This window comes from Natator depressus, chromosome 2 (assembly GCF_965152275.1).
Source record: "Natator depressus isolate rNatDep1 chromosome 2, rNatDep2.hap1, whole genome shotgun sequence".
NCBI classification, from domain to species: domain Eukaryota; kingdom Metazoa; phylum Chordata; order Testudines; family Cheloniidae; genus Natator; species Natator depressus.
The window spans coordinates 116,093,496-116,165,584 of NC_134235.1; the positions used below are offsets into that span (position 1 = coordinate 116,093,496).

The window sequence follows — 72,089 nt, forward strand, 5'->3', positions numbered from 1 at the left end:
CAGTTAACTCAAAGTCCAGTTAGTGTACTGAAGCCAAATCCATTGAAGTCAGTGGAATTTCAGGTCCATCTTCTGCCCTCACTTGTAGGGTTGATCATGTGAGAAATCATTGCCATGCTAGATAGCCCTTTCTCTTTGGACAAGCTGAATGGGCTTCTGTTAGTTTTCCAGTTGTGCAGCTGTATTTCCAGTACAGTATGTTGTGAAAGTCACACAGAATGCCCCAACTGTGTGGTGTTTTGCCTCAAGAAACAAGAACTTAAAAAGGAGCAATTGGCACCACTTATTCCTCTTCACAGGGTTGCCATCATATAGTAATTTATGGTGTTTATACATGAGTTTGGGGCTTTGAAGAAAAATAGATAGTGCCCTTTCTTAATCTAGTTTATCATATGCTAAAATTAAGAGTAGGTAATATTTTTTTTTCTTCTGACAAATGCTAAAGTAAGGATGAAGTTACATGCTGTAAAAGCTGAGCCAGCAATTCTCATCTGGAAACTGTTACAGCTAATGATAGATTCTATGGAAATCTCTAATCTATGAAAATATAGAACATACTGTACAACATTTGGGCAGACATAAGTGAAGTCAAACAGAATCCCCAGACACTTTTGACACAGCTGGATAGAGGATTGTTTGTGGGGTGTGAATAAAAAGCTTAACCTTTGGTGGTGGCAATTTGCAAGTAGCACAAGTTTCAGAATAGAAGATGCGTCTACAATCCTGGCTAAAAAGACAATCTGAAGGGCTATGAAAAAATTCCACACACTGATGCCCCAAGGAATCCTTCTTAACTGCTGTACCAGCGCATTCTGGGATTCTTGAAACATCTATCCCATAGTGCCTAACACAGTTGCTGGGAGCAGGGGCTTTTGAGTCCTTTCCAGATGCACGGCACTGTTCTATGGAATGGAGTTAGGAAAGTTGGTACAGCTGCTGTGTTTTTGGGTTCTGTCCAGAGTGGGGAGAAACTCATGTAAACTGCACCAGTTCAGCTGGAACTGAGCTAAAGATTTGCTCCAAGATGTGTGGCAACTGCCTACTACAACTGGCTATTGTAAAATGCCTGGGGTGGCTACAGTGTACATGCAAAGCATTGTGCAAGGTGTTGCAAGCTCAAGGAGTCCAAAATAAATGTTTGGGTGTTTTTTGTTTGTGCTTTTTCTTCTGCTTAGTACAGACAGGATCTCTGTGCTTTGGGACCTCATTCTTTGAATACAGCCGGTGAGAAGAGGCCAGTCAGCCAGAAGACTAGTTCCTAGGAAGAGAGTGGGAGGTTGTGAGGAAGGAAAGAAAGCAAGGTTTTGTCTTTCCTGTCCCCAGCCCCAGTGGGAAATGTGTATAGCCAACTCCATGTAAAATCCTAATAGAGATGGGGCACCACAGATTTTATCTCAGTGTAGCAAGTCTAAGTCAACTCTCTATATCACCCACTTGGGATTGACTTCAGCTAACTCCATTGAGGTAAAACTTCTAGTGCCCCATCTCCACTAGGATTTTACATGGAGTTAGCTTTCTCAATGTAAAATCACACCTTTTTTGCAGTGAAGACCTAGACAGAGCAGGGTGAAAGTGCTGAAAGAAAACAAACAATTTTCTGTGGGCAAGTGATGAGGTGTGCAACCCACACCAACCCTGATAGGGTTAACAAGGGCTTGAGTGGCCAATTAGGTTACCTGGCATCACTTCCCAGAGGGAGGGGCAGGGCTAAGTAAGAGTGAAGCCCAGTGGAGTAATGCCTGGGGCACTATAAAGCCAGGAGGCTGAGAGCAGAAGGGGGCTGCAGGGGAAACAGGCTTCAGTCATTTCCTGGGATGAGGGAGGCTGACAGGGGCAAGGAGACAATCCATGGTGTAAGGAGTCTAGCAAGAGGCTAGGAGGGGGTGAAGTAGCCATGGGGAGTAGAATATGATTCTGTGGTAAACCCAGAAACAGGCAAGGGAAGACAAAGAGGCTGGGCAGGAAGGAGTGTGGGGAAAGAGCAACAGCGATGGGGATTGAGTGGACATGGACTGCTGGTTATTGAGTTTATGGGATGAAATTTGGTGTAGTGGGTGAACCTGGGTTCCCCTGCCAGCCACTGGTATAGTGGCACAGAGCCCCAAGGTGGTGCTGAACTCCATCTGGAAACAGCATTTGGACAGTGGTCCTGTTGGACTTTTTAACTTGGTAAGGGGTGAACTAAATGGGAGTCTGGATGAAGGGCTAAATTACCAGAAGAGAGACTATTGCAGAGTGAGCAGAGAACAGAAAGGAGCACCCAATGCCTCATGAACTGCTTTCCCACATCTAGACATGAGGAGATGCACTAAGGGTGAGTTGGATCCTCTGTTACAGAGCACCAACAAAGGTTTGGCCCTGGCTGGAGTCAAGTAATCCATAAGTAATGCACCTTCCCTTTCATTCCCTCTCCAATCACGTCCCTCCCCCATATGATGAGAGAGAGAATTATGCACCTGTTTAGTTGTTTGTAACAAGGCCTTCAGGGATACTGAGAGCATAGCCTCTTGGATGGAGGTGTAGGCATCTAGAAACAAGCAGGATGCTTGAAGTAAGATGTCAGGGGTGTAGTTGTAATAGAAAAAAATTAATAGAATATTTTATTTAACCTGGAATCTTGTCTCAGAAGTCCTTCCTGATATATTTAATATAGCTAGGGTTTTTTTTATGTTCCTTATCACCTAGCATTTAGGACTACTATGAAGGCTCCTACTAACTTTTTGGGATTCTTGAAAGAGAGTATTTTCTTGCGATGAATGTAGGGGAAAATGGAGTCCTGTTTCTCTTTAAATGGACATACACAGTACTATTGATTAGAAATAGGCCAAGTAGACATAGTGGAAAACTTAGAACAGGATTAGATTTAGGCTAGAATTCAAAGCTAGGGTTTGTAGTTGGGCAGCTGCCCCACTCCTGCAGAACAGGGGTTGAAAGCAGACCTGGAGAGGGCTGCAGCTGGGAAAAAGAGTGAAAGCAGCTGAGGGAGTAGCTGACCACAGTTGTGGCCAGCTTAATTAGGGTCCAGCTGGCCCTTATAAGAGGGCTGGGGGCGAGGAGCTGGAGGAGTCTCACTTTAGCCCTGGAGGGGGAAGGGCTAGCTGCCTGAGAGCAAGGTACCTGAAGCAGAGCAGTGCTGGGGAAAGGGGCAAAGGGAGCTGGGGAGCTCCAGCCTGGAAAACCCCTTGGTTGGTGAAGGCCTACAGAGGTATTGGGGCAGCCTGAGGGTAGGCAAAGGCAGCAGGTCCTACCCCTTTGCCAATGATGAGTGACGACTGCAGTCTGCCCCAGTGAGTGGGGGCTAGATGATGACCGGCAGTAGCCACTGAGGCAAGGTGGTTTAGAGGGTTGGGAGCTCCTCTAGGAGGAGAAGCCCAGAGTAACGGGGGTACTGTTGGGGGCAGAACCCTGGGGTAAAGAGGCACCGGGGTCCGGGAGGGACATGGGGCCAGAGGCAGGCGAGACACCGGCCTGCAGAGGGCATGCCGTATGCTGGAAAAGAGCTAATTCCCAAGATGACCAGCAGGAGGTGCTGCATCCAGTGAGTCTTGCTTCGCTACAGGGTTGAAGACCAACCAGAACTAAGGTTCAGGTTTAGATTTGATGGTTCTGAATGACCATGAGCTTTTTTTGACCCAAAAATGATGGAGAGCTCATGAGATCAGCTCTTCTAGCATGAATTTTGTCACTTTTGGCTACATCTAAAATGGATCTGGAAAACGGACCCTTTCTAGATGCAATCCACGCTCAAAATGGTGGGGGGGAAATTCAGCTCTGAGAGCTCGAACGTTTGTGTGTGTGTTCGTATTCAGAATTTGAGATTATTGTTCAAATCCAGATCAACTAATGATGTATAGAGATAAATGTCAGTCTGCTCAAAGATTTACAGAGGGATATAATACAAAAACGAAAATGAATAAACCCTTTAATAAAGAGGTTACAGTTGCAATGTACACATTTTATAAATGAGATGCTCATGGGAAAATGCGACGCATGCTTACAACTGAAATTTGTGAAAGACTCAGTGTATGTCTACACTACAAAGGCATAGCTATGGTGCTACAACCGTGCCACTGTAGGTCTGTACTGTAGACACTTCCAGCATTGACGGAAGAGGATTTTCTGACAATGCAGTTAATTCCCCTCTGAGAGGTGGTAGGTAGGTGAAGAAGAATTCTTCTGTTGATGTAGCTGCATCTACAGTGGGGATTATGTTAACCTAACTCTGTTGCACGGGATGTGACACTTTTTCACAGCCCTGAGCAATGGAGCTAGGTTGGTCTAAGTTTTAGGTGTAGACAAGGCCTTACTGTCAGTGAATCACTGAACATGATCAGTCTGAGAAGTTGCAGTGATCAACAATACATATCTCTCCCCTAATGGGAGTAAAGAAAAGTTCTCAGTTTTATGCTTCAAAAGGTTCAACAGTTGGTCCAAATACAGTGTGTTCTATATCTATCCCTAGTCAGTAATCCGAATTTGGCTACAGTGTGCCGTATTAAAAACATCCAGATGAAATTTTCTCTAGAGCTGTAAAAGGCTCTTCCTCTCCAACAAAACTGCAGGAGGAAAGAAATCTGAAACAATCAGATTGTCTAGTGCTGGATAACTACTGCTGGCAAAATGTTTAACTCAGTTTAGCATGGGAATAGACGAGGCAGGGCAAAGGAAGGCTTAATTGCTGTCCATTTGGTCCAAATGTTTGAACTGTGTTTTATAGCACAATCTAGTCACCACTATTTCTTTGTATTTCTGGGAAGTCTTCTATTTTCAGTGGCTTTACTGTTGCTTTGTACCATATATGGAAACAAAATACTTTGCATGATTAGAAATATCAATCTTAAGCAAACAATACTGGCAAAATTCAGTATTTGATATGTGCAACCTTCAAAAAGGCCTTTTCATCATCAAAGTGACACTCACAATATTAATACCTCATTCTATTCAAAACACCTCAACCACAGAAAATAGTCAACCCTGGGGGGGAAACCAAAGGGGAAAATACCCAAACCCCACCAAAATAAAAGTAAATTAACAATTAAACCCCCAAACACAAACCCTTCCCCAAGCAGAGCACTCCAAAATGTGAGCAGTGGCAGAGACTCGGCTGTTGCCGTTTATTTTTCATGAGCGGCACTCGGATACTATGCTGATGGGCAGCTGTACAAAAACCCTAAAATAAATAGATACAATATAAGGACCAAGGCATTACAGAAATGTATACACTTGTCCTGCATAAAGTTCCTCAGGGTACTGACAAGAACTTCTTGTTAATACATACCGTATTATTTAAATTTCTTTTTCTAGTTAGCTCTCTTTTCTGCTTCTGCTAATGCAAAGAGTTAGTTGTGGGTGGCTCTGATTTTGTTCATATGTAGTTAATTTATTCCATGGCTTGAGAAGTGCTGTAGTTTATGCTGATGGCCATCAGGACCAGATATGAATTATAAATCCATACAGCTTATTTTTCTGTCATTAATGTAATGTTTGTGAAAGGCTGTGGATTGAAAGAAATAGAGACTTCGGTTCTTACTCTGCCACACTCACATAGTAGGTACCGCAAAGGCAGGGACTGCACAACATTCCCCATTCTGTGCCAACGTTCTCAATATCATTGAAGCAGTGTGCCTACTTCCTAGGAACTCAGGAGACCTGGGTTCAATTCCTGGCTCTGCCGCTGGTTTTCTGGGTGATTTTGGGCAAATAACTTTTCCTTCCCGTGCCTCAGTCTTTGATTCTATAAAATGGGGATAATGATTCCTTCTTCCTTTTGTAAACCACATTGAAATCTACTGGTGAAAAGTGCTATATGAAGGCTAGGTATCATTGTCTCATGAATGTAATTCAACTCTGACATGGTTGAACTATCTCTAGGATTCAAATCATTCTGTGGGATGTGCTTTATACAGTATAATTGTTTCTTCACATAAATGGTTTGTTTGTTTTTAGCATGTACGCACCTGGCCTAAGCTGGGATACTTTCCAGCTGCTGCCTTCCTAGGAGTGCATTGCAAGGTATTATCTTTTGGTTAGTAACATCGTTAAAATGCATGTTCTAGCTTGCTTCTGTGTTCAATTTAATTAATCTGGAGATAGAGCTGTGCAGAAAAGAATTGCTTCTGAGCATTATCATTATTTATTTATTATCACTATTATTATTAATTTATATAGCTTAATTAAATGTGCACAGGTCTCTACAGCTGGTCAAATGTACCAGAAAAAGAACACGATCCCTGCTCCAAGAAACCTGCGAGCTCAACATCAATGGAGTTGCACTCATGTAACTGAGAACAACTTTGGTCCTGTGTTCTGAGGATGAAGCTAGTAGTGGGTGCTGGAGGGAGAGGGACATGCACCAGTGACTGAAAATTTCGCTCACGTAGCCTGCTGTCTCCTTTGAAGTTTCACTGCAGTTGAAGCAAAGTTCTTTTGAATTTGAAAACTTACTGTAAAAGTATCCCAGACACTGGCACAAATACGTCCCAATGCTAGCTCTGTGTGGATGAATTTCACAATCTGCCACAACAACAGCTGACATGAAACATGCCAGCCAGCTGGAATGTGAGTTGCTGTGAGAAGACAGCAAATGCTTGATTAGGATAGCAGTGCTGGGCTGGGGGAAAAGGCTAATGCCAGCACCTCAACATATCAATTGTGAAAAATTCCTGATTTTTGGTCCCTTTGATGTGGGTATGGTAGCTGTGTCTTCTGACCCTCTTTTTGTGTGATCACATTAGACTGGAGAAGGGTCCAACCTACTTTATAATGGTCTGAACCAAAAGCTCACATCTAAACAGCGCTGAACTCTAGACTCCAGCCAGGTCTGAACTTTGTGTTTCACATCCATCTCTACATTGTGCATTTTTTTGCAACCACCTGAATCTGCTAAGGAATAACTTGGAAGAAAATGAAGGTCATTATATCATTTCAGATATTTAGCAATAAGGATAAAAGGTCACTTGCAGAAGTGTGAATTCTGAACTAATTTATACTCTGAAGGCAAAAGTGCACCATGGAGGTATAAGTGAGAACAGAGTATGAGTCCCAGATTTTACTTTCAAGAGGAAAAAATGTCACCTTGTGAACGTATCTTATTGAAAACCAAGGCAGATAGATAAGCCAGTCTATAGCCATTTCTAGCTGCAGACAAGTTATATTCTTGTACCATCAAAAAAGAGAAAGCAAAATTCTCCTGTGCTGTCTGGAAGTGTTCTGATCAGAGCACTATTTTTGGTCCCACAAGATGGTAGCCGTAATAGCTGATAACAGAAGTTGGGTTAGTGCAGTCGGGAGAGACACCCAAAAACTGTCACACCAGACTTCACTAATTTAATAAATCTGATGTTCCACAGGGGCATCAACCCTTGTTGAAGAAAGTGACTAAAGCACTCCTTAAATCAGACTGGATGAGGACATTGCTTTCATTTTTCATGAGTCAACATAAAAAAAAAGTGTAAAAGAAACAGCAGGGGGGAAAAGGTAAATACACACCTTTCTAAAGTGTGTTAATTGTGTTTTAGGGGGTTATTAAAAATACTTAGCACATCTATAACATGTTATGTTTGCAGTGCTTGACATAGTGTTTTTCAGTACCATCTACCATGTGACTGTGCCATAGGAAGCTGAGCAGTTATGCGAACAATGGTATAATGTGACTTTTTAGTATGAATACAGGTAGCCAGGGATCAGGGAGGAAGTAAGTGTGTGTGTGTGTGGGGTGGGACAACAGATTGCACATGTGCCTATTAAAAAGTCCTGAAATAATAATCATATTAAAGCAAACAATGTTTCTTCTCTCTCCCTCCTATCTAACATTCAAACAGAACAATCTAAAGTGAGGCCCATTACAATGTACACTTATAAGGGCTTTTCTGCCTGTGTCTTTCTGGAATTGTGGAGTACTTCCATGTGCTGTTACCAGCCTCAGTCATCTGAAGTTTAGACACTTTGGTGATAATTCCCACCATTCACACAAGCATTTTATAATTTCACAGAGACAGACAGGGGCCCTTATTATGGCTTTCACATAGTATTTCTACAGCTCTTTCATTCTGAGGACCACTGTGAGATCTCTCCAGGCAAGGCTCTGTACACCTTTGGTAGTCCACAAACCACAGTCTGAGAACCATTGCTGTAGATTAATGTTCTATCCCTTGTTTTCATCTACTCATAATCTGTGAAATAAGAGTCTTTTGAGGCTTAACTGCTCCATGTTTTGTTTCAGCCTAGAGCTTAAGGTGGTGGGTTTTGTTTTGAGATATTAAAAAATTGAAAATAGGTACAATATGAGAAACCATGAATAGAATAGAGAGATGCAACCCGCCCTCATCAGACAAAAATCTGGGTTATCCTCATCCCTTTCTATGGTTATCTCAGAGGCACGTCCCTTAAAATAACAAAATAAAAATTGTCTTGTGAGACTTGGATTTAAATAGCAGCAGTTCTGGAGTTAAACATCCTGGATGACACATGTAGTGGAGAAAAATCTCTGACTCTAATGGTACAGCATTTCTTTATCCATTCTGATATCTCCGCCAGGGTCTTTTTGAGGTGAAGGTCTTAAAACTGATGCCACTTGCTGCATTTTAGACCATATTCAGTAACAACGGGGTGAATCTTCTCTTTGAGGGAAAGTAAAATCTTAGAGCTTTGCTTTTGAGTGACATTCATCCTAGCATTGTGTAGTGTAATGCTGCATTAATTCCCATCAGCTCCTGGTACTGCAGTCTCAGTAATATGGTTAACAAAAAGAGGATCTAAAAAAGGAACAAGATAGGGCCCAGGCAAAGTTGGAGGAATCTCCTAAGTAATTTTTTTTATTATTGTTCATTATTTTATTTTTCTTCAGGCCAGGTCCTACAAAGTTTCAAATCGGTAACTTCTAAAAACCTGGATGCCTAAAGTTAAGAGCCTAAATCTATATTTAGAGAACTAAATAAGTGACCAATAATTTTCAAAACTTCTGACCACCTAGAACTTCTCTAGCTTAGGCACCTAATTGTAGATTTACGAGCTCACCTTTAGCCATCCATTTTTGAAAATCTTGGCAAACAACGAGGATAGTGATTCCTACTAATTACAAATCCATCTATAGCCAATTTTTTTAAAAAAAGACAATCTTGGGTTAACTGTGGTATCTGAGCATCTTCCTGTCTATTTATTATTTAATATTTATATGTAGCTCCTTAATGCCACAACCAGGTTGGGCCCATTATGGTAGACTCTGTACAAACACCTAATAAATGACAGTCGCTGCCCCCAACAAGTTCACAATCTAAAACGCAACACTATGACAAGATTGAGGGCTTGTCTAAATGGTGGGGAAACGCATTCTATGGAGGTGACTTCTAAACTCTACTAAAGTGTTGCACATGAATTTGGTCCATATAGTAACAGCAGTAGACCTGCTGATGCTCACTAATGGTTCCTTGCATGCTTCAACGTTGCATTCTTTCAAACAGCACTATGTTAAAGTACAACAGTAGGGTTTATACTGAACAATTAATGTGCAACACTCTAGAAATTGATCCCTTAGAGTACATTATGCCACCATGTAGACAAGCCTTAACAGTGAAATCCAAGAATTTGACACTATTGCTCTTCCCAGTGCTAACAGAAGTTCAGTGTTAGAATCTGTGGGATTTTTTTTTAATATAAATTTCCCCACTGTAGGCACAGTTTAAGGTTAGGCACCTAAATAAATGTTAGTGAATTTCAAAGTGCTGAGTGGTTTAATGGGTCTCAGTGACTTTAATGGGAGCTCTATGTGCTCAGCTGAATCGGTGTTATTGCCAATGGTTTTTTTTTTTTTCCTTATAAATTTCACTAGTGTTGACAACATCTTATGCCGCCAAGTTTGAAAACTTTGCCCTATCTTTATTTGCTAATCCCCTGCAAGAGTTAATTGCTTTCATATGGCATTGAAAAAGCAGGATGTGCTGCATACAGTCTATCTGGTGAGAGTTAGAGCACGTAAACATTTCCTAAAAGCTTGTTTCCTCTTTTGTGGCTGTTTTCTGTTCTTGTTGGTGTGAATTCATTTTTCAGTTCTCTTGAATAAAGATGGATGGGGAAGAGAGAGAGTGGTTTGTCCCCAAACTTCCCCATGTCTGATAAGAAAATCTGCTCATCTAATAATCCTAGGAATTGGGAATTAGGAAAGCCTTTAGGATGCTTTCTATAAACATACAGCAGGAGTTGTCACATTCCTTCATAGGAAAGCAGTGTTGTCTATGATTAGAGAACTGGGAGTGGGAAAAGATGGTTTCTAATTATGCCACTGGCTTGCTTGGTAACCTTGGGCAAGTTACTTAACGTCTGTGCCCTAGATGCTCTATTTACAAAATGGTGAGAATAACCTTTCTCCATCTTTGTAAAGTGCTTTATCTTCTGATGAAACACATTACATAACTCTAAACTATTATTACAATATTATTGTCCTGCTGGATCAGCTCAGTGGTCCATCTAATATGACATCCGGCAGCAGTAACTACTTGCTGCTTCAGACAAAGGCACTCCGCTTACTTGCCACCACACGAAGGGCAGTGAACCAGATACACAATGCTCATGCTCTGAAGCCTGAAATTTGTTTACTCAATCATTATATCAACATACATAGTTACAAATGTTATCAGTGGCCATAACATTATCCCTCCCTTTCAAAGATCCAGCCGTGTGCCAATTTAATTACATACCATGTATGCAATTTTTGGTTCTATATTTGAAATTTTCTTGCTTAGCTTGTTGACCAACTAATTATTTTAATAATATCTACCTACCCTTCCTAGGTGTGTAGTGCGTAACTGTTCATTCTCTCTCTCTCACTTCCCCTATATTCTGAATTCCATTGAACAATCAAAAAAGTTTTAAAAATACATGCACTAAGTCCCTGATCCAAAACACAATTCAGTCAATGGGGATCTTTTAATTAACATCATTGGGCTAATTGTGAAAGGTAAAGAAAGAAGAGCATATCCTGTACATGTTCTGGTTTCAGTGTCAAAGACCTGTACAGGTTTCCAAAATTTCCAGTAAACCTAGCCAGAGTTTGGAGTAAGCCTTATTGGAACAATGGACTAGATTCTGATACTCTTACTCAGAGTAAGAGTCCCTTATTCTGTGAGCAGTCCCATGGAAATCAGTGAAGCCACTTATGGAATAAGGTGCTACTCAACATAATAAGCATAGCAGAATCTGCCTCAGTGGGGCAAATCTTTGAGCAAATTTCAAGTGAACCTGGATTGATTCATGGATGTGGGAAGAAATCATTAAACTCAGGAAGTTTAAATGGAGCTTTTCTCCCACATCAGGGAAGACTTGGCATTTGAGCTGAATACCCTGAATGCATCCGATGAAGTGAGCTGTAGCTCACGAAAGCTTATGCTCAAATAAATTAGTTAGTCTCTAAGGTGCCACAAGTACTCCTTTTCTTTTTCCGAATACAGACTAACACGGCTGCTACTCTGAAACCTGTCATTTGAGCTGTGTTTCTCTTGTGAACCAATTCAAACTGAAGGTAAAGAAAGGTTTGCATGACAACCTGAGACAAAGCTACAGATTTCCCCCAAACTCTAGTTAATTGACCACTGACTTAATCAGACCTGGAAAAACAAGTGCAAATTATGGCCAGAAACAGCTCCTTGAAATAATTGCACAGAACCTGTGTCCTTTGAGGATTTTTGGTATTCTCTAGAAATAGATAGCAAGCTAACAGCCATGACCCTCTGACCTCACTTTTTCTGGCAAAGAGCAGCCCAATTGTTGTATATTATAAACACCACTTCCTATCCTCTTCCTGTGTGCTGACATGTTTTCCCATGGCAGGTCACTGCTGTAAGCACAGGTCTGCTTTCCTCAAGAAAGAGGCCCTTCCATAATTTATGAAACTAGAGTCCAGCTGGCAAAATAAACACATTCTGGAACAGGTGATGAAAAATGTGGAAGAGCCTTTGTCTGAAGAGCACATTATTTTATGTTGAACTTTTAAGGATGTTTCTGAGGAAATGCATGTTGCATCTACATGAGCACTGAAAGAGTTCTTCCCCATTTGTATTCCTGAGCTTGAGAAAGCAGGTGTGGTGTGCCATCTTATTGCAGTGGACACAAGGTATGTATTCAAACCAGAACCAAAATTTAGCTTTGAGCCTATCTCTATTCTTCATTGCCCTCTTAGCTGTTTACATGGATGGGATATAGGAGAACACTTGTTTACTACTTTCAAACAACAAGAAATAAAAAAAGAGCCAGAAAGATGATGGTGGGTTTTTTAAAAAAATCTGCTTGAAAGATGCTGTACATTTGAGACACTGCTGGGGAGGAGGATCAAAGTACCGGGGATTTACAGCTCAAGTTATTGACTGAATAGAAGAGAGCAGCCCAATTTTTGACTGAGAATTGAACCCTTGACATTTAATCTGCTGGCATAAATCCCTGGATCTGTGGTATGACACATGCCCCTCTTTTATTCAAATGCTGGATAAAGGCAATTGCATACAATGATTACACTTGGGGTGGGGGGGAAGCATCTTCATTTGGAATGCAGTAAGAAAGGAGATTATTGTAGAGACTGACATACCACTCCTGTTTCCTGCTGCATGGGGCCCACTTCAATCCACTTCGTAATGTCAGGCTTCTGTCATCTGCTTTTGCAAATACTTCAATGTAACGATCTCTTTTCTGGGACAAAAAATAAATTGAGATTCTTCCCACTCTTTTCAAATCGCTGTCCACGGCATAATCCTTAGCTCCAACGCTATTTCTTCTCCGACTAAAGATACTTCCTCTGTGGAAAATGCTGATATTTTTACATTCTTCCGGGCAAAATTTCAGCTAATTTCTACTCAGTTCAGTGATCATTTACCCAAAGGAGGAAAAAAAAAAAAAACCTGGAAATGGGTATCTTAAGATATTTCTCAACTTGAACTTCATAAATATGACTTTGATGGGGTGCACAGACCTTTTGGTGTCCCCTGCAAGGGACCCTAAAGTCTTGCCACATCCTGCCCCAGTGGGTCTCTAAAAAGGTCTTGCCAAGCCGGACAATGGCCTGGGGCTTGAGGAGTTAATTCACAGCCAGGAGCAGCTCAGGGAGGCATTCCCAGCTCAGAGCTAATTTGGTGCAGATGAACCAACATCTTTACGCAGTGTGTTTCTTTTCTCCAAAGAGACGCAGGTGAAGGAATTGTGCTGCCTAAAATTTGTGATGCTCTGGGGAAATACAGGAGCTACTCTTTGGCTTGCACTTGACTTCATGCTTATTGTTGGTAAATATATGCAGAAGAAATGCAACTACAGACTTTTGCCAAGTTGATGTCAATTTGGATTAAACTAGGGCCCGTGCAATAAAACCGCAGTCCACAAAAGATGACTTGTTCAGACCTGAGCCTCTATTGTTCTAGCCCTAGCAAGCCACATGACAATGTGCGTTTTTATATTGGCAGGTCAAACTCCTCTCTGGTGTAATTCCATTTGACGAAAGGAAGCTTTGAAATATGTCTTGAAATCAACTCCAGGAGTGAAAGATAGACACTTGCTTGGTTACTGTGCATGTAACACTGGTCAACAGAAATAGATGAACCCATTATCCCTTTTTAAAAAAACTAAAGATCAATGAATGCTAATGCATTATTTACTTTATTGTTCTGATGGAGGCTGGGTGAAACCTTGTTAAAGCTGGTGGGTTTGACAGCTGCCCTTCATTCAGGATAAATGTAAGAAGCAGGAATACTATTACTGAAACAAAAGGAACCACCACCCAAAGCACAGGCCACATTCAAGGCCAGTCAGAAACTCTGTGGGCGGAGTGGTTTCACTGGGTATTGTTTGATGGGGCTGTATGTGTCTGGGAGCAGACGCAGCCCAAAAGCCATGCAGACAGCAAGAAAAGCACTGGAAATGTGATCCTGAGAGAAAGCAGTGAGGGGACTCTTTGGGCAGAGTGTTGTCTAGAAAGACGCTTGGAGCTGTGAGCAAAGAAACTGCCTCCTGTGATTCCTCTTGTGTTCCTGGAAACAGGACTTCATGTACATTCTCTGTAAATAAATAGAATTGTAGCAGAGAAATACCTGACTCCATCTTCCATTTCTTCTCCTAATGGAAACAACCAACAAGACTGAATATTGGCAAACCACTTGGGCCAAAAGGAGTAAAAATATTGTCACACAGAACATCGTTCTGTGTGTACTTCTGATCAAAATTATATTGTCATTTCAATCAGCAACTAGGGCTGGATCCTAAAACCTGTGTAGGATTTTCTTAAAACTCGGGGAACATAGAGATGTAGCCTATTAGATGCTTTTCAGATGTGAATTTACTGTGGAAGTAGATGGGGAGTAATTGTCCTAGGATCCCAATTTGGTGACTATTTCCTCTTCTTCTCTTAAGTCCGAAGCATGACCTCTGCACAAGTTTTAGGACTTAGACATTGGTTAAAATGGTGATACAAATTTATACTTAAGCCCACAGATTCTCACGCAGCCTAAGCTCCTTTTACACTGCTCTGGCAATAATTGACAATTACATCCACTCTAAGGCTATTGCACACTGCCAGAGTTGTGGGACCTTAGTGTAAATGAGAATCCTACCCAGCGTTATCTAATGGATGCAGTGATGATGATACATTTTGTTCCTTAATGCAAAACAAAAAATTAACAAACAAGTGATAAAACCCACCTGCTTCTATTCTCTTATGATAGGAAAGCCAGTGGACAAATCTGTTGGAGTGGCTTTCAAGCATATAGACTTACACAAATATATACAATTTAGTTCAGTGAGGTTGCACTGATACTAGGTCTGAATTTGATTTTGTGTGTGGTGGGGGTTATATATGCACCACCAAGTCAGCTATAAAAAACCCTTCAGTTACCACATAGCCTAACTTTATTAAACCTTATTCTCCCTTCCCCCTGTACCTACCTATTTGTTTACTGCTGGCACTCCTTGTGTTTTGCCTAAAATTAAGGGTCTATTTTGCCACCTGTTTGAGTGAGTCATCCCACTGACAATAGGCCTACCTAGTCCTACGTGAGTAACAATTCATGGGAGGAAGTAAGAGTTTGCAGGGTTAGGCTTTCAGATTGTAAACTCTTCATGGGAGGACCTACCTTTTTAAAATTTCTCTATAAAGCAATACTTTTGGACACTGTATTAAGAATAATAGACTGACACAGGAACCTGATTCCATTTCAACTCCCGGTAATAATTCTCTAGGGATGTTTGCTTTTGTACAATTTTTAAAAAGCTCTTTCAAAGCTGACGATTAAAAAAAATAACAAAAAAACCCTAAGCCCTAGTTGACAGTAGAACTTGATTTCTTTCTCTGCTTGTGGTGAGTTCTTTAAAATGACTTAGCCAACAACTGAAGGGTGAGATATAATTGAAGTCCAATAGGAGTTTTGCCTGAGTCAGGACCAAGCAGGGACAACAGCATTCAGGATATAAACTGAGATATTTTGTTCCGTAATCTGTTAGGCAAGATTGTCCTCATCTTCCCATCTAATTTACCGCCCCCCCCCCCCACACACACACACAAAGTGGTATAACAAAGAACTAATAATGCATATTGAAAAAAGGCAAACTAGTACAAATATGGGTGATAGCCATGATGAACAGGGCTTGCTTGATTCAGCTTCCCCCCGCCTCTCATTGCTTTACATCCTTATATCTGAAGTCGGAATTAGACTTTCACTGACTTGGCATCTCCCTTGGTCATTTAAAACAAAGTATGCATGCACACAACAGTGGGTGAAAACTGGCAGTAGTTCAGTAGCAGTGTGCCTGTAACTTAAGTCAGTTGCTATAAATCCTAGGCAAGAATGTCTCCTTTAGAGCTATGGCAGATGTGAGACATAGTCTGTTTGGGGATAGCATGCTACTACAGCAATGTGGCCATAAAAGAAAGCAGACAAAGCAAGGATGCATCTGTTGCAGAACAAAGAACATCTGTCCTCAGACCTAGCAGCTCTTGGCATGGTTTCACAAAGGGCCAGGTTGACCAATACAAGCCACCACTCCCTAAAACAAGCTGTATGTCTGTGGCTGTGCAAAATTGTGCTGTCAGTGATCCTGGGCTCCAGCAGTAATGAGGCTTTTATTCTTCTGTCTAATGGGAGGGCGTGGAATGGGATGGGTACCATCATGGTGCACAGCCCTTAGCAGTGCAACTGCTACTTGTCTTTCATGATCTTTCTTTGTATACAACATAAACTAACTGCTCTCCTCTTATACACAGACATGAACAAAATGGGAAGTGGAGGACAGAGTGAAGAAACTTTGCTCCTATGTATTTACAATGAGTGACATTCCCACAGAATAGACCTCCCCCTGCCCCCACCCCACACTCCCCCTCTCCTCCCTTTTTTAGCATCGTTCTTTCATGTCTCTCTCACCAGGCTGTTAACTTTTAATTATTATGGTAATTTTTCTTTATTGAAACATTGTAAATCAAGGAGGTGCATCTGCCTTCAGAATGATTGTGTGTCCTATTTTGGACAAGAGAGCATTTCAAGTGTCTGTCTTTTCACGTGTATCACTAGAATCAAATTGTATTAATCCAGCAAAAGTTGAGGAGCCTGGGATGAAACTGATTTAAAAAAAAAATCATTAATCATACTAGTTTAGAGTCACTCTCTTCAAAATTATGTTGAATCTCCATCTCTTCCACTGATGCATTAGCATTCAGAGTAGCTGAAGCTCTTGACCTTTGGCTCTACCCAGCTGTTTAACAAGTTGGTTTTCTTCCTATATCTTGAGAGAGAGGAAATATTTATGTAGGGCCAAACCCAGTAGTCTTTACTTTGATTTTACTCAGGTGATGGGAGTTTTGACTGAATAAAAATGAATAAGGACTTCAGGATATGGTCCATAGACTTTTACTAGATGTTTTAGTGAGCTCAAGCCCTGCTGATGCCATTTTATGTGGCTATAATCTTCTTAGAGATGGGCCTAAACTGCAGAATTCAGATCTGGATTCAGATTTTGAATAGTATAAAATTCAGAATTGTTCAGGAAAGGAGGTTTGAATCAGTCTATTGCCATCTTGCCAAGAGCCATCTCAGTCCAGTTTCAAATTTCCAGTGGTGGAGGGATCCAAATCAGGTCTAATTCTGGATGACACAATGGGGTAGATCAATATTTGGAGAGCACCTTATTCATTTTTTTTTTAAATAAGATATTCTTAGTTGCAACAATTTGTTATATACTGCCTAGTGACTTTTTAAATTCATTCTGTGGTGCCTAGCTTCTGCAGGAAGTGAGTCATCCGCTATACCATGCGTGCACAGGTGTGTGGGCCCAGTCATTCCATTTAGTAGTCATAAGATATTTTCCTCTGTCCACTTCTCTTTGAGGAGTGACATCTCCAATCTGTCGGTTGCCAACCACCACCTTCCATCTTTCACAGCTGAAACAGAGTTGTAAAACTTCCCCTCTCCTTTGGATGTCAGTCTATTTATTTGGCAATGCTTCCGATGTAGTTGGATCTCTTTCTTCCTCTTCCTGGTATGCCTGTGATCTTGCCTGATTGGATGTGTGCTAGAATAGAGTCATTTTGCAATTTCTGAGCTATGTGTCTACAGAGAGATGTTGTTCTCTTTTTTGAGACCTAGGTGTGATGTTCTGTACCTCACGGGAATACCCTGAACCCCCATATTCATCCTTATAATATGATTGTGTGGTGTCCAATGCAAAGTTTATCATGTTGGGTGTCTTAACAATGCTCAGTACATCATGAGCTTTCTGGCTGTAGTAATGTTATAGGTTGTAATTTCATGCATATAGTTATGAGGCTGAAAATGTGTCCTCATGGCTTAAAACAAGGCCAAGCAAAAATTCTCCAAGAGCAGAGGGACAGTTCACACCTCATCAGAGCATGTATGGGGCAAACCCAGTCCAGCCTCCCAGGAGCAAAGGACACTGGCCTAGGCAGCAACAAAGGATCTGTTGGACTCTCGAGTGAGTCACCCCCCTTCCTTTGGTCAGTTTGGGACTATGATGAGGTAATGTTCACCTGACCCTGAAGGGGAGTGCAAAGCCAAGAGAGAATAAAGAACATGATAAAAGGATGTTTGCCATGCTCTTCCTCTCTCTTCCACCTCCATCTACAGACATCATCACCAAGCAACTGAAGCACTGATCAAAGGGAAGAGCCTGGCTGAAGGGCAACCAGCCAGCCTGTGGTGAGAAGCATCGAAGTTTATAAGGGCACGGAGAGTGTTAAGATCAGCTTAGAATGTGTTTTGCTTTTATTTCATTTGACCAAATCTGACTTGTGCTTTGACTTATAATCACTTAAAATCTGTTTGTAGTTAATATGTTTGTTTGTTCTACCTGAAGCAGTGCGTTTGGTTTGAAGCATGTTGGAGACTCCCCTTTGGATAACAAGCCTGGTGCATACCAATTTCTTTGTTAAACTGATGAACTCATATAAGTTTGCAGCATCCAGTTGGCATAACTGGACACTGCAAAGGACACTGCAAGACGGAGGTTCCTAGGCTTGGGTCTGGGACCAGAGATATTGGCTGTTGTCGTTCAGTTGCACAATCCAAGGAGCAGCTTACATGCCAGAGGCTGTGCATGAACAGCCCAGGAGTGGGGGTTCTCACAGCAGAGCAGGGTAAGGCTGGCTCCCAGAGTCAAGGATTGGAGTACCAGATCACCGGCCTGGATAACACCAGGGGAACGTCACACTAGGGTCTCAAGTAATTGTTCTTTTTTTAAATTTATCCTTGTCATCACCTCATTGTTAGAGCCCCGCAAATCTGTGAATATCCATGGACTATTTTTGTGGATAGTGGATCGGATGTAGATACAACTGTGCAGGGCTCTACTCACCAGCGGCTCCTGGCCTGCAGCATCCGGATTGGGCAGCCCGGGGGGCTTAGTGTGCTTGGGGGTTGGTGCCAGCAGCCAGTGGCTGGGAGGCAGTTTAGAGTCAGGGCTGTCCAGCACCCGCTCACCACATCACTTTCTGTCCAGCATCCCCACCGCTCAGCCCGCCAGCTCCTGGGCTGCAGGGTCTACCCCTGGCCAGAGGGATTGGAGTGGGAGGAATCCCGCTGCTCCACCCCACTGTGATGCAACACGCACTACTGCTGCCGTGTGCTGTCGCTCATGAGCCCCCGGGAGCAGCACGCAATGCAATACCCTTTCCCCACAGCCCCCCTCCACACCGCCCCTTCTCCTTGAGACCCCACCCCCCGCTGCCCCTTACCCCCAGGCCCCACCCTTGTGCTGCCTCTTCCCTGCAAGACCCTGCCTGCACTTGTTCCCTTCCCTGCCCCCCATCACTAACCCTTGTGAGATGGCTTGCTGATGCGAATACCGGTAAAAGACAGCTGTTGGATCACGGGTTGATATTGCTGGATGTGGCTCGGATACGGTTCCACATTTTTGTATCCGTGCAGGGCTCTACTCATTGTTCATAGTTTTGGCTATCTAGCTAATTGTTAACATTCTTCTGTAACACCAACACTCAGATGCTCTAAGTCAGCTCTGGGTAACCACAGGTAGCATGTCAGCAGTCTAATGCAGATGTGTAGCTTTAATTTTTGGCAACACAGAAGACTTTGGAAGTTGTTGAAAGCGTATTTTGCAAGCTGTCTCCTTCTCTTGATTTCTTCATCACATATTCCATCTGATGTTATTGGACTCCCTAAATAGGGGAAACTATTCACCAGTTTCACCACTTGACTTTCAAGATATAGATGGTGTCCACCTGTGTTTACTTATTATCATACTTTTTGTCTTCCTAATGTTAATCATCATTCTATATTTCTTGCTGGCATTGTTCACCACACAAATATGTTCTTCCCTTGTCAAAGTGATGCAAAGTAGGTCGTTGGCATATCTTATGCTGTTCATGTATATGGCATTGATCTGTATACCCTAACTGGTGTCTTCTAAACTTTCCCTTATTATACCTTCTATCTCTATATTGAATAGTTGTAGAGATAGGCTGCAACCTTGCTGTACACCTTTCTTGATGCTGCAATACTCAATTAATTGTTCATTCAGACTGCTGGTTTCTGTCCCTATGATGGGGTATTCACCCCACACTGCCAAGGAAGGGGCTAAAAACAGCATAGGAAGGCTGTGCAGGGGGCAGCCAATCAGGGCCCAGTGGGCTCACTTAAAAGGGAGCTGCAGAGCAGAGCAGGGTCAATTGGTCTTGGGAGCCCAAGGAGAGAGCACTATGTTTCTAGCAGGCTGCAGGGGGGTAGCACCTTGGACAGAGCAGTTGCTAGCAGGGACTGGGGGAGCAAGAGGGAGCTCCTGGCTGGTTGCTGGAGGCCCTGGGAAGAGGGCGAAGATGCTGGGGCTGTGGGGAAGTGGCCCAGGGAATTGAAGCAGTACTGATGGAGAAGTTAAGGAGAGGCAGCAGGAGGCTGCTAGCTACAGGGTCCCTGGGTCGGGACCCAGACTAATGGGTGGGCCTGGGTCCCATCCTTCCCACTCACCACTAGGGAAGTGGCTGGACTGTAGAACTGGGAGATACTCCCCCACCCCCAGAAGGGGGAAAACATGGATGGTGGCATGGCTGGCGGGTAGAGTCATGAAGAGGACACTGCAGGACTTGGACTGAGAAGGGTCTGCAGGTGGAGACAATGACTGGAGAGGCACCACCAGGAGACAGCGCATGAGCTGAGAGTGCTAATCCCCAAGATGGCCAGCAGGAGGTGCCACAACACAGGATTTTTATTAATTGTAGATCTTGGAAGTCAATACTACATTCTTCAAGAATATATATCGTCTTGTCAGGTTGGATTTTTATTAAATGTCTTCTGAAAAATCCACAAAGCACATATAAATTTCCCTTTACATTTCTATTGCACATTTACATAATATCCTCTGAGCAAAAATTGCCTTCCTATTCCTAATCTTTGGTGGAAACCCAACTGACTTCTGCTCATTCTTGTCTAGAGATGTTGATGTATCCCTGTGCAGGTGATTTTCAACAGAACTTTGAATGTGTGGCTTATCAGGCTTCTGGTTTTAATGTGGTTCACATTCACTAGCATTATTAACCTTTGGTAAAGAAATGAAGATTGACTTCTTGAAGTCCTCCTTATGTCTATATCTGATTGAAAGTTTTAGCAGAAAATTTTTTGACTCTTCATTCAGGGATTGTAGCATTGCAACTATAATGCCATCCTGCCCAGCTGCTTTACCTTGTTTATCTTTTAGCACTCTTTCTAGTTCTGACACTGCAATATGCTATGCCTTTTTTTTCTCCTTTTCTGATGTCTATCTTTCAATTTTTCAGGATAATCAAAGTTCCTTCACATATTCCATCCATTTTTCCATGATGCTGTTGGTTTCACAGCATACTCTGTCAATTTTAGTTTTAATACAGCTCATTCCTTTCCTTGACTTCTTTCTTTGTCTCATTGTGGGTTTGTTTGTTTTTTTAAACAGTGCAACGAACATCTTTGTGGTTGTGTCTTACTTTATATTCTTTGATTTCATTGCATCTTTTTTCTAGACATTTTTCTTTTGCCTTTTTGCATGCTTCTTGAATTTGTTTGTGTAACTTTCAATATTCCTCATTTCTATTTTTGCCTTCTCTTATTGCATTTATTATATTTACAATGTCATCAGTCATCCATGATTGCTTAACATCCTTTCTCTCCCAATACCGATGTGCTGTCGATATGTTCTGCTGTCTTAATTTTCCCCCCAATTTTCCTTGAAGTATCTTTACGGTTGCATTTGTAGGAGACATCAAGCTATTGCATGGAATACATTTCAAAGGTCAACCACTTTTGTTAATGTCTGAGTCCATCTACAGTAATCTGTAGGGTTTTTTTGTCTTTTAGATTAGGTAATTTTTTAAGATTTAGTCTGTTTCACAGCAAGCTAATTATGATCACTATTGCAGTCTGCCGCTGGGAGCATTCTGGCATCTAAAACTGCATTACAAAACCTTTTTGATATTAAAATATAATCTATATGATTCCTTTATAGTGTGTCTTGGTTCATCTCCAGGGTTTTGCCATGTATATAAACATCTCAGGTGATGCTGAAACCATGTATTTTTGGCAATTGGATCATTCCTGCTTGCACATTCAATCAGTCTGTGCGCTCTTTTATTCCTACATTCTAATCCATGATCTCCAACTATGTCAACCAATTGACCTTGTCTCGTCCTGGTGATGAAGTCACCCAGGAAAATATGCATACAACAAATGATACCTACACTGAACTAAGGTTGGAGAACCTTAGATACACCATAACATCCTCCAAATCACGTTAACTGGCCCAGCAGGGGAAGTGGTGCTCTGGTGTATGTACATTGACTAAATAAGGAGCCAGAGCACCATCCCTGATTGTCACAGTTTCTTTTGACTCCAGTGGCAAAGACTGAATTTCCATGCTCCTGATTAGAAATCTGCACTTGGGTCAACCTCCTGATCTACGTATGTGTCGTCATGCTCCGTAGCTGTGACACTCTGTATATGTTTCCTAGACCTGAAGAAGAGCTCTTTGTGGCTTGAAAGCTTGTCTCTCTCCAATGGAACTTGGTCCAATAAAAGATTGGACCCACCTTGTCTTTCTAATGATGCTTCAAAAGTAGGTGAAGAGGGAGTCATGCCCAGACAGGTAGAAGGCAGATAGGTTGGGGGATCTCAAGATAGAAGGCAATCTAGGCATAGAGAGGGAGCTTGAGAGGCCCCTACATATGTTTTACATTGAGGCAAGTGAAATTTAGGCCCACGTGCTAATTAAGTAATGGCAGCAGGGATTGGCCTCAGACTTCTACATGTGAGATGAGCGGGTTAAGCTGCTTGAGGTCTTTCATCGCAAAGGATCCTCCAGCATTTTACAGATTACGCATGTACACTGAGCCAATTGAAATGCAGCCACCCTGGGGGAGAGGAGCCGCAGACCGCACATATCAGCACAACAGCAGCTATTGGGAGGAAAGATTTGTTCTATGAAGTTGTTGTTGAAGTTTTCATCTGAAAAGGCCAAACGCCTACATTTCAGATGAGTAAAGGGCTGAGTTGATCTCGTCAGGCTTATTTAAACCTGTGACTCAGCCACCACACCTGGTTTAAAAAAAAAAAACCCAACCCAATATAAAGGCATTGCTGATTTACCCTTTTAAAAACAGTTCCTTTCCCTGAGCTTTCATAACATGAACAAGGCGCTGAGGAGCAGTTTGCACTCCATGTTTCAGACTGCCACAGTTGTTGTTGTGTGGTTGGTTTGTTTTTTAAACTGTATTAAGGCAAAGTTAAGTAATGTTTGTTAACGTTTTACTTATTTAATTATATATTCAGGATCAGGTCTGTAATTTCTTCAAAACTAGATATCTTGGATATTTGAAATATGGCGAGGGGGTTATTCACCATTTCAAGAAGATTAATCTCTTGCCAAATTTTATTGTCTCTTTTCACAGCAAGTTTCAACACTTGGCCAGTGTTCACAGACAAGTTATATAGCCACCCCCTGAAGACAGGAATTATAGTTGGAATGTTTACCAGTGTAATGGGGATTCTGGGGATCCTTGCTGCAAGAAGAGGTTCCAAAATTTTCTTGGTAAGGTAAGCCTTTCCGAGGCATGATGGAATGCAATGCGGCGAACCACCGGCTAGGCGGTCTGGGCAAAGGGCCTTCACGGGAGGTACAAGCTTGTGAGTGTACTCCTGAGCACATGGCCCCTTCCCCTTTTAAGGACCTGCTCCTCATGGCCTGCGACTAGAGGTGACTTGGCCGAGGTCCAGTTGGTCACACTCCACCTCGAGCAGTGTCCATGCATTGGGTGTGTGAGCGCTGCCTAATTAGAGTCCCAGACACCTTGTCTACCTGGGAGCTCTTCTGATCTTCCAGCTGTTCAACCAGTCCATTCATCCCACAAGCATTCCAGGAGGGAGGGGGAGGGGGAAAGCTACTTCACAGGTATTCAAAGAGGGAGAGGAGACAAAAGGCGGGGGGAAGTGTAACAGACCTTTTGAGCATACAGTTTATACATAGCATAGTCATACAGAGCATACAGATCACTGCTGCTCCTACAATAGGTCAAATCAAAATTCTATATCCAGACATTCCTGAACTTTGAATCTGCAACGAGATCTAACCTTCATAGTTAGCCCTATATTGTCCCCCATCCTAAAGAAGAGATAGGACCTTTTTATAGTAAATGAAAAAAGGATTGTTTGAGTTCACAGACAAAACCCAGTAATCTGTCATAGATTTTTTTAACTCCTAGATTAATTAAACACAGCCCATATGGCCTGCTGTCATCACACAGGGGCTCCTTAAACCCAGGCCTGCACTAAACGGTAATGCAATTCCTATCTGTATAATGGGCCAAATGAAAAATCTGGATTCAAATTACACAACTGTACCCTGAATGTTTGCAAAGGTTCAGATCTAGATCTAAGCTTTGTCTCAGGCTCATCTTTGATTTCTTGATGTAACCCACACACCTCCTGGGTGGGGTGTTGTGTCCCATCTAGTGGCACCGAGACCATTTAAAGAGAGAGAAAATGAGTCTGCTCTACAGCACTAAGCTCCAGAGATCCCCAGTTCAATCCGGCCCACTGAGGACTGGGGTCTGTCGGCATTACACTGATACTGGAGTTATGGTGAGCCATTTAGGTTTTCTGAGGTGAATTTAAAAATAAGTACTTGAAAACATTAAATAAATTTAAAAAATCTCGAATTTGAGCACTCTGTCTCTTGCCCAGACCTGTATATTCTTCATGACATCTGATTTCTGATGTAGGACAATCAAAATCACATTTATCTATTCACAGTTCATCCACCAAGTATTTTACTGTCATTTTCCTGATGGATTGATCAGAAATTTTGAAAATAGAGGTTTTTTTTAACCAGTTAAGCTCCAGAAGGGATCATCTGGATTATGCTGAGAAATCATTAACTGTGTAATATGTATATACATGAGTTTTTAGAAACTGCCAGCAGCAGTCTGCTTACCCAGAGCTCCCTGTGGCAAAGGACAGAGCAAACTTACTGTGGTATTTGCTAACACCAGGTTAGATAAAAGCTTGTCAGTCCCCTTACAAGCCCTGTTGTTCAGGATTTCTGAGGGATCTATAAATACTTGCTCCAGTACAAAGGAGCTCATCTTGAGAGCTCCTGTTTTGAGCAGCAGTTTGCTGTCTTTTTCATCTCCTTTTGAAAGGCCCAATCAAGGTTAATGGAACCTTAATATGACCTCCCTTTTAATACTGTACCTCTTTGCCATGTGAGTATTCCCCTAACAAATGCTTTTAAAAAGGGAATCACAGCTGAGGACTCAAGCCGAATAAAGTGCTTTGTCAATCTGTATGGGACTGAATTTGATGACTAGCTGGACTTAATAATACCACGCGTTGGAAATTTACTAGCAAAAATAACAATCCTCTAACTGGTGTATATCCTATTATCTGTATGTTTGTCTTTTGGGCCCTGATCATGCAGTGGGATCTGCCTGCATGGGCCTGAATGCTCATTGAATGGCCTTAGCCCTCTGTGCCCTTGCTGCTCCCAATCCAGCAAAGCACTTAAACATAGGAGAAGTCCCACTGAAGCATGTATTTAAGTGATTTGCTGGACTGTGCCCTTATACTGTGAGCGCGTCAGGGAAGGGAGCGGTCTTTTCTTGAATGTTTGCAATGCAAGCAGTATGCTTTTGCGTGCTCTAATCATGCTAACTGATAATAATCTTAATGGACTAAATGCCGGGCTTTCCTTACTGCTCAAAACTAAAACAAGTTGTGTGTGAAGCTAGTCTAGCTTTTATAATGCACCGCTCATAAAAAAGCACCCTAAGATATTTGTTAGTTCTTATGTAAGGTTTACCTATACAGCAAGTGTAACATATATGTAGAAATAGACACAAAAAGAAAAAAATAGATTGGACGTTGGTTGGTTGTGTGATGCCGCTAGACCACGTGTGTGCTCTTGCCAGGGCTGTGGGTGTCAGCTGAGCCCTGATAAACTCCTAGCTGGAAACCCAGACCAGCTCACCTGTATGTTAATATTGATCAAGACAGGTGTTAAACTTGTAAAGATGTGTTTAGCTTCTATAAAATACATGTAAGTTGCTGCATGCATTAATCTTGCTTGTAACGGCAAGTTAATATGGAAGTTTTGCTTTATAACTGTAAACATGTCTGTTCTGAACTGAAGCAGGAGAAGGGTTCCCCTGTCCATCAAGGAGGACTATCAAAACTAAGTGGGCAACTGTGAAACATCACATTACAAAGACTGGGCTAATGGCCCTCTCACACCTATAAAGGTGCTATGTGCAAGGAAGCTTGTCCTATCGGCTTGAATTCTGGAAGAAGAAAATAAGATAGCTGACATGAAAATTCTTCGTCTCTTTGCTCTTTGGACTCTCACAGGGCTGGAGCTACGAAACAAAAGCAGAGATCCGCAGGTCAACCTGGGTTAGCCCTAAAAGACATTAGTTGCTGACAGATTACCACATCTGACACCTTTTGGAACCACAGACTGTCATTCATAGGTGTATATAGGTTGCCTGCTTTAACCTGTAAATAACTCTTTTTCATTTCTTTTTCCTAGTTAATAATAAGTAAGTTTACTATAGGATTGGCTATTTGTGATGTAAGAGCTGAGGTACAAATTGACCTGGGGTAGGTGAGTGGTCTCTAGGGACTGGGAGCAACCTGAATAGTTAGTGATAAATGGTCACTTACACCAAAGATCACAAAGTCCAGCTTGCCTGGGTGGCAAGATAAACTGGAGTGTGCAGGAGGACTGGCGAAATCTAATTACAGAACACACCACCAGCTTGGGGTCTCTGCTTTTCGACAGTCTGCCCTGAGGCTGGCACTCACAGTTATGAACGCTGCAGACAGTGTGATAGCATGTATATTTAAATCTTTGATGCAAAGTAGGGAGCAGACCAGTGGCAACTTTAGTGAGGTTCCATCTTGTGTGTTCAATTTCACTCACAGAAATCATGAAACCAATGGTGCAAAGCCAGGAAAGCATATGCTTCTCCTGGTCTGGGGAGAAGGGGAGGCCTTAGGGAGTGGCAGTGGACTGGACAGAAAGCTTGCTCCGCACTCACCCTGCAACTATGGTGCCTGTCCTGAGGGGCTGGGCCTAGCTTCCTACTTTGGGCACTGTGACCTAGAGCATGGGGTCATAGCGCCGTTCAGGTTTGGCCCAGATGTTCTCCCAGTGACCCCATGCATCAGGTCGCGATGCCACTCACTCAAATTTGTCCTTGCCACTGCTCTGCCATGATGAAGGAGCAGCCAGGCCAAACCTGAGTGGTGCTGTGACCCTATGTGCCAGATTGCAATGTCCAGAGTGGGGAACCGGGCCAAGCCCTGTGGGACAAGTGCCACCGCTGCAGGATCAGTGCAAGGTGGGCTCGCTCTCCAAATCCCACCCCCAGGGTCTCCCTTCTGCATTGGGTGGGGTTTAGGTTTGTTGTGCTGAGGTGGATGGTTTTGCTGCAGGTGGTCAGTGTCCCCTCAGAAGTTCAGTATAATGCACCCATTAAATGTGGAGACTACTACCACCCTGGGAGCAGATCTTCAACTTTATATCCCTTTTATATTATTCTTAATTTCAATATATATTACAAATAAAAAATATTAAAAGAGAGAATTAAAGTTGCAAAGTCAAGCACTCCTAACTTAGGAATGCCAGAATTAAGGCTACCTGTGCAACCTCAGTTCGCCCCTCTTGTGCGTATACATTATGATATAGTCTTTAATTATATGATCACATGCTATTTTTTCCCACAGGACCCCTGCCTCAGTCAGTGCCCAGCAGGGACCAGCTGTATATTTAACATGTAATGGAAAACAAGACCTTTTGATTTTATCCTTTTGTTTTTTAAAAATCTAGTAATTTTATGCCATTGAATTTTACAGGAGCATTGACCTTTGTTACATCTTGTGACTGGGGTCGGGCAATAAAGTCAAGTCTTACCACCACTCCCATTTGTCACACCCATGTTACAAATTTTGCTTTGTTGCAACTGTTCTGCTATATGTGGACTACTCTGGTCATAGTACAGCGCTCAGCTGGAGGATGTTGCAAGGACAGAGTTATAAGCAGCAACAAATTATCATGAGACTGTCACTCACAGAAAGTTTGAATTGATAGTAACTTGGGTTGTGACTAAACCTGACTTCATGCACTACCTTTTTAGGTCCTTCCATCCTTGTTGTAGAGATAAAAGGCCTGATTCATCATAGGGTTACTATAGTTTTATACCAGTGTAATTCCATGAGTATCACTGAAGTTAACTTACTCCATTTTCACATGGTGTAATGGTGAATCAACCCCAAAGCATGCCAGGCACCTGCAAAACAAACAGTGTGCTTTTAAAACCTACCTGTGTATCAGTTTTCCGTGGCAATTTGATGTGTTTTGTAATGGAATGATAGTTTTGTAATGGAACTGAAGTGTTAGTTAGAGTCCAGGGTAGACGAGTTAATGGATCCTTGTAATCAGAATGAGAAAAGTGAATACAGGCTAAGGGCCCAATCCTGTGATGCTAAACTCACATTAGCTTCAATGGAAGTTGAGGATGCAGAGCACCTCACAACATTGAGCCCTTTGTTATTTATACCATGATAAAAGATCTCCTCAATAATAGCAAATAGAAGGTACTATTTTGACAGTATTGGATTGGCCTGAACCTGCTCCCATCATAAAACTCCTATTGACTTCAAGGGAGAAGGATCAAGCCATTTTGGTTAGCTTCCGTCTCCCAATTAGAATATTTGTACTGTTTTTGCTACTTTAATATTTTTCTCTCTGGTAATTCCTAATAAGCTGGGCCTCTGAACAAAATATTAGAAAAGATCCACAAATAAAGAATTTGACTGTAAAATGCTTGTTTCCCACCAACAGTGCTAGGTTCCTACAAATCACACAATGTGTCACTCATTACCTCTTCTTATATTACCTCTCCCACCAATACATACATACGTAACTGGGCCCCCACAAGAAAAAAAGAGCTGAGTCATGAAATTCAGGAACAAGCTGTTCTAGGTCCTGATTCAGTCTGGGGCTTCAATATGACCTTGATTTCTCCAGCAAACTTTTTGTTACCTATCTTATGTATTTATCTTAGTCACATACAGAAAACTTAGTTAAAGAAGAGAGATGGTTGAAAGTATGCTTCAGTTGAGTCCAAGTGATGCTCCCAAACAATCCGTTTGTTTTAAAAAATGCATAGCTTCAAAAGAACCCCAAATTAGAGAAAAAAATCTAGAAATTAACAATTCAAGAATCCAGCCAGTTCCCCAATACCATATAAATTGATGTGAGTATGCACTGCAAGCCTTGGGAGGTGACTACCAAAGCAGAATGTTGGAAGAAAAGATTTAAAACCTAGGGATTTGATTTGTCCCTGCCCTGCAATTTGTATATTCATTTGCATTTGTGTACAGTTAGTCAAAAATAGGTGTAAAATGCTACCAGGTCAGCAAGGTAGCTGTGAGGAAAGGAAGGATTCTTCAAATGCATGGAGCATAAAATGGTAGAAGGGAGCCACTTCTCAAGTGAGACATGGAACATTTTCTTTTCAGAATCTTGTTTCCATTTCAGATACTGACTGAATGGAGACAGAATCTACCTGTCTTCGTAGGAGCTACAAACAACCTGGAAAAAAAGACCTGAATGATGCTTTGAAGGTGGTACTGGGATAATGGCTTCTATGCCTGGATATATTTATTTTTTTTATTTTGTAATATAAATTCACTGGCATAGAAGACAGAATGAAAAGGAGAGTGGAAATCTCTTGGAATTCAACTTTTTGTCCTACTTTTAGAATGCTTCTGTGTGAGATGAAGTTGGTCCAAAAGGAGAAAGGAACATGTTCAATTTCTCTTTAGGTTAAGGATTCCTGGGGAACCAGCAAATGTACATTATCTGTTGTTGTCTGAGTTGTAGGGGGATCTGTGCTGACCTCTGTACTGTAAAGTTGAAAAATGTTTCTGGATACCAGAAGACCAAAGTGGCTGGAATGATTGCCTGTTAGAACAAGAGTTCTTTTTCTACTTTCAGTACAAAGTGTCTTCCACACCTACCCTGAGAAAGCAGGTTGGTTGATGAGGTTGGACGAATCTGTGAGTGCTTTCTTTGAAGAATTCTTTGGATAACATAGGTCTTGTTCCAATGCCTATCAATTCAATGGATGGACACATCCCTGATTTCAACAGACATTGGATCAGGCCCTTAGTCACAACTGAAAAGTCATGACGGATGTTACCATGATAAAGTAGCAATGTCAGAACCTTACGTTCATTTCTTCTTCTTTTCATTATTATTCTTACATCCTTCTCATGCTAATGTTGGCTCACAGGATGGAAACTAGTCTGCTCCATCACTCTCTGTTGTTAGCAGCTGCTGCCATCTGCTCTATGGTGTTGAGATTGACTGACTGTTCCGCACCCCATGGTAAGCGTTCTTCTTCAAGTTTCTCTTGGTGTCCTTGTTTCCTCGCATCAGCTGGTTTCCACTTGATAGCTACATGTGGGAGTCTGTGTGTTGGCATCTCGAATACTGTGACTGGGGTTCCGGGGAGCCACACTGAAGTTACTCAGTTAGGGTAAACCCCAAAGAATGGGGCAGACAATCCCCAAAACTGGTGGAGATTCCAATACTTAGATTTACCAAGCCAGCACAAAACAGCTTCTATAATACCTTACTGGTTACCCATAAGCCAACAACACAGTTCCCTTAAAGCAACCCAGCCTCAGGCCTCCACCCAGACACCCAAGTAAAATATGATGAGGATTACTGAAAATCTTATTCATCATATAAGAAAGTTCTACCATCCCAAAGGATCAGACACATTACCTCCCAGGTTAATGAATCTGATCCAAATACATGCTTACAGTCGATTCTTATTAACTAAACTAAAATTTATTTAAAAAGAAAAGAGTGAGTATTGGTTAAAAGATCAGTATATGTACAGACAAGAGTACAGTTCTGAGATCAGATTCATAGTAGAGATGGTGAGCTTTGTAGTTGCAAAGAGTTCTTTCAGAAATAGTCCATAGGTTATAGTCCAATGTTCATATTCAGGGTGATCCAGATGGGACTAGAGATCTCAGTCTTATGACTTAAACTTCCCCTGCATGAAGCATCAAGCAGATCTGAGATAAAAAGGATCAGGACCACGTTTTTTTTTTTTTATACAGTTCTAGGCCTTCTCTTGACAGCTCAGAGTCCTTAGGCGAACAATAGGCAATCATGGAGACTTTGAAGTAGACCTATTTCCTAAGCATCACCAGTAATTAACTACATGGATGACAATAAGGTAATGTTTATCCATTAAGAAGTTTATCACAAACTTTAAAGACGCATATAGACAATGACATTATTTCACCCAAGCTTCATTTAAATGTTAACATTCCCTTTTGATCTCTGAATCAATAGCTATAGTAATATTCCAAAGTTTTAGCCTATCTAACATGGAAGGGCCCTAATTACCATTTGCATACTTTTCCAATATGTCTCTAAAGGTTGAAATTGGGTCATTTATCCTGCAGGATGCTTAACCCTTTCTGGCCATGCGTCACAAGTACGTGCCCCAAATATGACCAATACTTACTTCTAATTCTAGTAGGAATGAGCTGCTGATTGGTAATTACTCCGATCTCTTCATGGGTGATAAATTTTCACTATCCAATGCCTAGAATATTTCCTAGGAACTTATTTTCAAGGCATCTAGTTTTCTATGTAACATTTTAATAGACCTCCAACTTTCACAGCCACAGAATGGATGCTCCATAAACACTACAGAACAGAGATTACGTTTTGAGTTGAAAATTCTCAGTTGTGTTTGGGTACTGTGTATCTTTGATTTCCATATGTTGAGCTTAGTGAATTCTGTGGATGCCTTTCCTATCCTTGAAGTCATTTTTTTTTCTTGATGTCTCCGGTGGCTAGTATGGTGCTGCACAAGTAAATACACTGTTCTTCCTTGATGTTTTTGCCTCCTGATATGATGTTACTGTTTGATGTCTGGGATTCAAGGAAGTTTGTTTTGACATAACTGATTCTGAGCCCTGCTTGGCCTGCTGTTTTTGCTAAAGTGTCTGTCTGTCTTTGGCTATGTCTAGGCTTACGACAGTGTGTAGCATACAGACACTACATGTGTGGCTACACCCTGCTGCATAGGCGTGCGCAGCACATTTCATTAGGGTGTGCACCCAGGGAGCCCTGCCCCCATCCACTTCCTGCCCCCTGACTGCCCCCCTCAGAACTCCCAACCCCCCCTGCTCCTTGTCCCCTGACTCCTGAGGACCTACCCCCATAACTGCCTCCCTAGGACCCTACCCCCTACCTGTCCCCTGACTGCCCCGACCCTTATCCACACCTCCGCCCCCAGACAGACACCTATCCAACTGCCCCCTGACAGGACCCCCCAGAACCCCCAACCCATCCAACCCCCCTGCTCCTTGTCCCCTGACCACCCCCTCTGCCCCCTAATCATCCCCCGGGACTCCACCAACTATCCAACCCCCCTGTCCCGACCCCTAGCCACACCCCTGCCCCCTGACAGGCCCCCTGGGACTTCCACGCCCTATCCAACGCCCTTGTTCCCCGTCCCCTGACTGCCCCCGAGACCCTCTGGCCCATATCCAACCCCCTTTACCACAGCGCTGCTCAGAACAGAGTCCCCACCAAATCCCACCCTGTCAGGGTTCCCTCCCCACTTTGAACTCTAGGGTACAGACGTGGGGACCTGCATGAAAGACCCCCTAAGCTTATCCTTATCCTTAGGTTAAAACTCCCCAGGCACAAATTCTCCCTTGTACCTTGGGTTTAAGTAACGCTGCCACCACGAAGTGATTTTAACATAGAACCAAGGAAAATCCCCCCAATGCCTTACACCCCCTTTCTTGGGGAGGCTTGAGAATAATATCCTAACCAATTGGTTACAAAATGATCAAAGACCCAAGCCCCTGGGTCTTGGAACAATGGAAAAATCAGTCAGGTTCTTTAAAAGAAGGATTTTATTTAAAGAAAAAGTAAAAAATCACCTCTGTAAAATCAGGATGGTAAATACTTTACAGGGTAATCAGATTCAAAACACAGAGGATTCCCCTCTAGGCAAAACTTTAAAGTTACAAAAAACTGGGATAAACCTCCCACTAGCAAAGGGAAAATTCACAAGTTGAAAACAAAAGGTAATCTAATGTGCCTTGCCTTACTTATTCTTTTTGTAATATCAGAGAATTGTACAGGATGGTTTATAGGAGAAGGAGTTTTTTTGACCTGATGCTTCTCTGTTTTCCCCAGGGAACACACCACAAAGCCTTCTTCCCACCCCCCCCCCCCCCAAGATTGGAAAATAACTTCTTTCCCTATTGGTCCCTTTGGTCAGCGCCAACCAGGTTATTTGAGCTTCTTAACCCCTTACAGGTAAGGAGGAATTCTAGGCTACCCTTAGCTATATGGTTATGACACACCCCTTGGACATCCCCTTGACCAATGATGTGATGGCACTTACGGGGCGGGTGCAAAGAGCGCCAACCAAGCTGGAGCGCAGCGGTGGAAGGGTGCTATGACTGACGTAAGTCAACAAAGGTCATGTGTAGTGCTGGGGAGGCGGCGATTGGCTGGGCGGGCGGGGGGCCAAGGGGGGTCATGGTAGCAGCGTGGGGTTCGCTGTGTGACACAATGACAACAACTTTGTGCAGCTACTGGGGAAGTTTGTACAGGCAACAAATATACCCTGCGCAGGCGGGGAGGGAGGGGGAGACCCTGTCACCGGGGGTGGCAGGTTTGTAGAAATTTTGGTGGTGCCCAGAACCCGCCCCCGCCCAAACTCCGCCCCCGCACCTGCCCAAGGCTCTGGGAGAGAGTTTGGGTGGGGGAGGTTTGGAGTGCAGGCCCTAGGCTGGGGCAGGCTATGGGAGGGGGTGCGGAGGGAGGGGGTGCAGGCTCTGGGAGGGAGTTTGGGGATGGGAGGGGGTGCAGAGGTGAGGGGTGTGGGTGAGGGCTGTGGCTGCAGATGAGGCGTTTGGGTGTGGGAGGGGCTCAGGGCGAGAGTAGAAGTGTGAGGGCTCTGTCTGGGGCTGGGGGGTTTGGGGTGTTGGAGGGGCCCACGGTTAGGGTTGAGGGTGCGGTGGGGGGGTGAAAGCTCTGGCTGGGGGTGTGGGATCTGGGTGGGGCAGGGCTAGGGATGAGTTTGGGGTGCAGGCAGGCTGCTCCAGGACAGGGGCCAGAGAGGAGGACTCCCCGCACAGCCCTTTCCCTGCCCGCAGCAGCGAGCTCTGGGGGAGGACCCCCCCAGCAGCACACTCACCCCCACCACTGTCACTGCACGTGGTCCTAGGGCCCCTCTCAGGTCCAGGAATCTCCCTCGCCTCCCCCGCGGTGGGTGCCGGGGGGTGCTGCATGCACCTCCTCCCCTGCTGTTGCCCCTGACTGTAGCCTCACTGGGGGTGAGGGATGGGGCTGCCTCCTTGCCCAGCATGGGGCAGGAGCAGGGACTGCGTGCGGAGGGGTCCCCTGTGCGGGTGGAGGGTCCTGCCGGAAAAGGGAAGGGTCTGAGGTGGAAGGGCAGGCTCAGTCAGTCTGCCCTGGGTGTGGAGATGGGGGGTGCTCGGACCCTGTGGCAGCAGTTGCTGCAGGGAGGCAGCATGTTGCTGCAGGGCAGAGGCAGGGGCAGGGATGCTCTGCGCCAGGGCCCGGAGAGGTGTGTGGGGGCAGCAAGAGGGGGCTGGGGGAGGCGTGGAGGGGACACCGGGCCCCAAATATTGGTGGAGCTGGGCCCCAGGGCCGACTCGACTCACTCCGCGCCGCTGGGGCCGGCAGCGACGTAAACACGGTTCTGTTGCCATCGCTGCCTGCAACTGCTGCAGCCTCCTCCTCTTCCTCCTCCCCTTCCTCCCCCCCCCGAGCCTCCAGCGGGGGAGGGGGCGGAGCAGCCTTCCCAGCCCGCGCTCAGGGCATTAGGGTGTGCCTGGGCACACCCCGTGCGCACGTCTATGCCCTGCGGTGAAAACAGACGGCATCCATCCTTGTCATTGTGGTGTGTAACTGCATGCCGTAGCGAAAGGCTCTAGCAGTGGGGAGGGCTGCCGCTCTGCTGCCGGAGCTTTCCCCACTGCCTCCCCCCTGCCAGAGCCTTTCACTGCAGTAGGGTAAGGCTGCGACAACAGAGAGGCAACTGGACACTACACTGTTTAAAGACAGCAGTGTGGACATGGCAGGCATTGATTGGGTGTGAGAGCCTGTGTAGGGTATGTAACCTGTGGGTTCAGGCATGTAGGGCATTCTTTGCTTGCCTAAGCAGTGCCTCACCATTTACATTGCTATTTATACCCATGCTAGCTGGGCATGGAATGTCTACTCTACAGGCAGCCATAAGTGTAGATGCACCTTTTGTTTGTAGCTTTTCGGGGGCGCAGTGTCCCCAGCAAAGTTGAGGTCTTCTAGGCATTTGCCATCTACTCATTTATTTAATTTAAATTTATTTTAGTTTATAATATTGTCTTCTGGCAAGCAGGTGGTATGAGCTAGCAGAGCACTTGCTACTCCATTGTTCTCTGGGAGAACTGTCACCAGGCTCAGTAAGGTGGCAGCCTAAGGAGAACCCTGGCATAAGAGAAATTCAGGCTTATATTTCTTGCAGAGTGCCACTATTTTGGTGGCTTTCTGGCACAGATAGGCTGGTGGTAGGTCACACTGCTATGGAAAGCCAGTGGTGAAATGCTGGGCTTGGTTAGCAGGCTGAGAGAGATGGAAGAATGCAGATTCAGCAAACAGGATACTTTGGCTGCCACGGCATAAAAGGAAGGCTAATAGGCTCCTGTAACTGAAAATGCAATTCATTTGAAATGCCCAGCAGTTGTGAGAGAAAATCCTCTCCCTCCTAATCTGGAGTCAGACACAGACAGACAGCTTGAGTCAAAGCCCATTGAAGTAAATCCATTGGATCAGGCCCAGAGTGTGGGGCTGCAACAGATCAGCAGCAGAACTGAACTCGAAGGAGGAACTTAAACTGGTTCCTTTGTCGTAGAATGAACAGGTCCAATGTGTGAATAATGCTCAGCTCAAGGATGAGGAATTATAGGAGATACAGTAGGCCTGGGCTAGAACGCCTGGGAACTTTGGTCAGTGTCTGGAATATAAATACAAATTTTGCAGCTTGAGCCGGTCTCTACAAATGCATCAAGAAGCAAAGCAAAAAGAGTGTCTGCTAACATTCAGCATAAGAAGAACTGAAGAATAATCTTTCAGGATGTGCAAATCCAGTTTTAGGGATTTTAATAGGGCTCAGATTTCAAACTTCTTGATTTCTCCTATGATGACATTAAGGAAAACACTGTCCTAGCACAGTGGTGCCTCATCTGAACTGGAAACTAGACAAAAGTCAGGGCTAATGGGAATGCAATTTAAAATTTTGGAATAAATAACAGCAATTGAGGTGAATTGGATGTATACGAAAAGAAATGTGCACCTGACTGATATAACTGCATATAAACACTGCTACTGTGTTCAGTGCTGTCGGCTGTACTTGTGCATGCCTGCCAGCTCTTGAACAGAGTTTTCACTGATACACGTGATTAGAAATTCACCATGTGCTTGTAATCAGTTAAAACAATTTTAGCAACACAGACACTAGAAATGGACACAGATCCAGGGCAGAGGCCATCTTTTGTTCTGTGTTTGTACAGCGCCTATCGCAGTGGGTCGTGGTCCATAACTGGGGCTCCTAAATGCTATGGTAGTATGAATGATAAATAATAACAGACATCTGATGTATTCAGAGAGAAATAAGGAAAACCAAATAAACACCTCTGCAATGGAAGCAGTGCCCCTACACAACAGCCCACAACCCAATACATAACAGTATGTAGTGTACGCATGATGTCAGTATGGTGTCAATGAGACCTTTTGTTTGCCATGTTGTTGTAGCCGTGTTTGCCCCAGATATCAGAGTGACAAAGAGGGTGAGGTAATAGCTTGTTATTGGATCAACTTCTGTTGGTGAGAGAGACACTCTTTCAAGCTGCCTGTAGCTCATCAAGGAGACACATATCATAAGTGAATCTGAGATTGCCCCATGACTAATGCAATCATACAGGTACTGTCAGGCCTCCATCATACACTGACCCCACACCAGCACTAGAATCTGCTACGTTCTCTCACATGCAGAGTGGAAAGATGTAGCTTTAAATTGCTCCCATTTTTGCTGCTGCTTTGGGGGTGCGTCATGCTGAGTGACTGATGAGGAATTTGGTCCTGATTGACTACCCCCCACCCTGTTGTGTGTGTTTTGTTTTTTGTTTTGTTTTTGTTTTTCCAAAAGGTCACACTTTTTACAGTGTGTCTGCACCACATTCTGCCCCACCACGCTCAAGACGCTAAGGTAGAATTGCTTTATGTGTAACTTACACCAACCCCCACAAAAAGCATGTAACCATTTTTGTCTAATGGGCATCAGACACACATCAGACAAGCAAATCAGGTCTTTAGGTTCTATTCCTACCTTTACTGGGCACTTCCTGGGTGACTTTTGGAAGGTCACTTAACCTGTCCTTTTCCCCATTCCCTTCTCTGTAGAATGGCAATAAGGTTACTGACCTACCTCACAAAGTGTGTGAAGGCCAATGTAACTGCTATTTGAAAAGTATTGGCTGGAAGGTACTATGTTGTTGAGGTTTTTTTGTTTCTTCTTTGAATCATCCTAGCGCCTAAAACCCCCAGTCAAGGAACCGTGATGCCGTTGTGCTAGGTGCTGTACAAATACAGAACAAAAAGACAAGAAAGATGTGATCATTATATAAATCTTTTATTCAGGGTCTAACATATCTACAGCAATACAAAATGAAACCCCCAGTGCCTTTTTCTCTGACAGTCAGAATTCAGTCAAATCATTTTGGAAGTGTAACATTCCAACTTCAATAAAGATATGCATATAAGGAATTGAGGAACACGTTAACTTAGGCTGAAAAATATTTAGCAACCAGCTGCTGGTGACATCAGCATGGCCTGGCCTACAGAACAGAGACTGTATTGCCAGCTCTTGCTAAATAAAGCAGATGACTTATATTTTTCCTTTTTAAAGAGCAGATTTCCTTGGGGAGAACCACAAGCTACCATTAAGGCAAGGTTCACTCCAGTATTTGTTTTTAATTGCTCTCAGCTCCCACCTACTTCCAAATATTTCTGGAACAAGAGTTATGTGATTAAGCTGGAGTGATTCATGAGTTTGTTGGGAAAAGAGAAACCGGAAAAGAAGGGGCTGACTATTCAGGGTAATGACATCATCACACTGGCATCCTTTCCCTGGCCTAGAAAAATGCAGCCATCCCTGCTGTAAGAGTTTGGAGAGCAAATAATAGAGAGTCAGAAGCTGTTTAATTCCTTGGCAAGCCTTCAGAATATACTAGACATAGTCTTGTAAGGTTTACCGGCAGCGACTAGTTAAGTGGGAGATATGGGTATGTAGATTGCAGCCAAGAATAATGGCTGACAGTATTCAAGGAGAATCCCAAGCAAACAGAGAAGAAGATAAAGAAAAAGCTCAATAACTATAAAGAACATGTCATCTTCTTTACATCTCTCATTTGATTGCACCTGAGGCTTCTGTTCCTTTTTAAAAATAAGGATGGTAACATTTCTTGGAACCATAAAGTCCCCACACTAAGATAACGCAAAGAAAATCTCCAGATCACCCAGCACTGAACTCCTTGAACCTTGTGTTCTTCACAGTAAAATGAATGCTCCTTGTAGAGGCCATGAAAGATTAGATGGACCATTTTGAGGTGGGGAACCAGCCAAGTGATTTTGTTTAATGCTGAAATATTTTCCTTGTAAAATGGGATTTGGCTTAAAGACAGCTGAATGCGTAAGGGAAATCAGTTTGTCGAACATATTTGTACAGTACCAACGCAATGGGGCATGATGTGGGTCTCTAGATGCTACTGTAATATAAGAATAATAAAATTGAAAACCGTTATGGGGCCTGATTCTTCTTTCCCATGAGAATGTGCAGTCAGTGGTGTAAATGAGAACAGAATCAGGCATGTGTTCAATGCAGAGTTGGCTTTTCAGTTTTTAATTTGTGTAAATTAATCTGTCCTCAGCACTGGTATTGTGCGTTTTGTTTAGTCAGTACTAGGTTAGGTATTTTTAACCTGGGGGAAAATATTTACATGAAAAAATGGTAGGACTATTATCTGAAAATTTTTTCAGCCCGAGGCAGGTTGAGGAAAAAAGTGCTCTGCGAGAACAGACTCATGATACAGATGTCGATAGATCACATTTGTTTCTATGCTTTCTACATTATGAGCCCGACAATGATTCCTAGGTGAGAAATAGGGTTGGGTAACTATAAGTAATATGTATGTCATTTGTGCTGATTTGGGGCTACAGACGTGTATGTGATACAAAAATCCCTTTGTTGCTATGTTTTGGGGTGCAGGGCAGGGCTGCACGCCTTCTGTGAGCGAGCTGTGACAGTACAGCACAGCAGAAGAGGGTGTGGCCTCTGGAACAGGGGGGTACAGCCAGCTGAAAAATCCCTAAAGCCTGTGATTTCCCCCCCTTAACTGGACATGGTTGCAACAGGCTGTTGCGACAGGAGGGAGGTAAAAGGTACATGTTTACTTAGGTTCTGTAAGCATGGATAGGGGGGTGGGGGAAGGGAGCTGGCTCCCCCCTCACTTAATGAGTTTGCTGGTGCATTTGCAGGGCTTTGCTCCTTGTGCTGACAGCACCTATCATCGCACCTCTTTGCATTTGACCCTGTGTGCTCTCCTTTATTTGTCACCGCAAGTGCACTTTATCCCCAGTGTTCCCGTGCTACCTATAGCCAGGCCTGTTAAGAGAAATTTGGGACCTCGGTGCATAGTATTCACTCTGGGGCCCCACCGCTTCCCATTTCACTTTATTTACACAGACATTACAGATGTTTTTGGGGGGCCCTGAGTTCAAGACATGGGACAATTGTCCCCCCTTTCCTTCCCTCTTGTCAGCCATGCAGAGCCTTAGGCAGCTTTGACTAGCTCTTTCTTTTTCCCCCCTAAAATGCTGCTCTTGAAGGGTATCATGGTGAATAAGGGGCTGGCCCCTACCACAAATTGGGCCATATTGTATCCCCACAAGTAGAGGGCCCCAGTAGTCCTATAATTAGATTGTATTGTATAAAGAGCTCTTGCTTACATATGTGCTTTTTTTCTGCTCAGTTATTACTTGATACACTTTCTTTCTCACCCAGTGCCCATGAGCTGGGATTCAAGCTCTTATAATGGTAATACAATGCACTTGTCTGTAAAACCCAGTGCAATGGGGAGGGAGGGGAGGTATTCAGAATGTAACGAAATTTGTCTCTAATTTTTTGGCAGACGGGTGATTGTTCATACAGATCACTTCACAACTGGTAGCTTTAGCCCCACAGCCGCAGAGCAACAATGCTGCAGGCACAGCTTGGAGCTGAGGTACTAAAATAAACTAATGATTCATAGCGAGGAAATCTCAGGAATGATGAGTGTTTAAATCCAGCTTAATTAAAGCCTTGTTTGCTTTAATCTGAATATGTGCCTACAACAACAGAAATCTTCTGGTGTGAGTATAAGGCTAAGTGGTCCAATACTGCAGCAGTGGGCAGTTTCAGATGTGGGAGGGGAGGTTTTCTCTGACCTATTAGATACTTTGCACCATCGGGCCTAGGACTAGTCAAAGCTCTCATAGCAATAATTGCTAGTCACAGACCACTGGACCTTGCCTGGCTTACTCATTTTGGGTCACAAGACAGGATGTTAACCCGCTGACACCACAGCATGTTGCTAAATGGCTATTTTTAAACACATAAAACATGAATACAAGCAAAATGTTTTGCTTTGATCTACAAGGAAGATTTGAAGCAAGTGTATTGAGTGATGATGGGTCCCTGAAAATCAGGAATGTCTCCTTTTTCAGGGCCTGCCTCTGGCAGTTTTACAAAAAAACCAGTGCTTTGTCCCCAAATTTGTAAACCCTTGAGGCTGTGGCCACCTAAGATAGCCTCTTGTTTGCTGAGCTGGTGAAACTGACATCAGGCAAACCAAGCACATATGTACGTCAAGGACCAGCCCCCATCAAGTCTGTTATAGGTTGCCACCTTTCCCTCCAGGAAGCTTGTCTTTGAGCCAGTCCTCCCCTACGGGAAGAGTCAAATGGCTGCACATAATGTGTATTGGAGATACAAAGGTGGTGCAAAGTTCACCTTTGCACTCCCCTTATCTGCTGATGCTGTGGGCCAGGCCAGGTCACCAGAACTGAGTAAGATTTCTGACTGCTCTCACCTGTGACAGCTGCTAATTGCCCTAAGGAACCAAAAAACACAGCCAAAGAGCAGTGTGGCCATGCCCCATTTCCTCTAGCCACCTCCCTTTTCCCCTGCTACACTGGCAGCAGGGAGGGGATGATATAACAGCATCTATGCCACTAGAAGATCCCCTTTACATGGGGATGGAGCTCCTGCAGCTGAATCTCTCTGGGTTTGGGGCCAAGTTGTACCAGAGGTGGGATGCAGAGCAATTACACCTCCTGGGAGAATTTGGCTTGGGGACTGAAAGTAGTGAGCCTTCTGGCAGTTCAGCAGCATGGCCACCATATTGAAGGTAGCAACTGACCAGCCAGGGCTGATGACCATGCTTTCACCCTCCTCCTCTGCACGAGAGTTGGTCACCGGATTGTGGCAGGCACTGGGGAAGGGGGGAAAAAGAGAGCAAGTGGGGAGACACAAGACAGAGATAATAACTGGCAGAGAAAGGGTGAAGGAAATAGAAGGGAGAGGGAAGGGAAAGAAGCCTGAACCTTGAGGAAAGAGGAAGCAAAACAACGAAAGCAGCTGTGTGTGTGTGTGTGTGTGTGTGTGTGTGTGTGTGTAGGGAGGGGGAGTAAAAAAATCATAGAGAAAATAGAGCACCCTTTTCTCTTCCTCCCATCTCCATTTGCCAAACCCTTGTATGCAGTTCCCTGACCTTCACCAAACCCCTCCCCCCTCATTAAGTCCCCCTGTTCACTTTGGAAATCTGGCTACACTACAAGTGAATGGATTTCCAAAGTAACTTAGAATTATTTTTCTCTTTTAAGGAATTGGTTTGTGGGCTACTCCTGGCTTGGTATAGCCAGTGACATCAGTAGAGTGGCACTGGGGCTGAATTTAGCCCTCTGTCCGCAAAATCTATTTTAAAAGAAGTTCCCTTAAAGTGGAGTTATGCAAAATTGTCATTATGAAACTTGCCTAGTTTTGTTGCTGACTCAAAACACAGTCCAGCCTTGCTAAGGTTTGTGAACTTGCTGCTGTTGCACTACAAACATTTGAAACTGGGCATTTTCATCTGGGTTTCACTTTGAATTTCGAGGTTGGTTCAAACACCAGACTGAAGAGGTGGATGCAAAACTGCAGTGAATCAAATAATGGGTTTGTATAGAATCATAGAAGTGTAGGACTGGAAAGGACCTCAATAGGTCATTTAGTTCAGTCCCCTGCACTCAAGGGCAGGCCTAAGAAATAACTAGCCCTTTCCTAACAGGTGTTTGTCTAACCTGTTCTTAAACTCCAGTGATGGAGATTCCACAATCTCCCTAGACAATTTGTTCCAGTGCTTAACCACCCTGACAGTTAGGAAGTTTTTCCTAATGTCCATCTTAAACCTCTCTTGCTGCAAGGTAAGTATGAATGCCTGCAGTCCAAAAGCGCTCTGCTATAAACTTGCGGGTTGCAGGAAATCTGCTTTGGCTTAATGGAAGAAAATGTATTCTAAAGACTGGAGCACATGTAGGTGGTTCCCAATATACCACAGAGTGAAAGTGTGGGATGGATAGTGAATAGAGCTTGTGTTTCCAACCACGATGCTGAGAAAATACATTTCTGATTTAGTGAAGCTGAAGACCGTTGCAGTGGGGGATCAGGTTTAATTACCAATGGATTATAAAGCATCTGCCCAAAGCCATTTACAGATGCTTGGGCAACACCACCACTGTTTTTAATTAGCAATGTGGGAGAGAGAGAAATCTTCCACTCAGACACATTATTTAAACAATAAGATATGGCGGAAGCAGCTGGATGGATATCTTACATCTGATGGGGGGAATGCTGTCTCCTTTCTGCGCAGTAGTGTCTGAATGCCATGTTTTCTTTACATTATGCCATTTAAAAAGCACATTACCATGTTAACTGCTTTCTTGTGCGCTATTAATAGTTTCATTTCTTTCCAGCTGCTCCATGAAACATTCACCACTCTCCCGGAAAGGCTGCTTTTGCTTCCTGCTGATAATGCATAGCATCTGCTTCAAGCTGGAAGGTGAATGACTAAGTCAGGTGGCCTAGACTTGGGCTTCTTCCCCATGAAGAATATGCTTACAGAAAAACTGGCAATATATGGAAAAATATTTCCACAGGCATTCACTCAAATTGAAAAATCAATTTGTTTAGCTTCAGTTGATATATCATTTGCATTCACTTCCTGTGAATGTTTGCGTGATTGAGTTTTACTTGCATGCATGCTAGTGAATTCTAAGTCCACATGCTTGAGTATCACAGGAAATAGTGTAGTTCATATTGAACTGGGTCACAGCAGCAGGACCGTGTTCGCTAAACCCTGCGCCAGAGCACTGGCACAAAGCAGGATCCAGAAAAGGATCTAACAACACCGTTTTTCAACTAGAACCACACTGGGGCATCTTTAATGTACAACCAAATTCATATTCCTCCCATCTGAGCTGTTGGGAAAGGGTAATGAGACACTTGTTAAGAGGAAGAAGAGCAGTTTGGGGCCTTGATATGGGATAGTGACTAGCAGGTACTGAATAGATGCACGCAATATAATAATACTTAGATCTTTATATTTTCAGAGCACTGTATAAACATTACTCATCCTCACTACATCTGCAGTTTGCAAGAGGGGAATCTGAAACTCAATGTCTGGGTGACTTGCTCAAGGCTACACAGGAGCTCCTGGCTACCGTTACCTACCCTACATATCTACAGAGACTTCATAGCACTAGACAGATAATATATACTGTAGGTCTCCCAAACCTGTGTTCCCAGTGCAATGATGATTGGAATGACCTATGGTGGATGCTCTGGAGTTGTTCTGAACATCTCAAGACCTTTTTCTTCTCCAAAATGGCCCTAGGTGTGTTGACATCCTGAGCAAAGAAGAAATTGGGTGTCCTTGTCACCCCTAAATACATCCCAGAATCCTTTTCATCATTTACAGAAGTGATCTCAATAATGGCTTTAGGAACTCTTCTTAGCTCTGCCCGCTTCTTGCCTGGAACTGAGTTACCATGATAGCTCCAGCACTAACCCTAACCCTGACATTCCCTTAGATGTGATGTTCTGCATAGTCACCCGTATCCTTGAACCCAAAGCCAGCACTCTAATTTCAAGAAGGAATGGATCTCGATCATGTTTGTTTCTTGATGATCCTCATGACACCTGAACTACCTTTTGTAGAGGTTGGCCTAGATGACCACATGGAGGCATCTAAGCATTCATTAGAAGTTATTTTTCAAGGGAAATAATTTTATTCTTGTAGCTTTAATTTGCTTTGGTATTGTTTGGCTCAAGTCTTGCTGCCCATGCTGTCAGTTTCCTGATAAATTGAATAATGTTCTTAGCATATGGAGCCCTTTTTCTTCATATTGTATCCATTACCAGGCTTTGCTGTCTTGTTTTCTATGTTGCCTTGATTCAGGAAAACACGTAAACACTTTAAGCATGTGCTTGAACACCTTTCCTGAATAGGAAAGCTTTTGCAATAGGGCCTGTGTCTACAACATTTGCTCGGCCATGCCATACTATTTTATTCTCCTACTCCATCGCAAGCCTGTGCTACATGATTCCATGTTTATGGCTTAATCCTGTAGAGTGCGGAGTGCTCTCCACAGCTCAGCTGGGCCCGAGCCAGGGAAGGAGGCAGATATCTCAAGCCCTCTGCAGAACTCCAGACTAGGCCCGGAGTCACCTACACCCTGCCCCCGAAGGGGACTGCGGACGGAGAGGAGGTACTAGAACTACCATTGGCCATCTACCCAGAAGCTGCGGAGGACGTGTGGCCAACTGAGCTGAGCCAATGGATGGCAGTAGGAAGTAGCCCAGGAGAACCAGATATTAGTCTGGTTGTGCTGCCAGGAAGCGAGTCAGTGTGATTTGGCGGGATCCCTGCTGATCCAGTGGTGGAACCACCCACCACTGCTAGGGCCCTAAGCTGGGACCCACTGGAGTAGGTGGACCTGGGACCCCCTAAACCCCTGCTGCCAACCCAACAGCTGGCATTTGGCCACATGCTTATCTTAAACCTTTAGGCCTGAAATCTCTTCTTGCTGTCTGTCCTAACCAGGAGGCTTTGGGCTAATGACTGTTCCTTGCTCTGCCCTGCCCAGAGGGTCAGAACACTAGACTGCTAACTACTGTCTGCCCCAGCCAGAAGACTATGGCTATAGACTGTGTGTTGCTCTGCCCTGCCCAGAGGACCAGAGCCATAGACTGCTAACTGACTGCTATTTGTTGCCTGACGCAGTGAGTCAGAGTGGCCTCCTTCCAAGCCTGAGATGGAGGGACCACTACAGCTTCCTATGCTAGAAAACAGTAAAGAGATGCACAGTATATAAAAGAAATGGAAGCTAGAATGGTCACAATGTTATTGGAAATAAAAAATGCTCTCGGCCTAGATTTTTTTTAAGGCATTTAGGTGTTACTCCACTGAGTGTTGCAAGGCTTATGTGATGGATAAATCCAATTTTCCAATGTGATTTAGGCACCTAGGAACCTAAAGCTACGTCTACACTATAAGTGCCACAGCAGCACACCTGCAGATCCTTGCTGAAGTGGCAGATGGTTTTTTTTTTTGTCGCTGTAGTATGTCCACCCCTCAAGAGGTGGTAGCTTGGTTGATGGAAGAATTTGTCCGTTGACTTAGTGGTGTCTATACTAGGGCGTAGGTTGACCTAATGACCTTGCACAGGGTGTGACATTTTTCACAGCCCTGAGCAATGCAGCTAAGTCAACAAAGTTTTAGCTGAAAATCAGGCCTAAGTCTTGCTGAACGGACTCTTGAAAATGGGATTGAAAATCACTTAGGCCTAAAACCTTTAAAAATCTGGCCCTTTGTGCTTTCCTCTGGCTAAGTGCCTGATCCTACCACCCTTACTCATCTGAGTAGTTCCATTAGAAATCAGTGAAACTACTCACATGAATAAGGGCTGTGAAATCCAGCCCTAAGTTTATATTACATGCATGCACCTTAACAGGAGTGGTTCATCTTTATTAACCACTATCCACTTTATGCTGGAATTTGTAGAAGATCTAATTCCTGTTGCTGGGAAAGAGTTGAAACTTTCTAGGAGCCGGTAGGTAATGTCACTCAGGACAGCACTAGCTGCTTGCTAAATTTGGCTTTCACCACTTTCCCAGGCCATTCTTGTATTTGTCTGCATGGGCTTCCATGTTGAGTACTTGCACTGATATTCAAAGATAGTGGTAACTGCAGCATTATGAAAAGCTCGGAGGAGTGAATTGGCTAGAGATCATAAATCCAAGAAGGAAATGCTGCGAAGAAAGATTTCACAGACCAAAGTCATCTCACATTGACACAACACAGATAAAGCTTAACTGATGCAGTAAAACTCAAAAAGTAAAATGAAACAATTACAGACTGATGGAATGATGCAGGGATGCTATATAGCAACCCCTTCACAAGGGATGTCACTCAGACACTGTAGTTGGGAGGGATTGGAATAAAGGGTATTTTACTTTTATATCTAGTCTCCAGCTGGAGCATGCCCAGCAGGGCCACAGGGGCATGACCTCCTCGGCCCAGAGAGTAGAGTTACCCCTCGCGGTACCAGTGCACCCTATCACAAGGCCAGACCAGAATAGTTTAACATTATTTCCATTTAACCTGGACCAGAGCTTTCTGTCTGCAAAGACTCAAACATGCAACATCAGGCTGTAAAATCTGTGACAGGGATCCCACTTAGAGACATAACAACAAAAATAGCAAAGGAAGGTTGAAATGATTCTTCAACACACGTAAGATGGGATTTTCAAAAGCAGTCAGCGATGGCCTAACTGCTCAGTGGTAAATCTCCCACTGACTTCAGTGGTAGCAGAGTTAGGTCAATGCTGAGCACCGTAGAAAATCCCTTCTATAACATTTTCTGAAAGCTCTATATGAGTTGAAGAATTCCATCCCCCATCATTATAAGCTTCCTCTGCTGCTGCTTTTGCTGTGTCCCTCAGCTGCAGCCTCTATTTTAATGTTCAGGATTGCTGCTGTTAATAATTTAAAGCAATAAATAATAATAGGATCGTCGTTGGAAGGATGCTGCAGAAAATAACACAGTAATAGCCAGCAAGCTCTCTTCCCTCAATGAATAAAGTTTATAACAAGGAAGCAAGTTAGGGTTAAAATAGGCAGAAACAAAAATAAGCCCAGCTGGAGGTTCAGTCAAGACCTATCACCCCACAGGTAGAGTCCATTCTCAGGTATGTAGCTCAACCAACCAGCTTATAGTCCTTTTCCTAAGAACCTGTGCAAGGTGAGAAGGAAACTAAACTGAAGTTAATCCCTTGTTCACCAAAAAGCAGGTAGTACCCTTTCACAAGCATAATTTTAGCTTTGTGGGTGAGATACTTTGGGGTTTAAATTGATTCAACTATCTTATCAGGACAGGAGGGATATCTGAGGGATATTCATTGTTCTCTGCTAGATTTTCCTGCAGTTGAAGGATCAAGAGGCTTCCTTTAGATTCAGACTGCTGCCTGCAAAGATCTTTTGTAAGCACACAGTGTAGTCTTATTCCAGCCTTATTAGCTACGTTTTTCCCTGTGGAAAAACTGATCCATCTGTGCAGAAAAATTATATTCAGACAACTATGAGCAGCTCAGAAGCAAAAGATTTGTTGTCACACTTCCTGGGAAGAAATTGAGGGATTTCCTGTGGCAGTCTGGAGATACAGAGAAAGTCTCCCTATATTAGAAATTAAAACTATTAGAACTGGAGAAGTAGTGGGGCAGCAAATATTTATGGACATAGCCCCTTTTCTCAGTGCAGTTTGTTCATCGAGTATTAATAAATATAGTATGATTGCACTTAAAAATATTCTGCAGTTGCCACCACTTCTAGTCGTCATAACCCAGGTGTCCTGTTTTCTGCTGAATCATCCCTGGAAATAGAACCTCCAACCAGGAAACACCTGTCTACCAGGAGGCCCATGTTGACTTAGAAAGTAGAAAAGACCATTTGGCTGGCAGTGTCAGGGAAGAGAAGGGAAAATATCTTCTTAATCTTAAAGTAAGAGAAGTGTGAGGAGAGAATTTTAAAGCCATCTAAAACAGGGGACAAAGATAGCAAGGAGGACACATGGGAGGGTAAAAAATAAAAAGAGAGATTTCTGTATAATCCAGAATACTTTATTGAAGAGAACTCTGATTTTAGTTCTGGGGTTTTGCTGGTTTCTTTACGTCAATATATACTAGCTATGCGTGGTTGTGTTTTGTTTTTTTAATCAAACTTAAAGCTTTGTTTTTTATAAGTGTAAAATGAGGAACCCAACAGGGTGTATGCTGGCACTTGAAAGCAGTTTATAGGCCAGGCATGGCCCTGACCCAGGACAAAGTTATTCTGAGGAATGTAGTTTGGAGGGACTGATGACAGGCCTAGTCCAGGGGCTGTGACTGAGGTCTAGTGTTTGCAGAACTACATAATGCAAGCTCTTTGTTCAGCTGGTAGGAGATAAGGGCTGCAGTAGGAACTCTCTGTGACAGACTGACAATTTCCTGCAATATCCTGAATGAAGTTTATTGAATTACGTTAAACCTTATTGAATTAGGTTTACTGCCTTTGTGGTCCACTGTATTAAAAATGCAATTACTTGTGTGTTGTTGAGGGATCTTATGTTTGTCCATAGGAAAGGTAAATAAGAGAACAGCAGGGAATGATTAGGCAAATTTCACTCAGGTTATAACATCTCCAGAGAAACACCACCCCCTGGAAAAGTTTGAATACACTAGTTCAAACTGGATTCTTCAAGGACCAACAGACAATGAAAGGATTTTTGGATAATAGCCTGGTTTTAAACTGGCTCATGATCTCCTTCCTGACCAAGCAAACAGAAGCACCTCTGGTTCATAGAAGGCCCCAGTCCTCAGGGTGGGGTTGGAAGCACTTGACCTACTGAGATCTCATAAAACTGTATGCTTGTTCTGAGCTGAACCTTTATTCCAGGTCACAATGCCACATAACAACTTTGACGCCCAAAATGTCGTATTTCAATCTTGTAACCTAGAGCTCAGTTTTGTCCACACTGACCTGAGCTGCAGCAAGAACAGACTTTGTAATATGTGATCCTTTACTAGGGCAAAATCAGTCTTAGTGTAAGTATTATCCTACAGGAGTCAATGGAAGTACATACGGTGGTATTTGATCCATCTTCCTGTCTGTGGTGGGTCCCCACAATACATTATCTGGTGCTTTATTCAGTGTACTTCTAAATGGAGTTTACACTACTTCCCTTGAAGGGTTATTGTGAAGTACATGATCTAAAATTAGTGGAAATTACCTGCACCCTTTATAGATACTCCTGGGGTGAAATCCCAATCCCATTGAAGTCAAAGGCAAAATTCGAATTGATTTCAGTGGGCCAGGATTTCACCTGTGGTGTATTTTCCCTCTTGACTCTGACATTTCTCTTTCCTCTCCTTCCCCCAACTTTTAATCCTGGCTGATCACTGAAATGATGCAGTTACTCCGGTTACCTAAGACTGAAAGGGACTGTATAACGGCAAATACATTATAGCTTCACCTCAACCTGTACAGAAATTTTCTGTTTGTCTTGCCTCCTGCTGCTCTCGTCTCTGCTTAGGTTGCTCCTAGACAAAGGCTCAAACTGAAACCTCACATTCTAACCCCTGGGAACTGTGTGCGTGCACTGCAGAGATGCATATCTCTACATACAATCTCACCCCCCAAAATTTTTATTTTAGGTAAGATCTGAAATTAGAAGACATCTGTAACTGTCAGATATCCACAGGATCTATCCTGTGCCCCAGAGTTTAAACACTCCCTGGGATGAACTCCTTCAGTGGTCCAGACTCTCTCAGGGATCCCACCCTTTCTTAAGGGTAGACGATGCAGCCTCAGCACCTCCAAGACTGAGTCTGTGCACTATGGGCTCTGCCCAGTGAGTCCGACTGAGGGCTTGTCTACATTTAAAACATAACAGCTGTGCCACTGTAGTGCTTCAGTGTAGACATTAGCTATGCTGCTGGGAAGGGATTTTAAATGGCAAAAAAAATTCATACTTTATATGCATAATGTTTTCCTTTTGTTATCTAATAGGTACAAGTAGTGCGTTATCATAAATGCACCGATTAAAGCTTTGATATTTATAAACAAACTAATGGTTGCCCGGGTAAGAGGTATTTGAAAACTACCTAGTGTACATCTTAGAGCACACCTTTAAGTTGTCCTATTTACAACAGTAACAAAAACAAACATAGCTGACCAGGGAAAAGGCTTCTTTTTTTGCATCTTCATTGAATGTTGCTAATAAGCTGTCTTGATGGGTCTTTCTGTAGGTCTCCATTTCACAGCTCAGACTCTCCCTGTCTTGAATTAGAGAGACAACATGGGTGAGGTAATATCTTTTATTGCACCAACTTCCATTTGTGCGAGAGACAAGATATTACCTCCTCCACCTTGTCTCTCTAATATCCTGGGACCAATATGGCTACAACAACCCCATCTTGCATTGTCAGTCCTGGCCCAATCTTTAGATTTGCAGTTGATAAGGAGAAGCAGGGTGACCTGCAGCAGTGTAAAGTGCCCTGATTTTATTTTAAACTCCTTGTTCAGATATTCAGAATCAAACACATTCACCAACGAATCCAATGGGGGAAATTGTCCAGCATTCCTGGTGAAAAGAGCTGAAGCTTACAGCTGGAAGCCTTGCTTACAATATACTAGGCCCTGGTCTACACTAGGACTTCAGGTCGAATTTAGCAGCGTTAAATCGATGTAAACCTGCACCCGTCCACACGATGAAGCCCTTTATTTCGACTTAAAGGGCTCTTAAAATCGATTTCCTTACTCCACCCCTGACAAGTGGATTAGCGCTTAAATCGGCCTTGCCGGGTCGAATTTGGGGTACTGTGGACACAATTCGACGGTATTGGCCTCCGGGAGCTATCCCAGAGTGCTCCATTGTGACCGCTCTGGACAGCACTCTCAACTCAGATGCACTGGCCAGGTAGACAGGAAAAGAACCACGAACTTTTTAATCTCATTTCCTGTTTGGCCAACGTGGCAAGCTGCAGGTGACCATGCAGAGCCCATCAGCAGAGGTGACCATGATGGAGTCCCAGAATCGCAAAAGAGCTCCAGCATAGACTGAACAGGAGGTACGGCATCTGATCGCTGTATGGGGAGAGGAATCCGTGCTATCAGAACTCCGTTCCAGTTTTCGAAATGCCAAAACCTTTGTCAAAATCTCCCAGGGCATGAAGGACAGAGGCCATAATAGGGACCCGAAGCAGTGCCGCGTGAAACTTAAGGAGCTGAGGCAAGCCTACCAGAAAACCAGAGAGGCGAACGGCCGCTCCGGGTCAGAGCCCCAAACATGCAGCTTCTATGATGAGCTGCATGCCATTTTAGGGGGTTCAGCCACCACTACCCCAGCTGTGTTGTTTGACTCCTTCAATGGAGATGGAGGCAACACGGAAGCAGGTTTTGGGGACGAAGAAGATGATGATGATGAGGAGGAGGAGGTTGTAGATAGCTCACAGCAAGCAAGCGGAGAAACCGGTTTTCCCGACAGCCAGGAACTGTTTCTCACCCTGGACCTGGAGCCAGTACCCCCCGAACCCACCCAAGGCTACCTCCTGGACCCGGCAGGTGGAGAAGGGACCTCCGGTGAGTGTACCTTTTAAAATACTATACATGGTTTAAAAGCAAGCATGTGAAAGGATTACTTTGCCTTGGCATTCGCGGCTCTCCTGGATGTACTCCCAAAGCCTTTGCAAAAGGTCTCTGGGGAGGGCAGCCTTATTGCGTCCTCCATGGTAGGACACTTTACCACTCCAGGCCAGTAACATGTACTCGGGAATCATTGTAGAACAAAGCATTGCAGTGTATGTTTGCTGGCGTTCAAACAACATCCGTTCTTTATCTCTCTGTGTTATCCTCAGGAGAGTGAGATATCATTCATGGTCACCTGGTTGAAATAGGGTGCTTTTCTTCAGGGGACACTCAGAGGAGCCCATTCCTGCTGGGCTGTTAGCCTGCGGCTGAACAGAAATGTTCCCCGCTGTTAGCCACGGGGGGGGGGGGGGGAGGGTTGAGGGGGTAGCCACGCAGTAGGGGGAGGCAAAATGCGACCTTGTAATGAAAGCACATGTGCTATGTATGTAATGTTAACAGCAAGGTTTACCCTGAAAGAGTGTAGCCACTGTTTTATAAAAGGTGTCTTTTTAAATACCGCTGTCCCTTTTTTTTTCTCCACCAGCTGCATGTGTTTCAATGATCACAGGATCTTCTCCATCCCAGAGGCTAGTGAAGATTAGAAAGAAAAAAAAATGCACTCGAGATGAAATGTTCTCCGAGCTCATGCTGTCCTCCCACACTGACAGAGCACAGACGAATGCGTGGAGGCAAATAATGTCAGAGTGCAGGAAAGCACAAAATGACCAAAGGAGAGGTGGCGGGCTGAAGAGAGTAAGTGGCAGGCTGAAGAGAGTAAGTGGCGGGCTGAAGACAGGGCTGAAGCTCAAATGTGGCGGCAGCGTGATGAGAGGAGGCAGGATTCAATGCTGAGGCTGCTGGAGGACCAAACCAGTATGGTCCAGTGTATGGTTGAGCTGCAGCAAAGGCAGCTGGAGCACAGACTGCCACTACAGCCCCTGTGTAACCAACCGCCCTCCTCCCCAAGTTCCATAGCCTCCACACCCAGACGCCCAAGAACGCGGTGGGGGGGCCACCGGCCAACCAGCCACTCCGCCACAGAGGATTGCCCCAAAAAAAGAAGGCTGGCATTCAATAAATTTTAAAGTTGTAAACTTTTAAAGTGCTGTTTGGCATTTTCCTTCCCTCCTCCACCACCCCTCCTGGGCTACCTTGGTAGTCATCCCCCTATTTGTGTGATGAATGAATAAAGAATGCATGAATGTGAAGCAACAATGACTTTATTGCCTCTGCAAGCAATGATTAAAGGGAGGAGGGGAGGGTGGTTAGCTTGCAGGAAAGTAGAGTGAACCAAGGGGCGGGGGGTTTCATCAAGGAGAAACAAAGAGAACTTTCACACCGTAGCCTGGCCAGTCATGAAACTGGTTTTCAAAGCTTCTCTGATGTGTACCGCGCCCTCCTGTGCTCTTCTAACTGCCCTGGTGTCTGGCTGCGCGTAACCAGCAGCCAGGTGATTTCCCTCAACCTCCCACCCTGCCATAAACATCTCCCCCTTACTCTCACAGATATTGTGGAGCACACAGCAAGCAGTAATAACAGTGGGAATATTGGTTTCGCTGAGGTCTCAGCGAGTCAGTAAACTGCGCCAGCGCGCCTTTAAACGTCCAAATGCACATTCTACCACCATTCTGCACTTGCTCAGGCTGTAGTTGAACAGTTCCTGACTACTGTCCAGGCTGCCTGTGTACGGCTTCATGAGCCATGGCATTAAGGGGTAGGCTGGGTCCCCAAGGATACATATAGGCATTTCAACGTCCCCAACAGTTATTTTCTGGTCTGGGAATAAAGTCCCTTCCTGCAGCTTTAGAAACAGACCAGAGTTCCTGAAGATGCGAGCGTCATGTATCTTTCCCGGCCATCCCACGCTGATGTTGGTGAAACGTCCCTTGTGATCCACCAGAGCTTGCAGCACTATGGAAAAGTACCCCTTGCGGTTTATGTACTCGGCGGCTTGGTGCTCCGGTGCCAAGATAGGGATATGGGTTCCGTCTATGGCCCCACCACAGTTAGGGAATCCCATCGCAGCAAAGCCATCCACTATGACCTGCACATTTCCCAGGGTCACTACCCTTGATATCAGCAGATCTTTGATTGCATGGGCTACTTGCATCACAGAAGCTCCAACAGTAGATTTGCCCACTCCAAATTGATTCCCAACTGACCGGTAGCTGTCTGGCGTTGCAAGCTTCCACAGGGCTATCGCCACTCGCTTCTCAACTGTGAGGGCTGCTCTCATCTTGGTATTCATGCGCTTCAGGGCAGGGGAAAGCAAGTCACAAAGTTCCATGAAAGTGCCCCTACGCATGCGAAAGTTTCGCAGCCACTGGGAATCGTCCCAGACCTGCAACACTATGCGGTCCCACCAGTCTGTGCTTGTTTCCCGAGCCCAGAATCGGCGTTCCACAGCATGAACCTGCCCCATTAGCACCATGATGCATGCATTGGCAGGGCCCATTTTTTCAGAGAAATCTGTGTCCATGTCCTGATCACTCACGTGACCGCGCTGACGTCGCCTCCTCGCCCGGTATCGCTTTGCCAGGTTCTGGTGCTGCATATACTGCTGGATAATGCGTGTGGTGTTTAATGTGCTCCTAATTGCCAAAGTGAGCTGAGCGGCCTCCATGCTTGCCTTGGTATGGCGTCCGCACAGAAAAAAGGCGCGGAACGATTGTCTGCTGTTTCTCTGATGGAGGGAGGGGCGACTGACGACACGGCTTACAGGATTGGCTTCAGGGAGCTAAAATCAACAAAGGGGGTGGCTTTACATCAAGGAGTATTTCAGGCAGGACTTCACGGAGGGTTCCAATAAGAAATGGTGCACCTAAGTTATTGTTCTTATTGGAACAAGGAGGTTAGTCTGGCCTCTGATTGATACATGGCTAGATTTACCTTGCTGCACCTTCTCTGTGAGTGACTGCAGTGTGACCTAGAGGAATGAGTCCCCTAGACGGGGGGGAAAGCAAATGAGTACAAAACAAATCTGTTCTATTTCTTGTTTTGATCCACTCCATCTATCTTTTACATCTTTGGCTGGCAGCAGACGGTGCAGAAGGACTGCATGCCATCCACATCTCATGGCTGCCCGGCAGAAGATGATGCAATAGGACTGCTAGCAATCCGTATCGCCTGCCTGCTCACCATAAGACGGTTCAATAGGACTGACTGCAGGACTAAAGAGAATGACCTGGTCAAGTCACTCCAAATTTAGTCCCTGCGCCCATGTGTGGCCAGGAGCACCTCGGACATGACGAGGACGGCTACCAGTCATGCTGTACTGTCTGCTGCCACAAGGCAAGGGGTTGATGGTGCTGTGTAGCAATGCAGTACCACGTCTGCCAGCACCCAGGAGACATAGGGTGACGGTTACCTGAGCGGGCTCCATGCTTGCCGTGGTATGGCGTCTGCACAGGTAACTCAGGAAAAAAGGCGCGAAACGATTGTCTGCCCTTGCTTTCACGGAGGGAGGGAGGGAACGGGGGCCTGATGATATGTACCCAGAACCACCCGCGACAATGTTTTAGCCCCGTCACAGTGCTCCATTGTGACTGCTCTGGACAGCACTCTCAACTCAGATGCACGATTGTTTGCCGTTGCTCTGACGCAGGGAGGGGCGACTAAGGACACGGCTTACAGGGTTGGCTTCAGGGAGCTAAAATCAACAAAGGGGGTGGCTTTACATCAAGGAGTATTTCAGGCAGTACTTCACGGAGGGTTCCAAAAAGAAATGGTGCACCTAAGTTATTGTTCTTATTGGAACAATGAGGTTAGTCTGGCCTCTGATTGATACATGGCTAGATTTACCTTGCTGCACCTTCTCTGTGAGTGACTGCAGTGTGACTTAGAGGAATGAGTCCCCTAGACAGGGGAGCGGGGGAAGCAAATGAGTACAAAACAAATCTGGTCTATTTCTTGTTTTGATCCACTCCATCTATCTTTTACATCTTTGGCTGGCAGCAGACGGTGCAGAAGGACTGCAAGCCATCCACATCTCATGGCTGCTCGGCAGAAGACGGTGCAATACGACTGCTAGCCATCCTCATCTCTTGCCTGCCCGCCAGAAGATGGTGCAATATGACTGCTAGCCATCCCCATCTCTTGCCTGCCCGGCAGAAGATGGTACAGTACAACTGCTAGCAATCCATATTGCCTGCCTGCTCACCATAAGATGGTTCAATAGGACTGACTGCAGGACTAAAGAGAATGACCTGGTCAAGTCACTCCAAACTTAGTCCCTGCGCCCATGTCTGTCCAGGCGCTCCCGGCCGACGCGGCCAGGAGCACCTCGGACATGACGATGACGGCTACCAGTCATATTGCACCGTCTGCTGCCAGAAGGCAATGGGTTGCTGCTACTGTGTAGCAATGCAGTACCGTGTCTGCCAGCACCCAGGAGACATACTGTGACGGTTACCTGAGCGGGCTCCATGCTTGCCGTGGTATGGCGTCTGCACAGGTAACTCAGGAAAAAAGGCGCGAAACTATTGTCTGCCCTTGCTGTCACGGAGGGAGGGAGGGAACGAGGGCCTGACGATATGTACCCAGAACCACCCGCGACAATGTTTTAGCCCCATCAGGCACTGGGATCTCAACCCAGAATTCCAATGGGCAGCGGAGACTGCGGGAACTGTGGGATAGCTACCCACAGTGCAACGCTCCGGAAGTCGACTCTAGCCTCGGTACTGTGGAAGCGTTCCGCCGAGTTAATGCACTTAATGCACTTAGAGCATTTTCTGTGGGGACACACACACTCGAATATATAAAACCGATTTCTAAAAAACCGACTTCTATAAATTCGACCTGATTTCATAGTGTAGACATACCCTAGAACAGGTAATAGCCTGCTACTATTGGCTACTTCTCGAAGTGTACCAGCCAAGAGGCTCTTCTTTCTCTTTCATGTGTTTAGCATTGTAAGGTAACTGCATTGTATTTGCAAGACCAATGCTCCAACTGACTTCAGTGACAGCAAGTTTGGGCTTAATGTGTAAAAGATTGTTTTGTTTTTCTCTGTTAAATTGTACGATATATGATAGCTGTGTACGAATTAGCCAGGTCATCACTGTAATTCTGTCAAAAGGTATCGAGACATCTTCATGCACAGAAGAAAGTGACAGAGCAGCCATCACAAACCTTCCTAACTGACAGCATCCCTAAAATAACCTTTTTAAATGATGAAAAATTGGGTTTAGAGATGGAGTTTTTCATTGAGAAAGCTTGTCATAAAACAAAAAAATTATATTATCAAATTAAACTTTCATGAAAAAGTTTCACATTCAATAAAACTCCATTTCTGACACCTCTTTATTTGGGTGTGGGAGGGAAGATCAGCTCTGTTCATGTGTGATGAAGCTACTCCTCGTGCTCCCCTAAATCTCCTCACATTTGGAAGGTAAAGGAGTTGATTTACATTTGCCACTCTTCTGGGGAGTTCTTGCTCAGGGGCAAGCACACTTGAGAGTAGTTTTTCACATTATCTACAAATCCAGTGTCTAGTCAAAGACAGAACATGAAACGCTTTGGGGAACTGGCAAAAGACAAAATCCCATGCAACAACAAATTATGACAAATTCTGTATTTGAAATGAATAAAAACAAAGAGAGGTTCAAGATTTGACACCCCTGAGCTCAATGGAAGTCTTGATGCTGACTAAAACGATACTAGAATATAAGATATATTTTCAGCCTGGAAACTAGTAAATCAAGATTATCATTCTTACCAGCAAGTTACTAAGCATACTGCATTCTGAAGGGCTGAATGTTCAGAAGCAGTTAGGTTCCTAACTTTGACTATTTGATAGAAAATAGACAGTAGGCCTCTAACTCCTTCTGAGCATTCAGTTTGACATGTTTAGCCTCAGTATAGTGTACCTTACAAAAGCTACATGAGTACCATTTGCTATTGTAGTTGGTAATACCTTAAGCATAACATACTGTATGGCTGCTATCACCATAGTAGCTAAACAGCTCACAAAACTTACTCCATTATACCTTTGTGACGTAGGGAAGCATTGTCCCCATTTTCCAGATGGGGAAAAGGAAATGGAGAGACATTAAGAGACTTGCCCAACGTCACACAGAAGTCTGTGGCAGAGTTGGAAACAGATCCCTGATCTTCTGAATCCTAGTCCAGTGCTTTAGCAGAATACACCTTCAAGAGTGTCACTCACTTCACTATATTCAACCTATAGTGAAAATATACCAACATCCCAAAAAACTTTCATGTATGCTTTCCATGTATCCCCTCCCCTTATTGCTGATCACAAAGCCACTTGACGTGACTGAGCCCCTGGGCTGAAGGGTGTCATGGGTGCATAATATACTTATAATTAGCACCTTTATATTAATAGTTTTTAATTATTATTTATACATTTCCACTTCCTTCTGTCTGATTGAATCAATAACAATCTTGTGTTTGTAAAATGACAACCAATTACAATGGAAGTGAGTCAGATGTCATCTTCTACTTCAGTGTTTGTTACTGAATAAGTCAGGCAGGAGGAACAAACTACTCACTACTAGGGCTAGGAAATGTGGAACCTTTTCTATTTGAAAATTATCTTACAATGACCCTAAAAATATAAAAAAAATATTGCTGAGATAAAACCCTTGCACGGGGTACAAATAGAGCATATGAAACTGTGGTGGAAAAACTCTAAGAAATCCATAGTGGAAAATACATTATTACTGCTATTATTTATAATTTACAAAGTTATACATTTCTTTGCATACAACAAACATACATGTTCTATACATTTCTGGGGTGGTGGTGAAAGGATAGATTGAAAGTGAGTAAGAATGGAAGGAAAAGCATGGAAGTGAGAGGTAACTGGGAAAACATATCTAAGAATAAAAATAACATGGAAATGTTTGTATAATATTTTACTGAGGCTTAGTCATGATGATGACACAGTAGAAATAATATCAAATGTTGCAAAACTGCATGCAGACTTCTGTAGATCAATGGATGTTACAGGACTTCAGCTAAGGATATAATGAAGAAAGAGAAGAATAATCAAAAACTTGAAGTATTTCTGAAAATTCTCTTTGAATGCTATACTACTTCCTGGGCAGGTAGAAATCACAATACATGGCAGGTGATCTGACACTGCCCTAACCAGCATGACAGGAATATTAGCATGAAGCAAACCACTACTTTCAAGCAAGGTATGAATGGGAAGAATGTGACTTCACTGGACAACATAGCTGACACGTTAAAGTGTGCTGCTTTAGTTCCCGGATGTTGGTGGTTAATGGAATGATAAATGTTTAATCTGGATCACCATGACTTGTAGAGATTTAGCATGCCCAGTACTACCTAGGCATGATAGCATGATTTCATGATGAAACACTTTATTAAAAGCTGAACTCTTCTCGAACTCTGTATTCATTGCATTGAAGGTGAGAATCTTCCCACTGTCAAAAGCCAATGCAATGCCCTATAGAACCACTTAAGCCTCACACTAAGGAAGTGACTAGTGGTACCTACAGCCTTTTGCAGACCCCTTTATAAGCTTCCTTCCATGCCTCACCTTCAACATCCACGTGCCTATTTCTTTCAACCTCTTTTTTATTGTACAATAAAATATTATTGTAGATAGTAAAAGGAAAATTCCATTCCTCACTTCCACATATAAGACTTACTTATATCTTACACAGATGTAAATTGGGAGTAACTCCATCAAAGTCAATGAAGTTGCACTGTTAAAAAACACTACCCATGTAAATGAGGAAGAATCAAAGCCTCAGCATTCTAATATGTCCTCCTTACATTGTCCTCGGGCTTCATATGGTGCAATAAAAAATCTTGTTCTAAAGTCTAGCCCACTCCCCTTCATTCCTCCTCCCCCAAAACTCCTGCATTGATTTTCCACAGATGTATATACTACTGATCCCTGAAATTGTTCTTTCCATATGGAAGGTCCTAAGTACACCCCCTTTGTCCAAGGACATTTGATGTCACCAGCTTGAGAAGTTTTAAAGAAAGAAACAGTTTCACTGTTTGTTTGTTTGTTTGGGGTGTTTGTTTCATGTAGTCCAATATGAGGAGCATGAGGTGAAGTTGTCACCCAGGGTTTTAGTGTGGCCCATTTTTATGTGGAAGCCTTTCCATAGCTAAGGTTGCAACCTATGTCCATAATAAGACTCATATTAGCTGCCTTATAACTTTGGTTCCAAAATATAGTTTGGCATGAAAATTGCTAGCTTTGCTCTGAAGAAAAAGGAGAATGTTTCTCATAAATTTGCAGAATTTATCAAACTGTTTTGTCACTTCAGTTAATTAAAAACAATCTGATTTGAATTGTTTATCTCGTTTGATCCTTGTAGCTCAAAATCTGCTTGTTTCCACGTCAAACTTCCCATATAGTTAAATGATCTTCAGAACTTGAGTACTGGCTGTACTTGAAGAACAGAGTTTGTAATCAAGGTAAGTTATTAACTTTTTTTTGTGGAGACTTTTGAGGCCAGCCCTCTTTCTGCTGCCTTTGGTAGGAGTTATGAACGAAGGATTAATGCCACTGAAGTCAATGGAGTTATACCAGTGTGCGATCAGAGTTGAGCTCTAGAGATGAAATCCTGGCACCATTAAAGTCAATAGTAAAACTTCCATTGACTTCAGGATTTCACCCTAGATCTCTCTCATCTCCTTAATGGTCATGGCAATTATAAATGTACTTCCTACCATCCAATTCTTTCAGATGCTGGGGTATAATTACAGTCCTTATGTTCCAGACCCAACTGTTCAGCTCCACTGAAATGCCATGCCAGAGAGCATTCAGGAGCAGGGCTTTTCTACCACAGAATTTCAAATGAGCTGAACAGAGGAGCATGTAGTTTCAGGGGGCATATCTGGAAAGCTAAAAGGCATGTCTGGAAAAGGTATCATACAATTAAATAACATCCAACATGCAAAATAAGATGTCATCTCAATCTGGTAAATCAAACTCCAATAAATATTCTTTTTATTATGGAGTCATTCTGGGATGGCCTTAAGCTATGGAGATAATGGAATAAGGATTTAGATCTGTATTACCCCATGCAGGATTCGGAGTCAATTTGGAAACAGTATACTTTCTATTTATCCAAAGCATGAAATGATTTTCAGCACAGAATTTACTCTTTACATTAGAAGCTGCCATATACCCCATCTCTTTCTAGATCAGAAATCTGCAATAAAATATGAAGACTTTCTTTCTAGGGTGCCCAATACTACAAGTCTTTCTCACCCAGGTTATCCTTGCTTGCAGTGAATCAAGTGAATATGGATTGCAAGATTGTCCATTGTTTAGAACTGTAGAAGAATTAATACATTATTAAGATTTACTATTAGTATCGGGTTTATTGCATTTTTACATGAGAACTAGATGCTGTCTGGCTCTTACCTGGGTATGCAGTAAGTAATGAGCATTGAACCTTTCCCTTCACCCCATCTCAGCAAGAACTGCTGTACCAACACTCACTGGAGCGCAAGGATTGCAACTCTGATGCAGAGTTGGTAGCAGGCTGCATGCCTGAGTAGGGGTAGTAACAGTTGCCCATACACCAGGGACATCTGGGAGGCACATGGCCTGGCTGATGCAGAATGCCACCTGGCAGTACAGCTTCACACCAATCCTGACGTGAACTGTCAATGTTTAGGAGGGAAAGTTTGAAAAGACATGAGAAGAAGCTTTTAGGAATTGGCCTATCTCCTGTACATCAGTATATAATTAAAAAAGAAAAGGAGGACTTGTGGCACCTTAGAGACTAACAAATTTATTTGAGCATAAGCTTCCGTGAGCTACAGCTCACTTCATCGGATGCATTCAGAAGTGAACTGTAGCTCACGAAAGCTTATGCTCAAATAAATTTGTTAGTCTCTAAGATGCCACAAGTACTCCTTTTCTTTTTGCGAATACAGACTAACACGGCTGCTACTTTGAAACCAGTATATAATGAGGCACTGGATAAAAGGGTTAAGAAGGACAAATTCTCCCCAGTTACATTGGTTTAAACCTGAAGTAATTCCATTATCTTCAAGGGCGTTATTTATTCCAGTTTCATCCAAACAGCAATAAGAGCAGAATCTGGCCCACTAAGACTAATGAATTTACTCTGGATTTATACATCTGTAACTGGGTGCAGAAGTTTTGCATGGTCTTCAGGCAAACATCAATTTTTAAAAAGCCAAATAATCAGCAGTTTAGATCTAATAACATGCTCCATTTCTTGGTCTGCTGCAAACACTTGTGAGGCTAAGGGAAAGGATTTCTTAATTCTGAAGTCTAAACTCCCTGATCTCTGGTCAGGACAAAATTTAAATATCAGATGATGAGTTCTGAAGTAGTTTTAAAAATAGTGGAGCACAGTCTGACATTGTATGTGTTCTGTTGTATGCCATGAGAACTCAGAGCACCCTTACTTCCTAAAATGATGCAGTCATAGTATAGCAAGAAGGATTTTATCCACTTCTACTGGGTCCCATGATGCTTTTCATGGTCAGGCAAGAAAACTGCCTTGAATGCGGACTGATTCTGACCTCAGAGTAGTTTTATGCTGGTGTAATCCCTTGGCTTAATTGTTAGTGGTTTGATACTTTATTTACACTGGTGTAAAAGAAATCAGAATCAGGCCTTTTGACTTTTTGGTGGTCTCCTCTGTATATAATAAAGAAATCAGTGGTCTATTCTGAACAGATAATAGACAATACTATGCTCTTTGTGTTAATTCCTTATGGTCCTCTTTCCTGTTCATTGATCTAGTTAGATGGTAAAAATGTTTCTATTTAAAATGAGCTCTCTAATAATAATCTCTGTAGGAGGCTGCAGACATACAATGAAAGCTTCTAAGGAATGCATCCGATGAAGTGAGCTGTAGCTCACGAAAGCTTAAGCTCAAATAAATTTGTTAGTCTCTAAGGTGCCACAAATCCTCCTTTTCTTTTTGCGGATACAGACTAACACGGCTGCTACTCTGCAATCTAAGTATTCAGATATCCTTTAAGAAGTCTACATCACTTCAGTTTGCTTTTCCGATAGTAAAATAGTAGTAGTAATAACAGCCACCATTACTTTACCGACACATGATGATGCTGTTAATAAGGCAAAAATTACTTCAAGAAAACTTCTAGTTACTCATAGAGGGCTGAATCCTGAAGTCCTTATTCAATTTTTACATATTCTTACTCCTCCTTTGACACTAATGGGAGGCTGCCTGAGTAAGGACTGAAGAAAAATGAGACCCTGAATTCTTATCTCAGATTAGTTCTACATCAGTGAAGCTGAGATCAGAAGCTGGCTCTTTGGAAGGACTTCAGAATTTGGCCCACTAATTTTTCACAAATAGAATTATTCTGAAGAGGGAAGAAAGAAAAGTCTTGTGATTTAAAGGACTACATGGGTTCTATGCCTGGTTCTTTCACAGACTTTCTCTGTGATCTTGGCCAAGTCATATAGACTAATGTTACCTAAATGAAGGCATCTAAATTCATACTGAGATGAGTAAATAAGTGACCTGTTTTTCAGGGGGCTTGTGCATTCAACACCTATGGAAGTCAGCGGAAGACAAACAGGATATGAGGCTGCAAGTCCAGCTTGAATCAAGCTCAAATTCATACCCCTCCTCCCCCCCAAAAAAAAGATTAAAAAAGGTACAAATCACATGTCAGATTCAGAGTGAGAAATCAGATTAGATGTTAGAAAAATCACAGTAATGATACTTCAATGTCCCCTCAAAGAACTGAACATCAAATCTACATCTCCTTTCATGTTCCACTGCATACAAGGAAATGAAAGCAAATTAGAAAGAGAGATGTTTGGTTAAGTTTGAGCTATTTTGCTTTTCTGACCAAAGTAAATAGCGAACTGGAATAGATTATTTCATCAGTCACATGCTGACAATGCCAGTAGTTAGGCTCAGAATGCCTGCAAACCCTTACTTATATGAGTATCCTTTACACATCTAAATGAAAGGCTTATTTTGTTGCTCTTTTAACTAGGAGGTCAACAGTCCATGTTCAGTCACCAGTTTGATGATGGTAGTCATGGCTTCCCACTTAACAAGGTGGGCACATGAAGGTCGTCATCTTCCACGCAACACCTCTACCATGGTTTTCTGTTTTAGAAAACATTGAACCTCCAGCTATCTGTCAAGATAGAGCCACAGCACGAGAACTTAAACATGCTAAAAACGACCTGGAACTTCCAATCAGTTTTCTTAATAATAATTTCAATTCCAAAAGTGTTCTTGTACAGGATATAACAGTGTGTGCCTAAATTTTCAGAAGTGACTAATGATTTTGGATGGCTCAGCTTTTCAGTATCCAACCTGAGACATTTTAAACAGGCCTGGTTTTCAAAGGGCAGGCGCTCAGAAAGAATTAGACTTGAAAATAATCAGATTTTTATTATTCAAGTAACCTCATAAAAAACAGCTAAGACAAGAAAATCAGTTGAATAACTAATCTATGACCTGATTCTTCAGACCTAGGTGGCTAAGTTAGGCTCTCAAATCCTTATCTAGGAACATAAATATGTGACCTTTTAATTTTTTTAAAGGTGCTGAAAACCCACACTCCTATTGACTTTCATTTAGATGTCTAACTAGGGATTCAGGAGTAGAGTTGAGAGAGGAATTAATTATTTTTTTTGGTTCAGGGCAGACCCAAATATTCAGAAGAAAAAATTAGTTTGGTTTTAACTGAATTTTTTTTGAGTTTTCTTGCTGAAATGAGAAACTGAAAAAAAAAAATTAGTTTCAGAAATACTGAGCACATGGTGTTTCCAAAATGAAATTTTCTCCGGAGAACCAGCAGCTGCTGAGTGAAATCGACAAGAAAGCCAATTTCACGCAGCACCTGCTGGGATGCCCAGGGCTGGACTCGAGGCCAGGTGGACTGCCCTGGATTTAGGTATACCAGGGATTTGACTTCCAGGCTAGCCTTGAGTCTGGAAGCTCGGAGAACAGGACTCTGGAGGCTGGCAGGCTCCCTGTCACTAAGCTATGGACTGTGAAACACCAGAAGATTCCCAATGGAAATATGCTTGTGTTTTGGTGAAAGTTTTGTCAAATCTGCAATAGTTTTGATAAAATATTTCAGTCCAGCAAATTGGCATTTTCCAATGAAACTTAGTTTCATCAGAAAATTTCTGACCAGCTCCATTTAGGAGGCTAGCTTTAGGCACCCAGGTTAAACATATTTTGGCCGTACACCAAAAGAAACTGATAACATTAAATTGATTATTATGACTTAACATTACTAAAAATCTAGAAACCTATGGTCAATTCCCCCCTTCCTTCCCCAGGGTCCTTATCCCATTTTTACTCCTTGGAACTGGCATAAAGGTTAAAAATAATGATACTGAGAATAATTGGTTCTTGATTTCTAATCATGGCTGACACTTATTTGCTGTGCGGACTCTGGTAAATCTTTTAACCTCTCTGTAGCCCATTTTGTTCATCTGTTCTTAAAAAAAGAGAGAGAGTTCTTGTGACACTCTGCAGAGGAGGTCAATGATTAATTAGTTGCTGTTCTTACAGCACTTTGAATAACTAATACACTAGCATGCTATAGTTATGTGCTATTATTATGTGTTGAAACTTCTCAGTAGCATAGTACAACACAAACATGCATTTTAACAATTTTCAGATACAGCTTTGACTCTAGCCAACCCTTGTTGTCTTCGGTTTTGTTCCAGACAAGAAGGAAGAAGTCTCCTGGGATTTAGGTTGTATCTTTTTGACAGGAAACTGTGGAATTATTTGGAGGGGGAGGAGGTGGGGGGGAGGTTAAATGGAAATTGTGGAACAAAAGAAGTTAAAGTATCTCCCTTGTTTTACTCAGATTGCTGTGTTACAAGAAGCTGACTATCAAATGCATACATTCTTGACTAATTCTAAGGTAATTTTCAGAACACAAAACAGGAATCTGTCCAGTCTAAGCAGAAAAGTCACTCAATAGTTTAATTTGCTTCCCTTCAGAATGTAGCACTAATAAATAAGGTTGCTGCAAAAACAAAAAGTGAGCACTCTGCCCCTCCACCCAGCCATTACCACTTGCGGAGACAGGTGGAGGCATGCTCTGCTCTCAATCATCTTCAACCTTAAATCCCATGACCTGACTGGGTCTCCGCAAGCAGGCAGCCTGTATTTCTTGCCAGTTGAACTGTGCTTCATGTTTCCTTTCAGAATTGAAGACTGAAAGGCCCTAGAATTGTTTCACTGTGCATTTAAATAAACAAACAAAGCTGACATGCTTTATAAGCTTTTAATTGTCACTCCTTCCATTTCATTTACACCCACCCCAGCCCTCTTATCTTTCTCTTTTTCATCTGCACTGCTGGTTCTATCTTTCCTTCCCACCTCAGCTTTGGAAAGGAAAAGACGAAAGGTGAAACCCTGGCTCCATTGAAGTCGGTGGCAGAGCTCCCAGTGACTTCAGTGAAGCCAGGACTTCACCCTAAGGTTCTGATGATCCTGCAAATACTTACGCACATGCTTTGCTTTAAACCTGTGAGTAATCCCCCTGAAGCCTGGCTTTACATGCATGCACAAAACTACAGGGATTTGCACTGGTGAAACTACATCAGCATAGCTACACTGGTGCAAAAGTCCCCACTGCAGACAAGCCACCAGTCTCACAGGGAATGTTCTGAGACAGAGGTCAGAGGAAAGGCAGCATTTGTTCACCACCCATGCTGCAATCTGAATGGCAATGGCCATTGCCCATTGTTGGAAATGCTGCTCTCCGTGGGAGAGGTCACACAGCAACTAGAGCAACATCATTCCGGACCCTCTGGAATAGTTCACTTCTCTTTTGTTTATAGTTTCAGGTCAGTTTCATTTGGGGGGTTCTCATGCACTAGGATGCTGCTGCAGTGTTTGGGTGGCAAACACTGGAGGGAAATAATTAGACTCAAAGAATATATTTTAATGAAAATGTTACTATTAGTTCTTTGAAAAAGCTATGGTGGGTTTTTTTGAAACAAAACATACATTTGGTACCTAGATTACCCCGCAGCGTTTCTTTGAGTAAAGAGAATTCAAGGAAGACGTACACATGGTATTGAATTGTATTAAACGGGAGCATCAATCATTGACATTGAATAATGAGCATATTGCGGCTGCTACTGGAAACTACTAATACTAATAATTACTGACAATATGACTTGTCTAACCTGAATTTCACAGAAGCAAAAGAGGTGATTGTCATTGGTTGCTGACTGGATTAGGCTTGTAGAGTGATGGTTCTGGACAAGCTAGTATTGGGGCCATAAATAAAATATTTATTACGTAAAAAACAAAATAGCAAACCTTGAGTAACAGCATCTTTGTGCAGCAGAAATCAATGACTTCAGCCTGTGATGCTACTTAGTAACATCATGAGCCCACTTCTGCTGCAACATTTATTGATCAGGGTCCCATGGTATAATGTACTTTAGTCTTGCCTATGTGGAAAGGACCCAGCTGTGGACCCACGTGATGTCTGTGGTCACTACAGTCTTTTTAATTGGTCTAACTTGGGGCCAGATTGTGCCTACTCCTTTCACTGGTGCACAGTGTGACTTGAGGGTTTCTACATGATGCTTTCTATTTCCTTAATTGTATGGGCTGAATAATCATTTTAAAGCACAGTTAATGCTAATGCTGTTTGCCTACCTCTAAAGCCAGTCCAGTCATATTACAACTTAGAGATCCATTACGGAGCACATCTTTAAATGCAGTTGTAAAATTGTTATGCCGTATGTAGATAGCTAGGCAGATAGGGCCAGATTCTTCTCTTCTTTGCACTAGTGTGAACGGAGAAAATAACTCCAGTGAACTAGAAGCAGAGTTATACTAACATAACACTAGCGTAAGTGAGTTGAAAATCAGGTCCATATTATTCAAAATGTATTAGTATGAACCATATTAAATATGGCTTCTTGTGGAGAGCAGAAAGAGAGAGAGTCCCTCATTTTCCAGTGTGCCAAATTGTACACTCAGACTTTTTTTCCCCTAAAATTTCCCTCTGTTGCTACCTCTGGTTGAACCCCATCACTCACAGCAATGGAGAGTTAGCTTGTGTAGACAAGGCATTTTAACTACTGTGTTGTGTAGATCAGATCTGAGTAGGGTTAGATGACAGAGTATCTAAAATGCTGGTGAATGTCTGGAGTCCTGTCTATATCAGCATGTATCACTGTTGGTACCACAAGTGCAGCTCTAAAACTGGAGAAACAGCGGTAAGTGCTATGGAAAAAACCCTACTGTAGACACAAACCTCCGAATCAACATGTCTTGCAATTGCCATTTCTAGGGAGTGGCTGCCTAAGAGGAATTCAGAGTAAAGAAGAAGCCACAGGGCAAATTGTGCAGTCCACCTTCACATGTACCAGGTATGATCACATGTAATGTATGAGTCAAATCTATAGATACTTGTAAAAAGGAAAATCAAAAGAAAAACAAGGGTTAGAATCTGCAGATACTGTGATTCAACTCCCACAGGCGGTAGGTGCTAGTGTCTTTAAAGTAAACTAAGGGCTGAATCCTGTTAAGATTCATGCATGGAACAGCTATAGGGCCAGGCCCCTAAGGCTTTTTAAAAATTAGCTATGGGGAAAAGTGTCTTCTTCCAAGGCTCAGCTGCATTGCAACCATTGTGTATTGCTCACTTAGTTATCCAAGATCTTTTAATGGCCTTATGTAGTGTTCAGTTATGGCACAAATTAAACCCTTGGTTGAAGTAACGTACTTGGCTTCACTTAAGGAAACAAGCAGCAGCTTTCTACTGGTCAAATAAGCATCCACCCGGCATTCCCTAATAGGTTTTAGGTGTTTTATTAGTTTCATAACAAATGCATGATATAGAAACTCAGTGGTACATGAGTGCTCAGCACCTCACAGGATCTTGCCCCATGTGAATAAACAAAAAGATATTAAATGATCTGTCATGGCCTTTTTCATATTGTGACAGGGTCAGGCCAGATGGCTACAGGAGAGTAACAGAAGGCAGATATATTAGCCTCAGGCTACGTAGGTCCCTTTTCCCTGGGTAAGATAACAGGGAAGGTTCCAGATCAATCAGGAACCTTCTGGAGACAATTAAGACAGGCTGATTAGAACACCTGCAGCCAATCAAGAAGCTGCTAGAATCAATTAAGGCAAGCTAATCAGGGCACCTGGGTTTTAAAAAGGAGCTCACTTCAGTTTGTGGTGTGCGTATAAGGAGCTGGGAGCAAGAGGTGCTAGGAGCTGAGAGTGAGGACGAGGACTGAGGTGTACAAGCGTTATCAGACACCAGGAGGAAGGTCCTATGGTGAGGATAAAGAAGGGGTTGGGAGGAGGCCATGGGGAAGTAGCCCAGGGAGTTGTAGCTGTCGCACAGCTGTTCCAGGAGATGCTCTAGACAGCTGCATTCCACAGGGCCCTGGGCTGGAACCTGGAGTAGAGAGCGGGCCTGGGTTCCCCCCAAATCCTCCCAACTCCAGGACGAGTCGACCTGGACTGTGAATTCAGAAAAACAGCCAAGCTGCGGGCTGCCGTGAAGCTCCAAGGCGAGCAAATCCGCCAATAAGCGCAAGACCCACCAAGGTAGCGCAGGAACTTTGTCACAATATATATATGACAATAAAAGGGGTGGAAGGGAACATTAGAGACCAAAAATATTATACTCCTTTAACTGTATGGCAGGCTCCTGGAAAAAATACTTAATAAAAGCAACATAGTAATTGACTTAAAAGAGCCCCAAAAGAAATGTCTATACTCATACCATGAAAGAACTACTCAGATGCATGCACACAGCAGTGATGCTAAATAGCACAGAGGAATAGAGCATAATAGGTAACAACAGAGATTCACTACAAGCCCCTTTCTGGAAGGGGAAAAAAAGAAAAGGAGGGGGTGGGGAATGGTTTCTGTCTTGCTCCTGGGAAGAGTTAGAAAAATAGAACACTTATCAATACAGAAGAAAAAGGAAAATAGCTCTGTGTATTATTCATACTTCATTTGTAGCTCACTCATTTCCTCCTCCCCCAACCCAGAAAGGCTTCCTAGGGCATGAAAGGGACTATAAAACTAAATAAGAACATCAACAGTAAGTGTGTGCTTTGGGGGAAGGAAGTAGAAGTAATGGAACTCCCACCCTGACCCTCTAACAGCTATATTCTCAGGAACCTCCAAAACAAAAGCATGGCTTGGAACCCTGTTTGCCGCTAAAGGTCTCTGCTTTGAAACCCATATAACTAAAAATGGGGGAGACTGTGGCTCATCCTGGAGATGGAGGGAGTTTCATAAAAGCGGACAACTTGGTTGTCATGCACTGACTGAATGACCAAGGGTATGATGGGCTCAAACTTAATTCCTGATACTGTAGTGCTGTTGTATATTACAACTATACTGAAATACCTCATGTATTTACTTAGCTTATTGCTCTAGCATCTGTCATGGCAGTCATTGTTTACATCTGTAATTATGCTATGCAGACATATCAACTCATCTATGCTTGTTTTGACTTGATGTAGCTGAAGTAGTAAATGTAGACTAGCCACACATTGCAGATGCAGTTATGCACATCAATACAATTTGGTAGCCATTGCTTTTCACTCCAAGGATTCCATCCTGCATTTCTTTCAGATCCAAGGCTCCCCTTAATTTTAATGGGCGTTTTGGATGCATGGGGTCTGCATTTTGTGAAATGCTTTCTTGGTCTGTGCAGATACTTAAGGGCTTCATCTTGCAAGATGTTGAGCAGTCTGATCCTGATCCAGCAAAGCACGTAGGCACTTGTTTAAGTGAAGCATGTGCTTAAGTATTTGGCCAGAGTGCTGAACATTTTGCAGGATCAGGGCCTAAAAGAGAGAGGCTAATCCTGGGCCTAATGTAGTGGAGGGAGAGCAAAGATTACATTTATTTCAATTTCAACATCATTAGCCCCAAAATGACCCACAGGGCAATCATTGACCTTCCAAGTTGTAGTATATTAGCTTAGACTTAGAAAAGGAAAAATTAGAAGGAAACTAAAGCAGCTTTTGAATCTCAAAGTCGATAAACCACATTGATAGATGAATTCTTCTTTAGGGTAGGCATATAGTACAGTTGCACATACACTGATTTTAGTAATTTCAGGTATTAATAATGTAGTTTCCCTTCTGAAACAATAAGATTTTAAACTTTATAAAATGCTACTTGCCAAATAGCGGAGAGATTTCAATTTACATTCAAGCTGCTCTTTCTTGTGGAATCTTAGACAAATCACTTCACTGGCCTGTGCATCATCCTCCCTAGCTGTAAAATCAGAATACTTGTCTGCCTTTGTAAAGCACTTCGAGATCTACTGATAAAAAGTGCCACATAACAGGTTGTTATTATTAGGCCGCAAAAGAAATAACTATAAACTGTGCTTAATTTCAGCACATATATGTTTGTGTCCAAATTAATAGATATTAGGCTGAGAACCTGAATAATGTATATCCATTCCATCTTTTGTATTTCTACATTCATATTTTTAGTATACTGCAGGTTGATTTAGTACATTTCTACTATACTTTACTATACTATGCCTGAAACACATTAAAGATATACTTAGCATACAACCTTTTTCGATAGGGCTAATAAAGGGTAAAATTGTTTCAACTAGCCATGTTCTTTAGCTAGATGAAGCTAGCTTACCCTTTGGCATGAATATATCTAGCTTTCAAATGTGGTTACAGATCCTTGAGCATTTACAATACATTTTTTAATGGAAAGAATTTCAGGCTCTGCTATTAAATCAAATTCAGTGTCAATGCTGAGGGAAACTTTCAACCAGTTTTTACCCAGAAAACATGCTATAAAGTGTAATAATCATTTGTGCAACATTTATATTATGAATAGTCCAGTGCTGCCTAGGTTCGGCATGCCCTCCACTCCCATTGACTTCAGTGGGAGTTAAGGGCACTCAGCACCTCACAGGATCAGAGCCGGCTCTACTCTGCAGGGGTGATAGGAGAACACAGCAAGAATACAGAATTCCAACAGAGCTCTGGCTGTGCATTCATCCCTCAAGCAGACGGACCACTCTTTAGTAGAATGAAAGGATATTTTAGTCACTAGCCCGTTTAATCCAGGGCTGCCTTCCACCAAAATGTTTCAGAGGGAAGATCTTGTCATGGGAATAACAATTCCCTGAAGACTACAAGATGAGGAGTTACTGTGAATTATAGATGCAAATGAGTTC

At 43.2% G+C, this 72,089-nt stretch overlaps 1 protein-coding gene and 1 long non-coding RNA gene across 2 annotated transcripts; both read left to right on the forward strand.

Annotated features, from left to right (window-relative positions):
* Positions 1–23,460: 23,460 nt before the first annotated feature.
* Positions 23,461–43,203, forward strand: LOC141981524 (uncharacterized). The gene is made up of 4 exons (XR_012637814.1): positions 23,461–23,540; positions 30,302–30,396; positions 33,373–33,523; positions 43,171–43,203. It is a non-coding gene; the product is annotated as an uncharacterized LOC141981524 (long non-coding RNA).
* An 8,147-nt stretch (positions 43,204–51,350) lies between these two features.
* On the forward strand, positions 51,351–52,967 carry LOC141981525 (uncharacterized). Its single transcript, XM_074943179.1, has 2 exons — positions 51,351–51,872; positions 52,465–52,967. The coding sequence occupies exons 1-2, from the start codon at positions 51,461–51,463 to the stop codon at positions 52,770–52,772; spliced, it is 720 nt and encodes a 239-aa protein (XP_074799280.1). The 5' UTR covers positions 51,351–51,460; the 3' UTR covers positions 52,773–52,967.
* The last annotated feature ends 19,122 nt before the right edge of the window (positions 52,968–72,089 follow it).

Excerpts from the sequence above, each read along its gene's own strand:
- LOC141981525 (XM_074943179.1), top strand. The coding sequence starts at position 51,461 with ATGAAGGACAGAGGCCATAATAGGGACCCGAAGCAGTGCCGCGTGAAA. Across the intron at positions 51,873-52,464 it reads AGGTGGAGAAGGGACCTCCG|CTGCATGTGTTTCAATGATC; the intron begins GTGAGTGTACCT and ends TTTCTCCACCAG.